This window comes from Dysidea avara, chromosome 2 (genome assembly GCF_963678975.1).
Source record: "Dysidea avara chromosome 2, odDysAvar1.4, whole genome shotgun sequence".
NCBI classification, from domain to species: domain Eukaryota; kingdom Metazoa; phylum Porifera; class Demospongiae; order Dictyoceratida; family Dysideidae; genus Dysidea; species Dysidea avara.
In genome coordinates this window covers 26,819,583-26,891,671 of record NC_089273.1, presented here as the reverse complement: position 1 = coordinate 26,891,671, position 72,089 = coordinate 26,819,583, and the positions used below count along the sequence as shown (strand labels likewise).

Here is a 72,089-nt window from a genome sequence, read left to right as displayed (position 1 = left end):
CTCAACAGTAGTGTCAGCTGGCCGTGTAGAATACTTTATAGCCAGAGATTGCAAGTAGGAAATGATGTTGATAATCATGTGGAGATGAAAATGGCACTTGTAAGATGATGTCAAGAGCACAGTTGTAGACATTCTTTTATGAAGCCAGTAGAGATTTGGTCTGATATGTTCACACCAATAGGCCCAGCTTCTTTCATTCCACTTGAGAGAATAATTGAAGTCTGTGTAACTTGCACTTTGTCAATGAATGGTGAAGTTGTAATAGCAGTCAATCCTATGAGGAAAAATTTTTTTCTATGAAACAAGTCTAACTGTTGTACATTTAATATCTTTTATATGCAACACAAGTTTGCAATATGTTTGTTTCATGTTTCATTAAAATTTAATCTATATTTGAGCTTAATGAAATATAAGTGAACATTAAATGCGCTGTTGTTTACATATGCAGTAAATGTGATAAAAATGTAAACAGCTATGTGCTACATGTATGAGCTTAAGTAAATATGAGATTTGATCTCACATGCAATTGCAACATATGTGAGCTAGCTTATACCTTAATGATATATAGTTTACTATATTTGCAAATATGTATATTTTTGCTGTGATAGTGCTGAAACTTTGTAAGGCAACGGAGGAAAGGTATGTCTTTATGTTTATGTAATAAGCTTAGTTTGTTCCAAAATTTGTTTTAACCGTAGTGAAAACTTATTGTTTCGGCAATAAGCTCGGTTTTGTCAGACCGGGTAACATATGCTGTATAATAAAAAGGGTAGTTACTTCAATAGGTTGAATCAAAACCACTATACTGTAGGCCTTATCATAGTGACTACCTTTTGAAATGGTTCTTGTAACACACTGCAGTTGTTTGCACTTCAACTAACTTGTCATTAATTTTATTGTCTTTTTTTTTTCAGAGCGGTGCATATATTAAGTCAGCAAGCAACACTGGAATCAAATTGTCAGTCATCAAGTCAGCAAGCAACGCTGTAGCTACCCTGAACTCTAACTGTACATTTTTCTACATTAATTATTGTGCATTTTTTGTACTTAAAAAAATGTAGTACGTTTCCGTTTACTGTCGTAAATTTTTAGTAATTTTTAGTCGCCATGGTAGCCCACCGGTTTTCTGCCGTTGAAATGGAGGAAGTGTTTCTTAATTACACTGCCAGTGAGTTACGCTCCATTGAACATTGTAGACTCTTGTTTCACTAGAGTACAGCATTTGTACGAAAACGATGATCTTTACCTACCATAGAGCAAGGTCTTCGACTGTACATCTAAATGGACTCGGCAAGATTGTTGCAGTCGTAGAGATGTCACGGTGAAGACTCGCCTGTGTTCATAATGCATGTACGGAAGGGATAGTTGGTGAAGCGACCTAAATGAGGCTGGATTTTAGTGAACCTGGATAATTTGGTGCCAAAATTGGCATCCTTGTCGATGCCATCATGTTGTTGAAGTAAGTGAAGTAATATTTGTGTGCTGCTATTATATCATTTCTTTTAAGTGCAGTCCACCAAGCTGGGTACTTTGGCATGCATCTGAAAAGGTAAGTAATTGTGGTCACCTGGTACCATTATGTTGTGGTCATGTTTACAGGCCAACAAGGACCTAATTACACTACAGCTGCTTACATAAACTATTGAAATAGTAAGTAGGTGATTGTTTTATTCATCACTTTTTATGTGGTTTTTATACAGGATTTACATGTGCTGTTCATCATAATGTGTATAAAACATTGGTTAAAGTGAACTGAATGTGGTGAGTTTACAGCTACTCTAATTCACAGGTCATTATATATGTCTATCTTTAGGTTGCACCCATTGTGAGATGACATTATAGGCTATGTGTGAAGTTGACTGAATGTGTTGAACTACTATACTACGATGATGATGGCGTTAATCCATGTGCAGTGGAGCTACTATAGTGTGTGTGTGCAGCATATAGACCAAGTAAGTATTGTGTTCATGTACAATGTATTTTTACGTGTCATTTGTACATGCAATAGGATCCAGTAAAACAACATTGGAGAAGAAACAACTGAGCTGCAGCTGCCATGGTTGATCTGGAGATTGACAGTTGATCTGGGGACTTCCAAGGGTTTCTCTATGTCCAGCAAGCTGTTAAAGGACCTGTCGAGACATTTGTACACATGTGTTATTTTGTATTTACAATAATTATTAAAAATATAAATTATTTAGTATAATGTTTACACTATTGGGAGGTATAAAGGTTATTCTTTTGGGGCTAAATAGAGTAAGCGTTACCCTTGAAAAAGGTATGCCCCCCTGTGGCTACCAAATATGGTACAAAGTTTATACTTCGCCGGATTTTTGCAGTGCATACAGCGAAGAGCAACTAAGTATATTTTAAATGACTACACCTCGTTCTATAAATCCAAACTGGAACAACTGAATCCCCTTATAGTAATGTACATCTATATCGTTCAGTCGGGTTGTTAAGCGCAAGTGTCTATTAAGCGCATATTAATTGTTAAGCGCATACAGATTTCTTGTAATTAACAATGGATGATAAGCGAACATGGCAAAATGCAATGATAGGGCTACACACAGCAAGAAACGCTGAAAGTACTGAAAAATTTATATCTCCTCAAGCGCTTACGCCTCCCTTGAGGTCTCTCTTCGCTATGTATACAGCAAATCAGCCATCTGGATAGTGATAATCTCGTTCATCACGAAGGATTTCACCCAGAAATGGAGTCAATTATCCTTACATACTGGCGTGGTGACCAGCACAAACTATTAACTACTCTATTACGATCGTAGTGATTCGATATGCGACGGGAAGCAGGCGCTTATAACCATAGCAACCGCGTGTTTAAGCGCTTCTTTAATTCACCCATCCTGCCCATGGATAATAAACGTTCTCTTGGCGTCTTCCTTGCTACTCCAGCTGGTTGTCTTACGACTTGAGAAAACTGGAAATATGGGAAGAGACCTGGGGGATGAAATTCAATATAGAGAAATGCATGATATTAAAACATAACCCTTACATTACGGAATACACCCTCCATGGCAAAAAACTGAATCCTGTTATAAATGTTAAATACTTGGGTATCAATTTTGATAGCAAGCTTACATTCAACCATCATGTGGACACTGTTTGCCAAAAAGCTAATAACACTTTAGCATTCTTATGAAGAAATCTGAAACACTATCACCAAAGAGTTAAGTTAGATGCCTACAAGATATTTGTTCTACCAATTTTAAACTATGCTGTGACAGTTTGGTCCCTACACACGCAATACTACATCAATAAACTAGAAGCTGTTCATAAGCGTGCTGCTCATTTTATTGTGTCAGATTACCGCAGATTAAGTAGTATATCACATATCCTAAATTCACTAAAGTTAAAATACATAGTGTAGGTACCACCATACAAGGTTTCGTCTTTTGATGTTCTACAAGATTGTCAATCACCTAGTAGAGCTTCCTATCCCTAGTTATATTGTACATTCTACAAGATTTTCATGAGGAAACCAGGATAAATTACTCAAATCATCTGCTACTGTTGATGCATACAAATTTAGTTTTTACCCAAGATCAATTAGGTACCCTATGGAATCAACTACCAATCAATGATATTTTCCCTAAATGATTTTGATAGTATTCTTCAATCAACACTGACACATTCAATGAAAAACAGTAATTAATAATCTAAAGACATTGTTTTTATACTCAAATTTGTGAGTTTACAATCATATATATATATAACTATCCTATGTTAGTTATAATTATACGTTGCATTGCTCTGGGCACCATTGATAATATGGATCCTTTATCTCTGTATGCAGTTATCAATGTCATGGTCCCACCCCAGGATCATATTATTTAATATGGGACAACACTGGCTATAGTGTCAAACTCCCCAATACGTACTGGGGCAAAAAATTTTGCCAACCCCCTTCCTCCTAAGAAGTGTTTATTCTATGTTGATGACCTTATAAAATCACTTTGAGCTGTCATTGTCCCAGGGGGTGTAATCTCTCTTACCCTAGACCACAAGGGTCTGGTGACACGCGATGCAAAATCTTGGTAAACACATACAACTGAGGAATTCATTAGTTACCAATCAGATTCTAAAAAGCCTCTTGTGTCAGTTATTTTGGTATGACTAGAATTCACTTTGTTCTTTATTGTTGTCTCCTGTACTGGTCGCTGTCTTTCTACCCTTTTTTCAGTGTACTGGTCATAATCTTAAGCTTCCAACACTTTTATCGTATCCTATGCAAAGCTCCATTTATGCCACACAAATTTGTTATATGTAGCTGATGCTATATATAGTGGACCCTCACAAATCTGACCCCCTGGGACCAAAGAATGTTCAGATTACTGAAATGTTCAGATGTGCAAATCATCAAATAACATTATGTTTAATTCACCAAATAAGTGTATACAATATACAATAATGTAAGTTTTTGGGGTTATGTTGAATGAAAGTACAGGAGTAAGTTGCTTAATTATACACACATCAAGTTTTAGGGTATAAGTACAGTGCAAGTTTCTGGAGTTAACTTGAATTAAACTAAGCGTCAAGAGTAAGTTGTTTAGCATTACTAAAACGTTTTTGTGCAGCTAGGTCCCTAACATTCTCCAACACCATTAGTGATGGGGCAGTGCACTCATCTTGATATTCATACCAGGTTAAACACTTGTCCATAAGTTTGGTCACTTCTTCACATGTGGCCACCTCTTGAGAATGAGAAACGTCATCATCATCATCATCAGCTTCCACTGGAGTGGTGGTAACTTGATGAATTATTTCTGCATCAGTAAGATACTGATATCCTGGGTCATCAGAATCTTGACCCAACCATTCAGAAATCTCTTTATCTGATATATCCACTTTGCAAATACACTTGTTATAGAGCCATTTATAACATTTGTATAGCACAATTATAACAAAGTTATGCCACAGTTATAGGATTGTATATAACAAGGAATATAATTGACTACAACAGAGTATTGATCTAATACAAGACAGTACCTATAACATAAGACTATCACTGTTATAAGAACTCTAGTATAACTGAAGTATAACTATTACTACTTTATAACTGTTATAAGACTGTTAACACTTCAGATTAATATTAATTTAATGAAAACAAACAAAAAAAAATCATAATCATGACATTTTCATTGTAAACATAATTTAAGTTTAGTCAGCATCACTTGACAAATCTGCATCAGAAGACACATCACCATCATCATCCATGGGTAGTTGATCATAACCATGCTGTACTGATTCCTCAACTGGATGTATCTGTACAACCTGTGACTTGATCATCCATGGCTTGCAATTGGGTGGAGGGTTCTTTTCAATTATAGTCCCTTCTTGTCTCTCAAATCTTGCATGAACATTCCTTCCTTTGGCTGCCACACGTTTATCTAGTTTCATTAGATAATTATGGAACTTTTCAGAGCGATATGATGGCAAATGATGCACATACACATCATCAACCTTTTCTTCATCAGACACCATATCTGGTGTCACATCCTTCCAATAATCAGCTTCTTTTCCTGGACGAACAACCGAAGACCTCCTCTCATAAGCCTGCAATATTTGGTATTATCATAGATAATACAAGGTGCTATCTTGCTCTCTGTTTTAAAGAGCGAACTAGCTTTTGCTTTTGACTGGTGAAGTCTCCTTTTCTCTTGCTGCAATGCTCTTTTTATACGTTTTAGAGCCCTCTGCAAAATATACCATGTAAAGAATGATACAATAGCATTTGGCCACCAACTTTGTATCTGTGCAGGAGAATAAATTGTTTCACCGATTGCTTCTTCAATCTTTTTAATGATAGCAGAGTTGTGTTCACTAGATATTCTGTATATTGTACATACATTAACTAAAAAACTTGCGTACATATATTCTGGTCACTTTTCATCCAGTTTAAACTGGCTTTCATCTTGCAGTGAGTTATAAACAGTATGAATTCGGCTCTAAACACATAATGCAAGTACATGACAGATAGGCATTACAACAATATTACTTGCAAGTCCACAGGAGTGACTCGTTTTCGTTTGTTATTTGGAGTATCACCTGAGCTTCCAGGACTAGAAGAACTACTGGTGACATGCCGTACTTCATCTTATAGTGACTGCTGGCGCGCTTGAAGAGATGTCATCTGGCTTTCAATGCCAGTCAAGTGATTCATCACTGCATCCAACTTGCCCCCCAAGCTGCTATGAATGCTAGCAACCAACTCTGCCATCTCCCCACTACCATGTTCGAAGACCTCACATGAGGGCGGTATTGGAATAGTTTGACCTGGCTGCCAAAAAATTTCACCTTCAGATTGTGGCCTATTAACAACCAAAATTGTTTCTATAAGCATGTTCATATTCATTTACACACCTTGAAATTCCTACAGATGAGGACTCGGATGAGGATGAATAAAAAGAAGCCGGTCGTACTCCCAGAGGACACACTGGAACTTCTGTTGATGGCGTACTAGAAATCCTACTGCGTCTTGACCTATGTGTCATACTTCGTACTCTATCATAACCTACAACCATCCGTCAACAAAAATAATCGCGCTATTTTCAGTTTATCACGTGATACATCTAGGCATGTTCAGATAAAGGCGCACTTTAGTTATACTTGAAACAAAATGAGTGCAAGACGAGATGACAGGAAGCCTTTTCCATGCTGCCACCAGTATCTTGCTATGTCTGCGTATTATCGCCATTTAAATGACAAGGTAGGGTCAATATGCCCTGGAAAGTCAGCAGGAAGATGTCTCATGGAAATACAATCCGAATCAGCTGACTCAGAGGAGTGTTCAGTGCTCTGTTCCGGTAGTGAAACCGTTAGTGTTGCTAGTGAGTCCAGCTTTGATTTTAAATCGCCAACAGAAGGCAGCCTGCCTGCTGGTACTGCACTTATTAATACTGATGGTGACAACTATGACAGTAACATTTCCAATGAAGTCATGGATGATGATGATATTATAACCAGCTCAAGCAGTGATTTTGAGTTCCAGTCAGACTTGGATGAAGAGATATGGGATGACACTGATGATGACAATGATGCAACGAATGTAGATATGAACCAAATTGATGATCATGTGGAAAGTGAAAAGGTACTATTAGGGATATCTTTATTTCTTTACTTTTCCCAATTAACATACCACATTTCTGAACGGGCTACAACAACACTACTCCTTTTTGTAAAACTGCTTTTGAGATATGCTATGGGTTTAATAGGAGGCAATACCATCTTAAATTTTCTTTCAAACAGTATCCCTAAATCAATGTGCACTATTAGAAAATTGATTAATATGAAGCAAGCAATTAAAGAGTATGTTATGTGTCCAAAGTGTGATCGACTTTATGATTTGTCGGACTACATCATAGTAGAAAATGGTCAGGAACAATCTAAATTATGTGAGTTCATCAAATTTCCAAGGCATCCTCAATCTTCTCACCGATCAAAGTGTAATACTACTCTGATGAAGAGTGTCATTGTAGGGGCTAAAAAAAATTAGTTCCTAGGAAACGTTTCTTTTATCATAGTGTAATTCATGGTCTTGAAAGTTTATTAGCCAAAAAGTTTTTTTACAAAAGTGCCAACGTTGGAAAACACATACTGTTGCAGCAGGAACATATGCAGATATTTATGACGGTGCTGTATGGAAGCAATTCAATGAAATGGACAGTGTTCATAATTTGAATCTAATGATGAATGTTGATTGGTTTAATCCATATGAAGAAACACAGTATTCTGTTGGAGTTATTTACTTGGTGATACAAAACTTACCAAGGTACGAAAGATTTAAGCTTACAAATATTGTACTGGTTGGTCTAATTCCTGGTCCAAGGGAGCCATCAAAAACAATCAACACATATTTGGAACCACTTATTAATGATCTAATCAAGTTATATCAAGGTGTAGAAATTCCAAATCCTCATTGCTTTCTTGGTAAAACCAAGATCAATGCAATTCTCAGTTGTGTAGTGTGCGATATACCAGCAACCCAAAAAGTGTGTGGTTTTTTGGGAACTAATGCAACAAAGGGATGCTCAAAATGTTTGCATGAATTTAAAACATATGCTTTTGGTAGTAAGCCCAATTTTTCAGGTTTTACAGACTGTAGTACCTGGGAGCTGAGGCAGTTAAGTACACATTATAGTAAATGCATGGAAGCAAAACATGCATTAACAGCCTCAAGCTGTACAGAAATTGAAAAAGAAAATGGTGTACGATACAGTGAATTACTTAGGTTACCTTACTTTAATGTGATACGTTACCATGTTATAGAACCCATGCATAACTTATTTTTTGGGGATAGCAAAGCATACAACATCTATTTGGAAAGATCATGGCCTTTTAAAAGCTGAAGATTTCCAAAAAAATTCAAGAAAAGGTTGATAACATGATGCCACCACCTAAAAATAGGCCGTATACCCAGAAAAATTGGTTCTCAAAATGTATTTAGTTCCATTACAGCTGATGAGTGGAAGAATTGGATTATTTTGTATTCAGTTTTTGCACTTGATAGCATATTGCCTCCTCTTCATTTTCAATGCTGGTGTCTTTTTGTTAAAGCTTGCAGATTGGTTTGTCAACTTGTTATTAATGATGATGATATACAAAGTGCCCATGAGATACTACTACAGTTTTGCAATGCATTTGAAAGTCTGTATGGAAAGGAGACTTGTACTCCTAATATGCATTTGGCTTGCCATCTCCGAGAAAGCTTGATAGACTATGGTCCTTTGGCTGCCTTTTGGGCTTATTCATTTGAATGTTACAATGGTGCATTAGAGAGCATTAAAACCTCTTGGAATGGTCCAGAAAAACAAAGGTTAAATAAAATAGTGTCTTTGCAATCTCTTGAAGTGATTCAAACCCAAGTAAATAATGATTAGTTTGCAGCAAGTCTGTTGAATTAAGCCTTTCCTCTGTGGAACTCATGTCATACGATACAACTTTTTAAATTAGCCATAGCCTGAATTATAACTGCCCTGTGCATCAAATTGATGCTACTGCCAAAGCATGCTACAAGTTCTTGCCTCCAAGTAAGGAAAAGTATTTTACTGAATATGATGTCACTAATCTCCGTCATGTTTACAATTTACTATATCCACAAAGTGAAATCTGTACATTTGGGTATTTTTATTTTGAGAACAAAAGAATGTTGATTAATGGGGAAGAATATATAACCACTCAAAGTCAATCAAAATGTTCATCAGCTATTGTTGCTCATTGGCTTGGGACATTAAGCATTGATGAGCAGGGAGTGTCTCAAGAAGTTAGTGTTGGGATTGTAACTGCTTTTATTCAGCATTCCATTGTTGTCAAGGAACAGTCAATACTTGTAAAGAAAGATAATGTACTAGCACATGTCAAATGGTTCCAAGACCACCCACAGAGACATTCTCTACATGATTCCACCATTATCAGTGCTAACATATTTGAAATTGAAGGACCTATCAGTTATATTCCTGTATCAAGAATTTTTACCCATTGTGCAATAGCAAAAACTATAACATACCAGTTTGAACTTCAAGAAACTATATGTGTTAATGTACCTTTTATAAAAGTACTTTTAGATTAGATGGATGTCACTTAGATTTGTATATAGGAATATTACAATATTTTATGTATATTACCACACATAATATTGTAGTTATTGTAAGACTAATATTTGTATAGAGTTGTGTTGAATCATAATACTGATGAATCCGAGTTAATACAGCTATATAACCATAACAGAATTAAACAAATTTGCAAAACAATTCTTTACATGATGCACATGTCAGCCCAATTCTGTATCTGTAGCCTCAAATTTCCCTGTCAGTGCATGCCAAGTTCAACCAAACCAATTTTAGATATGTATGCAACAAAATTGGAAAAGTTAACGCATCTAGAAGACCCTGTTTCACAAACCCAGTCATATTATATCTTTGTGGCTCACTATGTCTTGTTATATCCTTTCTTATAACTAAGTTACATCCTCTGTTATAGTGAATTGTTATTACATTGTTGATAACATTAAATATAACAAGTGTATAACATTAATTGTTATATACTGGTGTATAACGAAACTATAACTTAGTTATAGTACATTATTATAACATCTTATAACTTCTGTTTTTCACAGTGATCATTGACTAGATAATGCAACATCTGTTGGCATGCAGCACGATCATTCTCAGTGGTAGTATCCACTTCTCCAGACACAGTTTGTGAAGTTGCTGCTGTATCAGTGGCCCTTTGATCTTTGTCTTCTCCTCCAAACCTCAACAGTTTATTCCATGATTTTTTGAAAGTTGATGCATGAATACTGTCCCATGCACTAGCCACCATATAAACCGCATCATTCAGGTTGATGGATTTGGAATATTCAACCATTGTCTGTCCATCTTTATCTTCCAACGGTAACTTCTGTAGTAAACGTCTTCTGTACCTTCTCTTTAGAGCCTCAAGTACACCTTGATCCATTGGCTGAATCAGTGCTGTTGTATTGGGTGGTAGAAACATAGATTTTATACAGCGATCATCACTCATCAGACTTCCAGCTTCGGGGTGAGCTGGAGCATTATCAAGCAACAGTAATGCTTTGATTGGAAGGCCTTTGTCTTGTAAATGCTTTTTGACACCTGGAATAAAATGGTGATAAAACCAATCAGTAAAAATTTCACAATCAACCCAAGCATTCCTTTGGTTGTAGTAAACAATTGGCAATGCCTTTTATGTTGACATGTTTAAAACACCTTGGGTTGGCAGCCTTGCCCACAAACATCAGTGGAAATTTGTGGGTTCCTTTAGAATTACTGCAGCCCATTAATGTCACACGGTCCTTTTGTTTCCTCATCCCAGAAGCTTGTTTCTCTGATTGTACTGCAAGAGTTTTAGCTGGTAAACTTCAATAGTATAAACCAGTTTCACCACAGTTATACAACTGCTCTAGTGATTTGGTTTTTTTCCATGACTTGTTGAAGATCCTTTTAAATGGTGCCACCTCATTTTCACCAGATGACAACTTTTCTCCCTGTAATGACAGCTGCCTAATAGCATTCCGGTTACAAAACCTCCAAAGCATTCCTTTGCTAGCTTTGAATTCTGGAACAGATTCCATACCACTATCATGTAGCAAGGGATGAAGTTGAAAAGCCTTTTCAGTCAATAGTGGAAAACTAACTGGTATGTTTTGGCTTCTTTCTGTACAAACCATAAATAAAGAGCTTGATCCAACTCATCATCTTTAGCTAGGCGCATAATCTTCCTAATTTTACTATCAACAGAAACGTTTTCCATACCTGCTGCAAACTTCCATAGCTTCTCTTCATTCTTTTTAATGTCACTCACATTTGACTTGCCAATTCCAATATTCTTTAGCTATTGTGGTTAAACTTGCCCCTCCAGCTATCTTTTTCAATATTCAACTTTTGTTCAATAGTCAAGGTCACATGTTTTCTCTTTTCATCAGCCATTAGCTCAATTTCTTAACCTTGCTAAACACGCGTTTATTTATAAGCATTAATTAGAATTAAATATATATCTAAACCAAAATAGCCAAGCTGTAAAAAAGAGTGCGGCCCCCAAAAAGGCCAGGATGAAAACAGATGTGAAATCCAAGGTGGCGGCCAAGAAATGGCTGTGATGGTAGGTTAATGGCAAAAATTTAAATTATGACAATTCAGGTTGCCTCCTCCACTAGGATTCAGCACCAAATTCACCTGAATTGTCATAATTAAAACTTTTGCCATTAACCTACCATCACAGTCATTTCTTGGCCACAACCCTGGATTTCGCATCTTTTTTCATCCGGACCTTATTGGGGACCACACTTTTTGGGGGCCGCAATTTTTGTTTAGCCTTGTGCACGTTTGGATTATCCGAGGATCCAGATTAGAGAGGGTTGGATTTGTGAGGATCCACTGTACTGTAATTACAGCCAAGTATTTCTATTGCATGGCAACACACCCCTATTGTCAGGAGGTGACACTAGCCATGGTCACTATATAGGTGTTGGTCATTATGTAGATGTCAAATCTCTGTGTATGTGTGTGTGTGTGTGTGTGTGTATGAAGGGGGGGGGGGGGGGGGGTGACTGACGGTCCTATTGGGAAAACATGGGGAAAGATCATGATATACCAAAGTGCTGATGTGAACAGGTGGCCCTTAGTCATGGCAGAAAAGCTGACACTTCATCAGATTTGGCAAAGTATTTGTGCTCATAATGTATTTCTTCTGTCAATTTTTCTGTTTTATAGTACTTGTCTCTTAAGGCTGCAGCCTGAAGGTGGCGGTTATAGGCATGCTCTAGTATGTTTGGACTCAGTAGTATCCTTAATTGGAAACTAGAGTCATTACTACATACTAGCAAATGTCGATTACATTGTAGTCAAAGTTCCACTGGACGTGTATATGGAAACACAGCATTAGGAAGTGTGGACATGTGTGGTGTGTAACACTAATACAGCATGGGGCAAAGCCGACTTCTATATTAGTCTTAAGACACTCCCAAGTGCTGTATTTTTGTACACATAAGCATAGGAAATGGTTTAACTGTTAATTGTACTTCCTGGTTATCTTGCTCATTACATGTTATCTTGAATACCTAAACTGCTTTAATTTTCACAATCTATTTCTACTCACAGAACAAATTGATAGGATTGTATTGGTGATTTACAATGTCACGAATGTGCTATGGAATTGTAGTGTTGTTAAGGGATACTATTAGATGGTGTGTCAATTGTATGATGGTCCAATTGTTTTTAAAACACTCTACAGGATGTAGTGCATAATGTGTACTTTATGCATAATTATTCAAACTTTTACAAGGAGTATTCTTGATATTGAGTCATGGTAATAACGGAGTGCCATTGGGCTCACATAGTACTATACTGTACACAAGGAAATTTTGATGTCAGAAACATTTGATGAATCAGTTTAATTCGTCAAATGTTTACGAGTGTTTTTAAAGTACAGGTTTTGTCTACAATTTCTTGATTTTCATCAACATTTTATTCGTTATATATGTGACCGGGCCTGCGAAAACAGGGCATGTGGGCACAAACTATGGCTTGTCACTCAACAGGTCATATCTCAGTACTGGAAAAGTATATTTTCATTTTGTAACCTGCATCATAATGCTAATTAAATGCTTACTAGGTGCTGAAAATTACAGTGCCATAGCATAATGGTACAACAAGTTATGAGTGATGAAAGTTTGAAAACGTAGGCACAAATCATGTGCCCACATGCCCTATTTTCGCAGGCCCAGTCACATATGCTGAAGTGTGAGATTGTCAACTTTATCTTACGTCCAAATTTCCTTGCATATGGTAGTTTTTGACTTCGGTTACAAGTACGGTGTATTATGTAATCCACTTTTTACTGACAGTAATGTGACTGGAAGCTGCATGATCAATAACGGTAGCAGTAGCAGTAACAGTGTAACAGCATCAGCAGTCCAAGTAAAGTATGTACATACAGTACGTATGTGCTTTAATTTAGTAAATGTTTGCATTGGTATATCGGAAAAAGCTTGAATTGGCAGAAAATTTATTAACTTAGAAATACATGCTCATGTGCACCAAATGGTGTTTACAAATGTATAGTATTACATTATCCTACATTATGGTGTTTTTATGACTGCTTAAATGTACCGTTACCTATTGTCACTACTGGCAATACAAACAAGCTACGTAAATTGGTACACTTCTAGTAAAATGTGCTGAAAGACAGGTATTAAGTATGATATCAAATTGTCTACATTTATCAGCTTGAAAATATGATGCAATCTCGGTTATCAGAATATCGGCAAATGTCATATCGGTGCAACACTAATGTATTTATGATTGTACACTACTATTATTATTAATATTATAGTGGGTCAAAGAAACATGGTTGTCACATAGTGAGATACCAGTAAAACTGATGGATGGTACATGTACGTACAACAAAATGTCAACCTGCAATTTCTCAACTCATTCCCTTTTAAAACTTTGCCTACACGCCCTCTTTACCATTAAATGACTAATAAGCTGACCACAAATTGTTGGGAGTGGCTACAACATGTTGTAATAACCTTACAGCCTTTGTAAAAAGAACCCACTACACCATGCTAAACCAAACACCATTTGACTAACAATACATGCAAGTTTCACATAAAATTTACTTTCATAAATAAAACCTGTCCATTCTACTATAGAGTATTTTTCAAAGTAACCAGTTCCCCTCTGTCCTAAGAATAACACATAATGTAAGTATATTTTACTTGTACATTAGTTTATATCTTAAACTCTTAGCATCAACACATACACCCATTTTAGCACAAAGGTCTCTCTCTGTGTCTACCATCTTGTCCTTCTTCTCCAAATCTGAAAATAAGAACATATCATCACCCAATGAAAGATGATGAATCAGAAATATGTAATGTAGCTGATCAAAACAGTTCTTTTCTATGTGACTAGACTCATTACAAATGTAACAGTCATAAAGTTCACTCTGACTGAACAGTTTTTAACAGAGTACAACATTTTTTCTTTCACCACACACACACACACGCACACACGCATGCACACACACACACAACCTCCCAAATCAGAACTCACAATAAGACATAACAAATGATCAACTATTTTGTAAAAAAAATGAAAAAATTGTCTGTCACTAATACAGAATTATTATTTCAGCTGACGATCAGACAACAATGCCCAACTCAACAGAGACTTTAAATACCTTTGGGAGAGGTCTATTGAGAAGGCTGAGATTTGCCTGAGGCTGCCAGCTCCTTTAATAATAATAATAACAGAGCTTAGAAAATTTCAGCAGTGTGTTTGTAATATTTTGCAATCGGTTGTCTTGTAACTGGGAGTAGATGCTATTCATGAGATCTACCACAAAGAAGAGAAGTTGGTGAGACTTCCTTGATTGCAGCCTCTCGAATTGCTTGGTAATGCTTAATGTGAAACGGCAACAGTGGCCAAAAGTTCTCCATTGCTGGGTAATCTTTTTGACTGGCTTTCATTTTTATTATTGTTAGAGACACGGCAACTGCCCAGTATGTACTTAGGAGTATTAGTATTGCTACAGCATATGTGTACTGAAATAGAATAAAATTTCATGATATAGTAGTGAATAGGTAACTGTCAAAATAAAGTCATGAATAAAAAGACAATAGACTAGAGAGATATGGGTAATTACTTGAAGTCTTGGCACATATTCAGAATTGCTTATACACTGCAAAAACCAAAGTATAATATATATAGACAGGTTAGTCACTATAGACAGGTTAGTCACTATAGACTATATAGACCGGTTAGTCACTATAGACTATATAGACAGGGTAGTCAGTATAGACTATATAGACAGGTTGGTCACTATAGACAGGTTAGTCACTATAGACAGGTTAGTCACTATAGACAGGTTAGTCACTATAGACTATATAGACAGGTTAGTCACTATAGACTATATAGACAGGGTAGTCAATATAGACTAATATAGACAGGTTAGTCATTATAGACTATATAGACAGGTTAGGCACTATAGACTATATAGACTGGTTAGTCACTATAAACTATATAGACAGTTTAGCCACTATAGACTATATAGACAGATTAGTCATTATAGACAGGTTAGTCACTATTGACTATATAGACAAGTTATCCACTATAGACTATATAGACTGGTTAGTCACTATAGACTATATAGACAGTTTAGCCACTATAGACTATATAGACAGGTTAGTCAGTATAGACTATATGTGACCGGATTTCATATAACAAGGCTTCCACACACACAAAATCAAACTTACGATTTTACCAGAAATGGATTGCTGGTCTAATACACTATCATATTTCACACTGTACTTCCTTCAGCACTGGAAAGTCTGGTTTCTGTAGCAGCTTTCTTCTGACCCTGTCAAAGCCACGAGTGTGAGATTGGCACCATTAAATGGCCATGGCTTTGTGATAATGGTGCGTAGTGAGCTGGGACTTCACAGAGAGCTCGCCAATAGTGTTCTCAATCAATTTGGAGTAATTTGAGGGCCATGGAGGGCCATGGAGAGCCCACACTTGGCCTCTGGATTCCAATCGTCTTCTTACCCCATTTTATACCCGTATATTAACACCACCGTCCACCACCACCCTATTACTACCATCTGTGATATTATTACCCGCTCGAAAAAAACTGCTCAAAACAGGGCAAATTTTGGGTATCACAAACGTATACACCCACTCTGTGATAGCTAGTGAACAGATGAACAATTGGTGCAAATTTTGTTTGCACAGCTGTAGGCACTGGGAAGTTATTACACAATGATTCCTTAAAATCGCCATATCTCCTAGCAAAGCTTTGTGCGTAGAAGCCTTGTTTTGTCAAATTCAGTCACATATAGACAAGTTAGCCACTATAGACTATATAGACAGGTTAGTCACTATAGACTATATAGCAAGGTTAGTCACTATAGACAGGTTAGTCACTGTAGACTATATAGACAGGTTAAGCACTATAGACTATACAGACAGGTTAGTCACTATAGACTATATAGACAGATTAGTCACTATAGACAGGTTAGTCACTATAGACTATATAGACAGGTTGATCACTATAGACTATATAGACAGGTTGGTCACTATAGACTATATAGACAGGTTGGTCACTATAGATTATATAGACAGGTTGGTCACTATAGACTATATAGACAGGTTGGTCACTATAGACTATATAGACAGGTTGGTCACTATAGACTATATAGACAGGTTATCCACTATAGACTATACAGACAGGTTATCCACTATAGACTATACAGACAGCTTATCCACTATAGACTATATAGACAGCTTATCCACTATAGACTATATAGACAGCTTATCCACTATAGACTATATAGATAGGTTAGTCACTATAGACTATATAGACGGTTAATCACTATAGACTATATAGACGGGTTAGTCAACCTAGACTATATAGACTGGTTAGTCACGATTGACCGATTAGCTCCCCCGTGTGTCATTTACTATAGCGCATTAATAAGAATCCCGTTTTTAGTAGTGTATTAGTTCAGTATTACGGATAACATCCTGTCTGTAACGCCACTTAACCTTATGCAGAGTATACAACACAAATAATTGTGCATATGAGTGCTATAACAAATAGTGTGCTAGTTTATCTTTAAATTCATCTATATTGTTGATAATCACCTGTGACTCTGGGAGATTATTCCACGTCTTGGTAGTTGAGGGTAGGTAGGTTTCAGTTCTGATGGGAGGGATGGTGTAGCGGCAGGAGTGACCTCATGTGACTGAATCCAATGGTGTCAAGCTTATAGTGGTTTCAACAAAAGTCTTTTCAATTTTGTAAAAAATAATAGTTTTAGGTAGCTATTGACCTGAATATTGAACTCAGCCAGCTGTGGCATTCCAGAATCTGCATTGTCCAATTATTGTCGGTGCATTAGGGTCTGTGATTATGATTATGATTATGATATGATTAGGGTTGAGGCTTAGAAGCCGTACACCCATTCAATTACATAAATATACATACATACAGTGGCATAGCCAGAAAATTTTTTTTACCGAGACAAAGTTTATACATTGACCTAATTGAGAGGGTCTGACTCAACTGATTTACAAGCAATTTCAATTTGGTTAACTGGTTGGATGGAAGAAACTGTTTCAGAAGACCCTGAGTGTTTTTCTACATGTCATAAGCAATGCTCCAGCTTAGTTAATGCTACAGTATACTATGCTTCAATCATTACACTAGTTTAATTTCACCCAGCACAAAAAGCTGACTTACTCCAGAGATATTTTGAGGTTAGGCCATCCATGGACTGCAACCGAGGTCATAGTTATGCACACTATACTTTTATTGATCTGATGTGATATTTAAGTTGAAGATTATCTCTTTCACGTGATATTCAGCTGCATGTCTAGCTAGGAGTATGAGGGCATGCTCTCTCAAGGAAAATTTTGAAAAAGTATACTTTGAAATGGCATGTGCTGGAAGCTATTAATGTTTTGATTGTAACTGCTAATGCATGATGTTATCAATTCAGTAGCTCAATGCAATGCCATGCAGTTGACTCATTGGAACTATTGAAAAGTAATTTAAAGACAATTAGCAAAAACGTAAATGATTTAGACCAAGCAGTGTAATGAGAACAGTGTACTGAATGATCTATTAGAGTACATTACGATGACTGCTCTATTAGAGTATCTCGATCCTTTTGATACAAATTCGAGTAGCTAAAAAGTGGTCCAGCCATATAGATTCTATTATGTGTGGTACTGTCTTAGTAGTAGTAAAGGTTTGAGTAGAAAATTAGGTGTGCCACTGAAAACTCAGGCTGCTCAGCCTGAATTGTTGAGCATTTTAAGTTGCCTCGGTTGCCTCAATGGTAGCTACGCCACTGACACAAATTAGATTCATTAAGGATAATGACAATAATGAGATCTGATGGTGAAGCTATACCATATCCTCAATTCTGAGTCCTGTACATTACAAATAAATAAATAAGTTATTACATTTAGTCAAGTAAACAAAGCCATACAAAGAATGTGTAGCTAGTATAATCTGTTTCCACCAATAATATAAGATGGGGTTTATACTACAGTATAAGATAGTTATAATATAGTATAATGCAAGGGTATACTGAGATTATTTGTATAGTTTAAGCCATTAGATATACCATCTTATATTCCTTTTTTTCACAGTGCAAGCCGACATTAAAAGACTGTGTATTTAGGGGAAGTCCCTTGGAAAATTCTTTTCACACCTCCAGTAGATGTACATGAACAGTTGTAAAATGCATGGGCGTAGCAACCCGGGGGATTTTCTGATTGTAAATGTAAAAAAGATCGAGATACTCTAATAGAGCAGTCAGTTACTCTAATAAAGCAGTCACAGTACTCAGAGAAGCAGTGTAGCGAACTATGAAGTTGTGAATAAGGATTTCTATGTGCCTTAGCAGTGATACAATCTATTATGTAGTGGAGGGCAACAAACTAAGCCTCCCTATCTAAAAATATCTTTCTACGCCTATGGTAAAATGTCTGTGTATCCTTTGACCAAATGCTTAAGCTAATCAGTTTGATTTTCACCGTCTACTCAGACTTGCTTTCGTCTGAAGATATGGGTGGGAGTACACAGTTAATGTATTGTAGTGATGTGTCGTTCTCCAGTTTTCCATCTTAGTTACATAAAGTTATAATAATGTGATCTAACTAGCTATACTCTTGTATATGGAGAGCTTAAAATTTGAGCTTAAAATTTGTCCATATGCAGTTAACCATATTATCCCATATATATACACATGCTTATTAAAAATCTAAATCTATAAATACCCTAATAGAGCAGTCATCATTTTAACAACAGTCAAATATTAAGGGATGAATTTATGAAACTCTGAAGTAATTCTCAAATTCATTTCAAAGGGATAAATTTCCTGTGAGGCATCATAGTGTATACCCCAGCAGATCCTCATAGTTGGCATGCTCTGCATGTTAAAAGCACACTAATTATAATGTGTATGTATCCTCAGATCCCCCACCATCATGGGCTGCCCTTCCTTCTAAAATTTGTCTCCTCTACCTCTCAGTGTAACATATCAGTACACTCTACCATCATAGCAAAAAAGTTACTCATTATCACTAGTAACTTTTTTAACCATGAAATCACCATGAATAATCTATGAATTTTATAAATTACACATGAGTTTTCCCTGAAAAGCATTCATGGTATATTCATGGTGTTGGGAAATTCCCATGAATTTATCACAATACTCTATGAAATTCCTATGAATTTACAAACATGGGTGACATTAGTGATCCTGCATTCTCTATAAAAAGCACATGAACTCTTTTGTTACCTATGAAAATAATGTTTCCATTTTATATGGTCGTGGATACAATTTTATCGACACTCTATGAAATGCACATGAATTTTACAAGTGGATATAATATACATCACATTGCTGTACTATTAGTGATTAGTGGTCATGGGGGATTATTATAAAGATACTAAGATATACAAACGCTACAACCTCTAAATATAGCAGTAAATTTTTTACCCTGGTCCAATGTCTCGTAATAATCGTGACTTCGTGAGAGACTCTACTGTGACAAATACATGTTTATCATGATATGTGCTAATCGCCTTTTTACAATTAAGTTTTACAACACAAATACATGTATAGTTAAACTCACCAATTGCGACTAAATCCCTTCAACACGAAAAGACAAGTAATGAGACAACCTTGGAGACAACAGCCACACAAGCCTATTCTGGTGCGTTTATTTAGTAGTAATATAAATTTTAAAGGCGTTTATTTACAACAGGACATAATTACGCGCCCCTCTATTGTGCCTTTTCTTTACTATTATTATTATTATTATTATTATTATTTGTTAATTGGTACAAGGAAGACAAAGTCTTATAAAAACCAATCTCAATACATCTAAATAAAATCAAACCGGCGGTCATATAAAAATACATCTACTTTAGTCTTAAAGATCAGTACATTAGGTGCAGATACAATTTCGTGGGGTAAGGTGTTCCAATCATTGACGATTCTCTGTGAAAAACTATGACCTCTAATAGCAGTGTTAAAGCGATTTTTGTAAAGTTTGAGTCCATTTGATCGGGTGGGGTTGGTATTAACAGTAAAAAAATAGTCTTTGTCCACAGATACTAAATTGTTCAGGATTTTGTAAGTCATAATCAGATCCATTCTGGTTCGACGGTAAAGTAAGCTGGGTAGATTAAGTTCTTGGAGTCTTTCAGAGTATGTCAAATTATAGAAGGAGGGTATAAGTTTTGTGGCTCTTCTTTGAACTGCTTCTAATTTACGAATGTTTTTCATAAGATGAGGGTTCCAGACAGTTGACGCATAGTCCAAAATTGGGCGAACAAGAGTGACGTATAATAATCTTATTGTGTTGGCATCCCTGGAGGCAAAGGTACGTTTAATAATTCCCAATACCCTGTTAGCTTTCATTACAATTTGATTAACATGAGATGTAAACTTCAAATCTTTATCAAATACTACACCCAGATCTTTTTCCTCCACAACCATGGAGATCATATTTGCTTCATTTTCAGATGAGAAATAATACTCTGTGTTTGATGAATGTCCAATTGTGCTGTAGTGACATTTAGGAAGGTTAAGGAAGGATAGCCATGTGTCACACCATTGCAAAGTGGCATCAATGTCTTCTTGCAGAATGGAGGAATCTTCAGATGAGCAGATGGGGCGATAAAGTTTTGTGTCGTCAGCAAAGATACCCAAATAGCTCTGTATACAGTCAGGTAGGTCGTTGACATATATAATAAATAAGATGGGACCAAGCACACTACCCTGCGGGACACCACTAGTGACAGTAGACCACTCAGAGAGTGCTCCACGAACAACTACTCGTTGCTTCCTGTTTGATAAAAAAGCTTTAATCCAATGAAGTATCGAGCCATTAACACCATATGCTTCTAACTTAGTCAGCAAACGTCTGTGGGGAACCTTATCAAAAGCTTTTTGGAAATCTAGGTACACAACATCAACACTAGTTCCATCATCAATACACCTAGTCCAGTGTTCCATAACAGTCAATAGCTGCGTCTCACAAGATCTCCTGCTACGAAACCCATGTTGCTCATTGCAAAAAAGTCATTTGCTTGGAAGTAAGACATTATCCTATTTTTAATAATTGACTCAAGCATTCTGCAAAATATTGAAGTAAGGCTGATTGGGCGATAATTGCTAGGAAGATTTGTATCACCTTTCTTATGAATGGCAGTGACTGTTGCTAGTTTCCAGCATGAAGGCAAAGAGGACTCCTGTAACGATTTATTAAATAGGAGATAGAGGGGTAAAATAAGTCCATCTTTGATTTCTTTCAACACACGTGGGTGACAGTTGTCTGGGCCACAAGATTTATTTGTTTTTTTTTTTTACTATTCTCATTTCATTTCACAAGATCTCTTGGCAGGGGCGTAGCTTCTTCACTTGAATTAGTCAATGCTTGAAGTAGATCGAGATACTCTAATAGAACAGTCACATTTTTACAAGTACCATATTTTTATATTGTAAAGTCTGTAAGTAGCTAGTAATTTAAACTATACAATCCGATGCTAAGCAGAAGTTGTAACTATGCTAAATATTGATTGTTGTGTTACAGCTGTTTTGTGACTGCTCTAATAGAGTATCTTGATCGTTTCAATGCAGTACAAGATGAAAGGCAAAGTGTTGTTAAGGGTTTACTAGTTAAAATGGGTGTTAGTTGACTGCAGTTGCATGCCACTAACAGGGCCGTCCAGAGAAATTAGAGGGCCCAGGGAAAAGAGTTAAAGAGGGGCCCACGGGCAAGGAAGGGTCTAGATCCTGACTGCTCTATTAGAGTATATCGATCTTTCTTTAAACAGGTATTCAAGTGACCCCTTTCGGGCTGTGGTAGGGGACAAAATACCCCAGTTACCCCCAATGTGGGCGGCCCTGGCCACTAAAATTAGTTATATTTTAATATTCTGTCACTGTAATCTGGGGTTTCTGTCAAAACCATGGAAACTCACCTACTGTTATCAACAGTGCATTGCTTCTTCTAACAAAAAGTATTGAAATCCCATCCAAAAGCAGCTTATAGCTGTACAAAAAGTGCGCATCCAAGTAAAGCAGAGTTAACTGCGACAAAAAGTAATGATATCATAATGCGGCCATGTGCGAGGTGTGCAAGTTGTAAAATTAATATTAGCTAATCAGATAATACAATGTTATTTTTAAAGTGTTAATGAGAACTATGTGATGCTGCTAGTTTTTTAAGTGTGTGAGCATCTTCATAAATGCCACAAAAATTTAATTCTCAATAAAGCAATGTGTATAGATTCTCTGATAGTAATAAATTGTTTGAGTTTGGCCTCCTTTCCTGTATACAGCAATGCTATGAACAAAGGAAAGGTGGCCAAACTCAAACTATTTCACTGTGAAAAAAGAGGGATATAAGATGGTATTTCCAGTGGCTTATTGAATACAAAAAAGTTTGGTATAACCTGTATTATACTAGCAATCCCACATAAGGCTTTAGTTAATGTGTTAAACATACTGAAACCATATATGTGATGGTATAGTGTGGGAATTATATCAGATATAAGCTATTTCAAGTATTGTGGTAATTAAACTGAAACCATACATGCAATATTATAGTATGCATTATACTAAAGTATAAGATGAGTATAATACAGGATTTATATTAAGGCTTATTTGTATTCAATAAGCCACTGGAAATACCATCTTATATCCCACCTTTTTCACAGTGTTTATTACTATCAGAGAATCTATACACATTGCTTTATTGAGAATTAAATTTATGTGGCATTTATGAAGATGCTCACACACTTAAAAACTAGCAGCATCACATAGTTCTAATTAACACTTTAACAATAACACTGTATTATCTGATTAGCTAATATTAATTTTACAACTTGCACACCTCGCACATGGCCGCATTATGATATCATTACTTTTTGTCGCAGTTAACTCTGCTTTACTTGGACGTGCACTTTTTTTACAGCTATAAGTTGTTTTTGGATGGGATATAACTTTTCTGGATACAGCCTATGAAACTGCATGAATTGTTAGTAACTCTAATTAATGTGCACCACGTGATAATGCTTAGTAACCAGTCAGTCATAGCAACAGCAAAAGGTGAGGTGAAAGTACTAGTAGTTTTAGCTGAGTAATTAAAGTAGTTTACATGTGTAGTCTATAGTAAGGAATCTATTTATCTCTTGGGGCTGGTTTTGTTTTGTCTGGCTGTTCGTCTGAAGGCTTATCTGAAATGCTAATGATCGCGATGTTTTGTTACACCAACTAGCATGTGGAACAAGTTACGCTTATTTATCAATTAGTGTTCTACTAGCAGACATGGAAGAGAAATGCTAATGCAATTTGTAAAGATGGGGGCCTCGTGAAAGGTTACAGACTCTATACATCCACTTGTACTAAAGACAACAGCAGCTGAAATTTCTCTTATGCTTACTCACATATTTAAACAATCGCTAGTAACTGGAACTGAACCATCCCAATGGAAACATGGCTATGTCAGTCCAATAGTCAAGAAAGGCCAAAAATCTGACCCAAAAAACTATCGTTCCATCTCATTAACATCGGTATTATGCAAATCAATGGAACACATTATAGTAAGTCAAATAATGAAACATCTGATAGATCAAAATATTCTTTCTGTCGGACAGTTCAGATTTAGGTATAAGCACTCTTGTGAGTCACAATTATTTATCACCATCAACGACATTGCCAAACAAATAGACACAAATTTACAAGTTGATCCTGCAATACTAGATTTTTCTAAAGCTTTTGATAAAGTATCTCACTCAAGACTCCTCTACAAACTAAGGTACTATGGAATAAGAGGGAATGTATTACAATGGCTTGAATCCTTTCTTCATGGTTGCACACAACATGTTATAATAGAAGGTTCTAAATCATCCATTTATGATGTAACATCTGGTGTTCCCCAAGGGTCTGTCTTGGACCAGTTCTATTCCTGATTTATATCAATGACATCATTGCCAACATCCAAAGTGAAACCCATCTTTTTGCAGATGATATTCTTATTTACAAAACCATTTAAAAACCACAAGACCATAAAATACTTCAAGATGATTTAAACTCACTAACAAGATGGGCAACTGACTGGATGATGGAATTCAACATCTTCAAATGTACACACCATAACAAGAGTACTTTCACATACAAAATGTCCAACATTCCACTGGCTACAGTATTAGAACACAATTACCTTGGAATCCATCTCCACCACAAACTATCATGGGATCCTCACATCAATTACATCTGTAACAAGGCAAATCAACTCCTTGGATTCTTAAAAAGAAATCTCCACAATGCACCATCATAAATTAAAGAACACATCTACAAACAATTGCTCTTACCATCATTAGAATACTGCTCAGCCATCTGGGATCCCTATCATCACACTAGTATTAGTAAACTAGCAGCACCGCGCTGCTCGTTTCGTTTTGAACAAACCCTGGCACAGATCTAACCAAAACCATGATAGCATCACAGACATGTTAACTTAACCAGTCTTGAATGGCCTACACTTCAAAGCAGAAGATCAATTACTAGGCTCACCTTCCAATTCAAGATTGTCGGGAACTTACTAGCAATACCTGATCATTGCTTACCGTCACCAACTCCAGTGTCCTACACCCATGCTCAACATCCTATCAAGCTAACTCAATTGCAAACAAGAGTTGATGTATACAAATACTCCTTCCTCCCTCGAGCACTTATTCAGTGGAACTCCCTAACATCAACACAATAGATCTCCAAACATTTAAGAACGCTATAAGCAATATAATACCCCCCCAAAAAAACACCTTTGCTGTAAAAAAGGCGTGTCCTAGAAACTACAAGTATCTGTAATCCCATGTAAAAACAGATAGGCTGTAGAAAACACTCCATGAAATTAATGGGTAACTGAAACAGCTGATATCTAGAGTGGCCAAGAATCAATAATGTTATTGCAACTGACTATGATTACCAAAGAATACCTTGGCTGTAAAACAGGCAAATAAAAGTAACTGGAAACCAAAACAGCTGATATCTGAAGCAGCCAAGAATAAAAGATAAGTTGATACAACTTACTACAATTATTAACTTGCAACATTGAATCTTAATCATTCAACTGTGTTCTATACATTCACCCTTGCTACATCCTAAATTAATTCTTTTTAACTGTAATTGGCTGGTAATTTGGCTGCCTTTTTATCTTTACTCTGACTATTGAAAAAGGTGACCAAATTACCAGCCAGTTAGAGTTACAAAGAATTAGTTTAGGATGTAGCAAGGGTGAATGTATAGAACACAGTTGAATGATTAAGATTCAATGTTGCAAGTTAATAATTGTAGTAAGTTATATCAACCTATCTTTTATTCATGGCCACTTCAGACATCAGCTGTTTTGGTTGCCAGTTACTTTTATCTTCCTGTTTTACAGCTAAGGTAATCTTTGGTAATCATAATCAGTTGTAGTAACATTATTGATTCTTGGCCACGCTATATAGATATTATATCAGCTCTTTCAGTTACTCATTAATTTTATGGAGTGTTTTCTATAGCTTATCTGTTTTTACATGGGGTTACAGATACTTGTAGTTTCTTGGACGTGCCTTTTATATGGCAAAGGTGTTTTGAGGGGTATATCACTAATTTTTGTCAGTTATATAATTTACAGACCCAATGTTCAAGCCATAGGGGGTGTTTGATGAATTCTGCCTTGTAGAGGTGTTGCAACCAAACACAAATCTGTTGATAGGTGGTGAGCGTATAACATACATTCCTATAGTAGCTGTTAATTTTTTTTATTAGGACAAGGGCCAGTGGAAATTACTGGTCATGCCAAGTAATGACTACAGTCAGGGTTACCAAAGATGTGTGTAAAGCACTTATTTGCAAAGCATGCTTTTCTAGTTGATCTTGGGGAATGCCACCATCTTGAAATAGTAACTCTGAGGTTGCATCTGGGATCTGGAAGTGTTTTCAGACAGGGATGTAAATTTTTAGCTATATTGTTCAATGACTGTTCTATTAGAGTATTTGTTGCTTGACTGTTCTATTGGAGTACGTATATCAATCATTCTGTACTTATCAATGAATAAAACCTGCTATGGTCACTGCCATAGTGTCCTGAGGACATCTTATCCACTTGGTTTGCCACTCATAGAGCTAGATTCCTTGCTAAGGGTTATGAAAGAGATCACAAACATCATACTATTATTTTTATTTCACTACATACAAACACATGCTTACATTCTATGTGACCGGATTTCACAAATCCAGGCTTCCACACACACAAAATCAAACTTACGATTTTACCAGAAATGGATTGCTGGTCTAATACACTATCATATTTCACACTGTACTTCCTTCAGCACTGACAAGTCTGGTTTCTGTAGCAGCTTTCTTCCGACCCTGTCAAAGCCACGAGTGTGAGATTGGCACCATTAAATGGCCATGGCTTTGTGATAATGGTGTGTAGTGAGCTGGGACTTCACAGAGAGCTCGCCAATAGTGTTCTCAGTCAATTTGGAGTAATTTGAGAGCCATGGAGGGCCATGGAGAGCCCAAACTTGGCCTCTGGATTCCAATCGTCTTCTTACTCCATTTTATACCCGTATATTAAGACAACCGTCCACCCCCACCCTCCCACCCTATTACTACCATCTGTGATATTATTACCCGCTCGAAAAAAGCTGCTCAAAACAGGGCAAATTTTGGGTATCAGAAATGTATACACCCACTCAGTGATAGCTAGTGAACAGATGAACAATTGGTGCAAATTTTGTTTGCACAGCTGTAGGCACTGGGAAGTTATTACACAATGATTCCTTAAAATCGCCATATCTCCTAACAAAGCTTTGTGCGTCGAAGCCTTGTTTTGTCAAATTCAGTCACATATACAAGCACAAGATGCACACAAAATGTGCAAACACTATACACACATGTTCACAAACATACACCACATATTAGTTAATATCGAGAAATTCTGTTGTAGGTGAGATCTTACTTGGTGCTAAAAAGTTCTTGCAGAAAGGAAAATTGTGACCCAAGTTTGGAAAACCATCCTTTTTGGCACATTGGTCAATTTTCTCTTTTGTAGCTAAAATGAGGCACTGGGTGATTATCTATATTGTGTCAAAATTTCAGCTTGATATCTTGAAGGGTTCCAGATATGGTCAATTTACTGTCTAATAAATTACAAAGTAACTTTTCATATTAATGCATTCAATTCTGTGGGTGATTAAGCATGACAAATTGTGACAAGGTAATTTTATTCCTACTGTCTAAAAATATTGTAAAGAGACTTCTGATAGTTAAATCAAGTGTTCCTGGTCCTATTCTTCAATTAAATGCCATGTATCATTGTTTAAAACTTGGTTTTAACCATTCTAACACCTGAATAAATCACCCCATTTGTAAGTTAATTGTTGTCCTATGCATGGTGAAATCACAACATGGTCTGATAAAATCATCCATATCTCCTAGCAGAAAGAAGCTGTGGGTGTGAAATTTCACACGAAGAAGGCTTAATAGTTGCTTTATTCAAATGTGTAAAAAATTTATGTAAAAAATATTGCTGAAATTTTCAATTGAGTTTCCTGCAAATTTTGCATGTGTCCAAAAGGATGGTTTTCAAAATTTGGATCACAATTGTGTTGTAGATTCTGTTTAGTGCTGATTAATTACATGTCACTCCATAGATATCCAAGCAATTGTCTTTGGTGTTGTGACCGATGTTCCAGGTTAGTTGCATGTGTGTTTAATATAAGGTTAAGTTCACTGCCTGCTTGTTCTTTTACAGGTCTCACTTAATCTTGTGTCATCATGCAGACATCTAAATATTGTGCAAGCTGTGTGGAACAACTCCAACTCATATATGTGACCTGATCTTGGAAAACCTACCTTTTTGGCACATTGGTCAATTTTCTGTTTTATAGTTTAAATGAGGTACTAGGTGCTCATCTATCTTATGTTAAAATTTCAGCTTAATATCTTGAAGCATTACTGAGATATGGCCAATTTTCTGTCCTGTACATTACAAACTAACTTTTATGGTAATGTATTGAATTCTGTGAGTGATTAAGGGTGACAAATGGTGACAAATCACTTTGTATACGAATAATTCCATTGTTACCATCTAAAATACTTTAAAATACATTTCTGATAGATTAATGAAGTAATATTGGTACTTTTCTGCAATTAAATGCCATGTGTCATTGTCTAAGACTAAGTTTTAGCTATTCCAGCCGCTGAACAAATCACCCAATTTGTAAGTTAATTGTTATCCCACGCATGTGAAATTACTACATGGTCTGATATAATCATCCATATCTCTTAGGAAAAAGAAGCTATGGGTGTGAAACTTCACAGCAAGAAGGTTTAATAGTTGCTTTCTCCAAATGTGTAAAAAAATGAATTTAAAATAAAGTGTTGAAATTTTTATTTGAGTTTTCCCAAAAAGTTTGCTTGTGCCCAAAAGGTAGGTTTCCAAGATCCGGTCACATATACAATGATTGGCAAACCACGAACCACATTCAAGCAATCCACCAGAAATTTACATACATATCTGGCCATTGAGTGCTCTATTAGGGTGCTTATTATCTTTGGATAAATTTCAACACAGACATGATAGATTTAGAATATTTCTTTTAAAATGTTTATTTATTACTGCATCTGAGTTTGGTATATTCAACAAAAGAAGATGTATTGCTGTATGTTATATTAAAGTGTATTACCTTTTGATGATACTTGTGAATACACTGTGCTTTAGCTATAGGTCAAAAAGTCATTTTCCACTAGTACTTCAACACTTGTGATAGTTTATTTTATAATAATCACATTAATCACCATGGCAAACTGAAGCCTATTAATAATAGAATTAAAAACCAAAACTAGAAAATTAAAACATTGTTGAACTTTTTCTTGATCAAATGAAAGGAAATATATGTAAGAAAATATTTTTACCTATAATAAGATGTGACTAATTAAGATTGTTGAGATATTAAAGAAAAACTGATAAAACACTCTAATTAAACAATCGAAGCCATGCAACCGTCAATGATCAACTATTTCTGGTAATGATCTGTTAGTCCAGTCGGTGGTCTCATAGACTCAATACATTAACCTAGTAATCTCAAGTACTATGAAGTTTTTTTACAGATTTGTGTTCCCAGGTGGTTCTAGAACAAATTCAGCTTGGTTGCCCAAGTGGCAACTTTGGGCAACTCTGGAAAATTGTGAAAATTTAAAATGGCCGATATGACTATGACCGGCTCCAACAGAAAAACTTTTTTTGTGTAATATGTCTAATATAGGGTTATTGGGGGTGCAGAATTCATTTCTGGTGTTAACTTTTGAATCTGAGGTGTAGAACATAGTGAAAATTTAAAATGGCCACCGCAGAAACAATTCACTACAAAAATTAATGCACGATGCTTTTAGCATACGGTTAGCTATGGTTTTTGTAGATATTTTCTCATGTCATTTTTTCCACCATAGCATTATATACAAAAATTTAGAATGATTGGTTGAGATTACTATACTATAAAACAAAGCTAAGTAGCTAGAGCATGTCTAATTCAAAATCCTCTTCAGCAATTATGCAGTTTTCATCATGAACATCACCAGACTCTCCTTCCTCTTCATCTTCGATCGCAGTGTCACTTTCAAAATAGTCATCATCTGCCTCATTTTCATCTTCTTCACTGCTTGTTCCAGGTCTCACAGAGTGTGGATTACAGCAGTCTTCTCCACCAGAGCAATTGCAATAGGAAGTGCATGGTACATGCTTTTTGTGACAGCTGCAAGCTTCAGAACTGCATCGCTTGCCTTGTGCCTTGCAGCTACACTTTATTAAGTCAATTAGTTCAGGTGGAGCTGGAGCACCTGGAGCAATTGCAGGAATCGGAATATCATTTTGGATAATCCATCCAAAGTGGGTAATGTCTGATGACTGGTCAGGTGGTGCCTGCTGGTCTGCTGCTTTCCATAGCATTACCTGTAGATGTGCCCGCAAAACATGCAGCAAGAGGTTGGCAGATGTTGGAGGTAAAGCCATGATTTTTGTGGCTTTCTTCTTCTTAGTAAATAGTTTGAAACGAGCATTTTCCATTGAGGTCCCGCTAGGCTGACGATAAAGAGCACAGAAAAATTGTTGAGCCGCTTCCATCAAATCAGTGTGGGTGGCGTCTACCTCACCAAGTTCATGGGCTAAACCTGGGAAGTTTCCAGTAAGCAGGGTGTTAAGTGCACTGATTTTACCCTTGCCATATGGGTACGATACTGTGTCACATCCACTTAGGGCATGCATACCAAGGAGCTGAAAGCATTTTTCGCCCAAGTCAGCACAAGTAGCATTAATGTCCAGCACTGTCCCATCCCATCTTTCCATCTGTACCTTACATTGCAGTCCAGCTCGATGCACCCAATAGACCAATAAAACAAAGACATCAGTGTCATCACTAAGAACACGAATCACACTCTTGCCATGGCTAGCAGCCTGTATGACATACGAAACCATTGTGACATCAGCTTCATCATGACTAAAGGCACCATCATCCCTAGTTTCCATTGTCACATTGTTATCCATGCTGAAGGTGCACAACACACTTGCCAACCGTCGCTTGTTGTTCTTGCTTTTGAGAATTGCATCTCTTTTGGGAAGGGGACTAGTGATGGAGAGCTCGTAGTCAACTACCACCTCCCCAGCACGCCGCATTCTCTCATGATCTTTGGCAGAAGTGTCATTGTATTTGTCAAATACAATGATTTTCTCAGTAGCATCTGGATAACGACTAATCTTACTTTGAATGCAAGCAATCAAATTAGACAGATTACCACCATGTGGCCACACAGTGTGATAAAATAGCTGCGAAACATCCACTACAACAGTTTCAGGAGTTACTGGTAAGACATCAAGCACTCCAAGACGTTTAACTAGAGCAGACTTGTTGGCTTTGCGGAGACAACTGTGTTCATCTAGAAGTGATGAAGGAACTGAACATAGCTCATATGTAAAAAGGTGCTCAAGCTTTATCTGTCGCTGCTGGCCAATCATCAATAGCCGAAGAAACATGCTTTCCAAGTCAATAACTGGCCTCACCTTGCTGCCTTTTGCTTGTTTCTTAATAATCGACATTGTCTTTATAGGACTAGAAATAGGATTGTGGAAGCCTTCTGGGAGAGTGGCGATGTATGCCTGCTCCATTTTCTCTCCGATGAAAAAAGAGTCCATCACATTCACATCAGTAGGTGCTACTTGGCCTGTTATAGGATTGTACAAATGAATTTTGCTGTCTTCTAGAGGATGAGGGTACTTCTCTACTTCTGCTGCAATCATACTTCGATCTTCTGCATCCAAAAGACGTCGATGTTTCTGCTCCTCCTTGTGCTGCTTCTGCTTAAATTCTTGTGTATGAGAGGAGTACATAGTGTCCACAGCCTGTGATACATGAACAGTAATGGGGAAGGCATCGATCCACTCTGAAATTAACTCTGGAGACAGAGTCATGCCTCTGAGAGAACCTTTTCCCATCTTGATGGCCGTCTGTTCTCCAAATTGATCAGCAGAGACAGCATTCCAGTAACCTGCATGATGTCGACAAACAAGATCCACCTTGCCCTCAGTATCTAAAGCACGCATTTCGAGAAGGTACTGAGTGAGATAGCGAGCATATTGGACATGGCCAGCAAGAAAGAAATATTTCATCATGCGTTCCAGTGTCACTTGTTTCAAGTGCACATTGCCCTCTCTCTCTGCTCTCTCAAATTGGTGGACAAGAAGTGTCGGAAGAAGAAAGTTGTAGACCCAGTGACGTCCTGTTGGATGGAGGCAAGCAGTCTCCAAATACTTCTCAATCTGTTCTAGTGTCTTTGGTCCAGTTGACAGGAATCGTTTCAGTAGTGCGGCTGACACTCCACGGAAAGCTCGCATGGCTTTCACCCAAGACTTTCCATTGAAGATACCTGCCAAAAAAGTCACCAGTAATAGTACTAATATCAATTTACATCAACACCTTTTAAACTTACCAGTTAGCCCTCCATATGCTGCAGCAACGTACACTTCAACACCTGAACTCTTCATGAGCTTTCCAATACAGCCAATGAAGGACTGCATGATATGCATACCACCAGGATGGACTATCACATTGTGGAACAAGCTTGGTTGATTCCAGCATACCTGTTTTGTAACTGCAAAAAGCTGCATGTCCATGGTAAGGTGAATGTGTTTCATCCCCATATCAGTAAGAGATTTTTGCATGTAAGTCAGAGTTGTGAGGATGGTATCTGGGTGAGACGGTGGGGCATCAATGAGAGGGCCAAACATGTAGGTGGTAGCTGGTTTGAGGTCACCCTGGGTCCTAGAAAGCTGATTATTAAAGCCATTCCACTCTATTGCTTCACTTCCATTGCTCAGACTGTTCAGCCAAAGAACATCAGCTTCTTGAGCTGCCACCAAGCTCGTATGCCGAGCACGTACATCAGCATATGGAATTCCAATTTGCATCTTGTGTGTGAGCATTGCTGGAGGCTTCACCTGCTTTGGACCAGCATAATGGATTAGTGGTATAGCCCTGTTTTTGCCTACAGATTTGGCCTGCTGCATTGTGAGTCGAGGAAACTCAAGAGCACTGATGCCTGGTTTTATGCTGCCATTGTGAGGATGCATTTGAAACTCTGTAGCCATGGCATGAGTTTCACGACGACCATTTGGGGTTGACACTAGCAAATCGAAGTTATCGTACCATCCAAATATACTACCAACTGTTTCAGTGAGACCCATCATTTGATGTAATGTAGTAGCATTCTCCTCTACGTACTTAGCTGCTGACTTGCGAAACCGTAAAACCTCATCATATGGAACTATGTAGCCATGATCATGCAATATGTCAATTAAATCTCTGCTGCCAAACTTATGATGAAGCTGAATTGCTAAGCCTAAAGCTGTTTGGTTGCGTGCACTAGTAATACAATGCTGTATGGATTGTGATAAACTCAAGGACTTCTTAGTGACATCACCGTTTGAGACCAGTTTTGAAATAATCCGTAGCAAGGTGACACTGGTGTGCTGCTTTGCTTTGTCATGGGTAAAATCACCGACATCATAGCTTTTGCTGCTACTTACAATGCTATGCGACTCAGATTTAATTTTTCTCACTAAATCATCTTCCTTCTCCTCATCAACAGAATTAACATAAGTAAGTTTAAACATCTTACTTACATATTCCCGGAATCCAACAATCGATGCACAACCCTCAATGTTAAGTACAACCACATCACTGCCTAAAGAAGTTACTAACTTAGTAAACAACTGTTTTCTTTCTAGCTGACCACCATAACTAAGATATTTGTCATACAGCTCAACTGATGACCAAGTACAGTGTTTTTGATTGGCGTACATCTCATTAGCAAGCAACTTCATGGCTTCATCATCATACAAAATAACATCAATAGAATTATTCAAAGGTTTTCTGAACTCATTGTAGCATCGAAGGTGATACTGAGCTTCAACAGCAGCTAAATCATATGCACCATGACAGCGTATAGCAACTTCCCGACCCCACTCATCATTTCGGTCACCACAATACTGAAGTACGGCATCTTTGAAAGGTGCAGCATCCTTGATACCCCTTCTTTCACACTGAACTACTTTCTCCCACCTATCAGGATGCTTAGGGTTTATAGGTTCACACACTTTAGCACAAAATAAACAGTGATTTTTGAACTGAAAATCACCTACTTGTGATCTTCTAACCCTAGCTGTTGGAGCCTCTGTGATGTCAGCTTCCGAAGCCTTCCTCTTCCTTGACACAAGTTTCTTTATATGATCCTTTGATGTATACGAACAATAACAGTTCTTATGGAGTTCAACTGATGCTTGTTCTCCATGAGAATTTAGAATGCTCTGCAATTTGTTATGAAGCTCCTGGTCACCACGCTCCACTGCACACTCTATCAGCTTCTTCACTGCTTTTTGTTTGAAAGTGCTAAATTGCCCAGACTTACTACAGATTGGAAGAAAGCACTTTTGATCACCCAATGTAGCCATCGGAAGCAAAAGAAATGTGAAAATTGTTGCAGAAATATGTATTGCAGGATGTCAAACACCTAAAAAACAATTTTTTTAAAGTTGAAAGTAAAGTTTACAAAAATGAAACAGAAAAACGTACTGCATTAATTAGAAAACCAGCCAAATGCATCAAATCTACACTTACTCTACTCCTGATCCAATATCAAACCTTGTAGATTATCATACAACCAAAACTTAAGTCTGAAAACGAGTGGTAGCTACTCTTCTGCTCCCTTTTAAAAATTAATATAGAACGTCCGTTACCATGGCAACCAATTACGTAATTTGTTTTTTGACCTCAAATTAGTATCATCTTGTGCAGAAAAATGTGCTGAATTCAATGGTGCCAAAATTACTTTGATTGTATAAAATCCCGAAGAGTTATGAACACTAGCTCATATGTAAATTTATGACTTCCTGCATATAAATTTTCGCCAATTTTCTAGAGTTGCCCAAAGTTGCCACTTGGGCAACCAAGCTGAATCTGTTCTAGAACCACCTTGGAACATAAATCAGAAAAAAAACTTCATAGTTCTTGAGATTACTAGGTTCACAAAATTTCGACTAGACTATACTGCAATGATTTTCTATGATGATTATTTCAGCTACATACTGATTTTCAGTCCATTGCTCTGAGCGGTTTGCCAGGTAGACGTGAAAACTATTTTTTTTATTCATAAAAATCGACCGCGTAATGGTGACACAGGTTGGGTTTTGTGTCATATCTCCATGGTCTTTATGACAAACTACAAAAAGGCACTCCAACGATGGTTACTCCATCTACATAGTAATTTTAAACTCATTCTCCAAGGGGTTTACCCTGTGGGCGTGACAGACCTTCTACCTTATTTTACACAAATGATCGATCATAACTCGTGAATGTTTATCGGATTTCTACCAAAGTTGGTATTGAGTCCGCCATAATGAGCCCTTTACAGTGGCAGATCTAGAATTTTTAAAAGGGGAAAGTTGGTATAGCTGAATAAGGAATCTGCTGACATTTCTCCAGAAATTTTGTAGATTCTAATTTTTAATACTCTAATTTTAGGCTGCGTTTAGCTAGCAATTACAATAAATCAATGCTTTAAGGTTACAGTATAGTCACGGGCAATCGTTCAAAATTTTGAATGCCTATCGATACTTTTTGAGAAGCCCATAAAACCAATCTAGCAACGTAAAAAGTTTTACATGAAGGTAAAGCCCTTCATATTTAATGTTTTTATGTAGCTTCAGTGTAGTTTGAGGCAGGTGAAACACTACAATTTGTTGTAGTAACACAAGTGAGCCAGCCCACACATCGCTCAGCTCCAGCTATCACTACCATGTTTTTCCACCGCCAAATACAGCAAAAGCTGTAGGCTCTATTGACTTTTCTGGGGCATAGTGATACTGTATATTAAATTTATTAGGTCCTGTGGAAGCATTTTTGGCATGTTTCTTCCCAGTGACTCGGATACATGCCTTCAAAGAGCTTGTTTTACTCGAAAAAATTACTAAAAGTTCAATACAACATCTATACAACCAGTAACTTATAAATCGCTTCCACAGGACCAAGATATTTAAGTTGTTTAGCCACTTGTGTTGAAATTATAAGGATTCAGTAATCTGTTACTCTGATTTTTGGCGGTGCGTTTTTTATAAAACATCGCCCTATTGTGGACCACACACCCAAGAACAGTTGTTGTTCTGTAGAAAGAACAAACAAGTACAGTTAGTTGTATTGCTAACATAACACAGTTGTTGAAATTATTTATCCCTTCTTGGTTTAAAGCAAGTTTTGTAATTTGTTTCGCCTACGCATTTTAAAATATTTCGTAACCTTAAACTGTAAATACTATAGCTAACTATGGCAAAGATGGTGACTATAAGCTGTAGCTTTGATTGCTCTATTAGAGTAGTTACTTGACTGCTCTATTAGAGTATCTCGATTGTTTTTAATACAGTGGGAGGTGAAAATTGAAGTGTTGCTGAGAGTTTAGTAGCTATGAATGGTGTCAGTTAAGTGCAGCTGCATGCATGCTACTAAAATACAGTCGTATATAGTTGTTTGAGATGACAAATTGTCAGTACAGCAATCGGTTTATGTGTTTAGACTTCCACTGAGCTAAATTTAAAAGGGGGTTTCTGTCGAAACCCCAGAAACCCATCTAGATCCGCCACTACTTTAAGCGTATGAAACTTCAGCCCGATTGGAACATGCATTCCTGTTTTATTGTGGATTTTGTGGGTGGGGTCTATTCTACTGAATGGAACAGAATGGACTAAACTACGGAACGGACTGCTTTTTCAAATTGAAGCTTGCAGCTTACTATTGCTGTACAAGTTATCGGTGACACTTCCAGCAGGTAATCAAATGTACCCCAAGAAAGATAACACGAATTGAAGGATAGATTGTGGGTTTTTGTTGGTTGTCATTAGTAATGAAGTACTAATTGTGGGAATAACTGACTCCATGTGTTTATCTTCACGTAGGGAACTTAATGCATGACTTGTTTTTACTAGTATGTGAGTTGTTTTTGCTTACTTTGACTTTAGAAGTACAGTCTGGAGCCCAGCCTTTCTAATTGGCGTAAATCAGTATGTAGCTAGCTACATTACAAAGGAAACAATTATGGTGACAAGCGGAATCAACTCAGTCTAAGCAGAATCTAGAAGAATTTTGCGCAGTGTGTGAGGAGCAAACATTCAGATACCTCAAGGAGGCTATATTGTGTGTAGTGTTGTTTTAGTTCTAAGGAACTAGAACTAAATATAGTTGTAGTACAACAACTTAATTCAAGTTCTAGTACACTAGAGCTAAACTAAAATTGTGGTCTATTTTAGTTCTAAAACTAAAACTAAACTAAAATTCTTTCAACTTTTGGTTCAAACACTAGAACTAAACCAAAACTTTAAAACTTTTAGTTCAAGAACTAGAACTATCTAAAAGGTTTGTCAAGCAATCCTACATAAAAGGGTATTGTATGCCGTAACCACTTAACACTTTTCTTTGAAGATGGTGATGCCTGCAAATGCTACCATAAACATTGTTATTCAGCATTAACTCTGCCTATTTAGGTTATTTAAGCTCAGTTCTACTATTAGAGCTTTTGTTCATTTGTGCATAATGGCAAGTGGAAATAGTGCTGAACATCAGAACACCAAATCTAAAGTTTCTGGAAGTCTAGGCGGTGCTACCAAGGTTAGTATTTGTAAGATATCTAACACTAAAACTAACACTAACTAAAATGAACTAAAATTACAGAAATATGGGATACCAGAGCTAACACTGACCAAAACTATGATGGAAATAGTGTACTAGAACTAAAATTAGCTAAAACTATGGTGGAACTAGGGTACTAGAACTAAAAACTATGACAGAATTGGGGTACTAGAACTTGAACTAAACTAAAATGAATTTGCTGTACTAAAACAACACTAATTGTGTGAACATCAATGATTCATTAACAGAGTAGTGGACTAATGCCAGATAGCTCAGCCTGAGTAGTGAGTTGAATTCAGGATGTGGTCTATTTTACAGAATGGAATGCCTTCTGAATCAAAACTTGCAACTTGGCTAGCCGCTATCATTGCTGAAATTGCATTTTATCAGTGGAGCCTCCAGGAAAATGGAATAGGGTAATAATCAAATATTAATAGCTGTCTCGTGCAGTGATTGTATATATCAAGAAGGTCTCTTAAATTCATTTATTACATGACCATAGCAGGTTTTGTTACCACAATACAGTAGCCAATTGGATGTCAGTTGTTTCTGCTGATCTTGACAAGATAAATAGTTTAGAAGACCACTCAATTTCTTCAATTTCAGAGCATAATATCCACAGAGAAATTAGCTAACTAGAAAGTTACTAGTGACAGGAAAAAGCGAAGTGATCATGACTTTATTCAATCTAATAAACAGAATATATGGTGGACTGAGTCAGGTATCACTTTCAGAACGTTCAGATGACCAGCGATGAGATGCATGGATTCATTGAATTTTGGTTGTGGTTGAAGATAATAAATATCCAAAAGAAAACTGACAGCATAATATTAATTCACTTTCTTTATATTTTCTCAATTTTGAGCCTGTATACAATTAAATTTTTCTTAGTCAATAGAAATCCTAGAATAAGATAAGAGAGAAAATTTATCCTTATTCACCTATACTGTACAACTTCAAAGGAAAATGAAGAAAAATACAGACAAATCAATAGAATTAGTACAACTACAATAAGGTGGATTACAGATTTAAATACTTAATAATTATGAATTACAGCTTTAGAAAATTGTAGATGGAAAAAAACAAAGACTGGTGAGATCTTGGTTAATTAACGACAGTGGTTGGAGATTAAAAGGGTAGTAACTTCTTGTTCTTGAATATGTTGCAAAGTGGAGGTACATATCAAAATGAAATATCAATTTCATTATGAAAAATTTGTATACATAAATAATCTAACATCATTTGTCTTCCACTTAAATATGCCACAACAGTGTCGGTACATTGGCAGTCTACCTTGAAATCTCAACTCTAAAGTAGATCCAACACAGAGCAACCCACACTGTAACAAATACATGTGATTCCACTGTAATCTCATGGACCAGCTGGACTGGGAATCACTTGAAAATACATGAACAAATTTAAACTGTTTTGTTTGAAGTGAAGCATGTGAAATATTACACTTAAGAAATCCTAAGATTCTTAGGTGTTATGTAATTAATGTGAGTGTTCTATTTCAGGTCTGACTAGATACATTGAAATTATACAAACACATCTTGGTCCAAATCATGTTTGCCTGGTGGCCTTGGGCATGGTTTCACATGCATAGAAGGTTTATAATTGAGATTTGGTTGGCCTTGGACTTTTGGCATTTAGCCTGATTCAAGGCTAGCAGTCAGACACATCCTTGAATTTGTGCAACAGAAAAAAAATCAGCTCACCATTGAACACGGCATTAGACTATTGCACAGTATCGGCTGTTAATAACTCCATGCATACACCAGGGGTGGATCCAGGGGGGTTCAAAGGGTTCCATGGAGACCCCCTTTTGAAAGAGCCTTTCTTACACGAGATACTCTAATAGCACAATCACAGTAGTCTTTTTAGGAGCAGTGTAACAAGCTATGTATCTAGTTAAAAATAGTTGGCAAGGGAATTTATGGAGACTGGAGAGGGACAGCTATTGTCAGCAGGTGATGACCTTTTTTGGTCTTCAATTTACAGCTAGGCTGAAGTTGCAATTCCAGAGTGGAACCCCTTTTTAAAAGTCTGGATCCGCCCCTGTACACTTCAGTGATGTTTGCAGAATACAGCCTTCTTGCAGTCTGCTTAATATTTGCTCCTGACACACTGCACAAGATTCCTCAATTTTTAATTCAGTGGGCTCTTTCCTGTTACCAGTGTTTTCCTGCTTGCTTTATTTGTACACTGGCTTATGACTTGAAACGTTGATCCAGACTGTTTTCTAAAGTCAAAATAAGCAAAACAGCTCACATAAAGTGCCCTTCTTGATATATCCGTAGATGAACTGTAAGCTTCTCTAAACAGTGTTGTGCATGTGCATGATAAATGAGTGTGTGTGTTTGGTCAATATCCATAATAATCAACTGGTCTAACTACTCGTCCACTTCTAGTGGTAACAGGCTATCCCGGACTGAGGAGCTGCTGGGGGTTCACGTTGAGGGGCAGATGCTGGATGATCATCACAATAATACTCAAAAAAATAATGGTGGACTCCACTGTCCCTCAGAATGCTCACTTGTTAGATCAGGTCTCAAAAGTGGTCTTAGCCTGTTGACATAAACGATCCGTTAATTATTGTTCATCTCTATTCTTATGTTCAGTGGTCCATTCAACTCTCTCACTGTCCAGGGTCCAGTCCAACATGCATGTAGTTTTCCTTTGGTGGGATTGTCCAGAAGAACTTCTAGGCCAACTTGTAATCTAACTGGATCATTACCACAATAACTTATCCGCTGTCTGTTTGCTGCTTCCACAGTGTTAGACTCCACTAATTCTCTTAGTTCTATGAGCTTTCCCTGTAGGTGGGAGCTGTAGTTCTGTGGGTCTCGGTGTGAGACTGTACCTGCTGTTGGGAGGTTCAGTGGTGGTGGGTTTGACCCAAATAGAATCTCATAAGGGGAGAGGCTGGTTGTTGCATCTTTTGTTGTTCTATATAAGTACAAGAGTAGCTGTAGATGTTCCTCCCATTTCCCCTCTCTATCTACCAGGCCACGAAGCATGGATCGGTCCATCCATTCAACAAGTCCGTCACCCATTGGGTGATATGGTGTTGTTCGGGACTTGGTAACGCCAAAGGCCTTGCACAGTTCATTGAGTATCTGGCTCTCAAAATTTCTGCCTTGGTCAGAATGTAGTCTCTGGGGAGGCCCAACCAGTGTGAACACCAGATCCTTAAGGGCCCGGACTATTTTGTTGGCTGTTTGATCAGACAGGGGCACAGAAAATGGCCACTTGGAGAAATAGTCTTGCACCACAAGCATATACTGGTTTCCCTGACGTGACATTGGCACTTTGAGAATGTCAACTGCCACTAGTTTCCATGGCCTACTAACTACTACTGGCTGAAGCAGAGCTGGTTGAGAGGTAGTTGCCTTAGCATGTTGGCATGTGACACAGTGACTACAGTAGGTATTGACATCTTTACCCATTCCAACCCAGTAGATTGCTTTTGACAGTCGTGCCATGGTCCTATCAGTACCCTGGTGGCCAGCATTGTCATGGACATTCTTCAGAAGTTGTTTCCGCATAGATGCTGGTGCAACTAAAAGTAGTTTCTCTTTGTGCATTGTTGGAGTCTTCACTTTGCAGTACAGTATAGACTGATGTAGCACCAACAAGATAATGCCGTAACTTCTGAGTTGCCCAAAACAATTGCTAAACACTCCTTCTCAATGGTATAGTTGTTTCTCTCCGTCTTAGTTAAAGTGTGGCTGGCATATTCAACAACTGTGCCTCTGGCTGTGGAAAGTACTGCACCCAGACCCATGTCTGATGCATCGGTGGTAAGCACAAAGGTGTCATGCTGTTTGGGGTAATCTAGTATAGGGGGGCTGGTTAATGCGTGTTTCAATGTGTCAAAGGCATGTTGGTGTGTGTTCTCCCATCTAAACGGGGCAATTTTTCCTGTGAGTTCAGTTAAAGGGCTAGCAATGTCAGCAAAATTGTGTACAAAGCGGCGGTAGAAGTTCACTAGACCAAGGAAGGAGCGGAGGTCCTTGGTAGTCTTTGGCACAGGCCAGGTGGAAATGATCTTGGTCTTCTCTGGGGAGGGGGTTACTCCATCAGCCGAATAGTCAAATCCAAGATGGGTGGTCTTATTCTTCCCAAAAAAGCACTTTGAGCCACGAAGAGTGAAACCAGCAGCTGACAATTGGCCGAGGACTCTTTTGAGGTCTTGGATATGTGTGACTATGTCATCTGAAAATATGATACAGTCATCCACATAATTGTCAACGCAATCCTTGCAGTCCTGCAGGATGTTGTCAAGGCCTCTCTGGCAGGTCTGAGTAGCACCCGTTAAGCCATAGGGCATCCTAGTAAATTCCCAGAGTCCGTAACCTGGCCCAGGACAAAATGCAGTCTTCTCTACTGACTGTGGCTCCATAGGAAACTGCCAATAGGAACTACGAAGGTGTAGTTTAGAAAAAACCTTTTTGCCAGCTAGTTTCTGTTGGGGGCTTTCAGCACGGGGAACTGGGTATGAGTCTTTCTTTGTGACACTATTTAGCTGGACGTAGTCTATACATATTTGGATTTCTCTGGAGGGTTTGGGTCATATACAGCAGGAGCACACCAGGGGCTAGTACTAGCTTGTATGATTCCTTCATAGACCATCTCCGAGCTGCTGGTGAACTCGTTCAGTGTAGTGGAATGGGATTGGGTGGGATGGAACTTTGATGAGTAGTGCATTACCTGTGTCAATGACGTGCTGTGTGACATTTGTACGACCCAATTCAAGTGAAAACAGGGACTTAAATTCTTCAAGTGTGGGTGTGAGGGCAGGGTGGATGTTGGTTGGCTTGTCTAGTGTTGGTATGCTGGTCTGTTTGCATGGTGTGGGGATTGCCTGGGGGCATTCATCATCAACAGTGATCATGTGCAGGGTCTGGGGGATTGTGTGTGGAGGGTTTTCCCATGCAGGTCACAGCTCCAAGACCTCTTCAGGGTTTTGACCATGATAGAATGTGCACTATTTGAAGTCAGTCATGTCTCATCAAAAAATTGTAGCCGAGTATGAAAAACTTTCCCAGGCCAATTGTCATAATAGCTACTCCACAAGGCATGATATCTCTCCCATCTGCATTGACTAATCTGACTGTGTGTATGGATTCAATCACTGTGTGATAAGCATAGGGCTTGGAAATAACTGAACAAGATGCCCCTGAGTCCAGCAGTATTACTGTTCTGCAATCATTGAGTGAACCATGTGTATATGCTTCCCTGTTTGTGTGTGGATTGTGTGTGATTGTAGGGACATAGCAATGGCAGATCCAGGATGGGGCATTTGGGGCAAATGCCCCCCCCCCCCCCCCCCCCCCTCAAGAAATTGCATACAAGATCGAGATACTTTAATAGAGCAGTCAATTACTCTAATAAAGCAGTCACAATGTTCATGAGGCAGTGCAGCTTACTTATATATATTTATGAAGCTATAAATAGGATTTTATTTTACATAACATACGTGATATAATACATTTGGTAAAGGATAACTAGCTATTATTGTTGTGACCTTTTCTTTTTTTTTCTTTTTTTTTGCTCTTCAACTTTTTTCAGCAAGGTGCCCCCCCCTCTTTCCAAACTCTGGATCCGCCCCTGCATAGTGCACAAGTGTGTTTGTGTGTGGTGCATGTATAGTTGTGTGAACACTCACCGGCCTCCGAGGTTGAGGGATTTGAACACTCCCTTGTCCATTTCCCTGATTCTGGAAGTCCCTGGCCACATGTCCTGTCATCCCACAGTTAAAACACTGAGTTGTCCTTCTTGAGTAGCAGTTCCTAGCCAAGTATCCAGGTCTGCCACAACTAAAACACTGTCTAGGTGGTTGAGTGGATTTAGTCAAGTGGCTGCTGAGGGCAGCTAGTTGTTCTGTCATTTGTAGTAGTGACTGCTCCACTTTGTCCAAGCAGTTCTTTTCTTCAGTTCTTATGAAGTTGAGAGGATTGGTACTGCTGTTCCGACTGTAAACGAGGTGGAGCTCTCGTGCCTTGGCGATGGTGGTAGAATAGTTGGCCTGAGGCTGAAGCTTTAATTGGAATGCCACGTTGTAAGGTAATGAATTGATCAGATGAAAGGGAAGCTCCACTTCGTGCGTCTCAGTCGGAAGTCCTGGTGAGGCCTGGTCGATTAAATTGTCTAGATCTCTGGCCAACTCATCAATACTCTCCACTCCTTCACGAAGACGTCTATGGGATAACTGGCCTCGGGTAGCTAGCCAGTGTTCGTCTGTATCGGGATCCATCCGGTCGAGGGTGGCCTTCTTTAACTTGGCATAAGTTTCCTTATCAGCATCGCTGAGCGACTCGTAAATTTCCCACGACCGACTTCGGAGAAGTGTTGGGAGACGTAGTAGCTATTTCGCAGCATCCCACTCGTTGGCAGTGGCACAAATTTCAAATCTCTTAAACCATGATCTCGCATCATCGTGCTGCAATAGCTCAAAGAGAGAAATGCTACTCACGGCCATCTTGTCCCGGGTTTCGGCACCAATGTAAGCTTCACAACAACAACAACGACACAAGTGATTTCTTAACAGCAATGATACACGAGGTCACACTTACAAACTCACGTGATAGGGGGCAATTATTAGAATACAATAACTATGTGTGTCAGTTATGCTATTACAGAACCATGGATGAACATCACTGATACAGCTCATCTCACAATTAATACTTCGTTACTAATGACAACCAACAAGAACCCACAATAGATCCTTAAATTCTTTTTATCTTATGTTTAATCACCCACTGAAGGTGCCACTGATAACTTGAAAGGGCAGTTCCAGCAATGGTAAGTTGCAAGCTTCAATTTGAGAAAGCGTTCCGTTCCGTGGTTTAGTCCATCATTCCGTTCCTTTCCGTAGAATAGACCCTACCGATTTTGCGAAGTGTGCGAAATGAAGAAGTAAAAACAAAGAAATTAACACGAAATTGTGTTCGCTCGTATCTCGGAAATGGCCTGAGCGATTTTCTTCAAATTTGGCAAGTAGACTCCCCTAACTGGCCGGCACTTCTGTAGCAAATTGTTCAAATTGTATTAGGAATCACAGAGCTACATAGGTGTGAAAATTGCGTTTTATTTTTTCCTGTAAATGTACTCACGGTGTGGCGCGCCGGCATCTTGGATCTCACGATACACTACCATGTATCAACAGCCAAACTGCAAAAGAAGGTGTGGCCCCAAAAAAAGCCATGGTGGAAAAGATGTGAAATCCAAGGTGGTGACCAAGAAATGGCTGTGACGGTAGGTTAATGGTAAAATTTTTAATATCAACAATTCAGGTGAATTTGTGTTGTCTCCTCCAAGTTTCATTAGGATTCGGTACCAAATTTACCAGAATTGTTGCTATTAAAATTTTGGTACCATGAAGGTTACTGGATACTGTAAACCCCACATGTATGCTATCAATCATCTTTCATGATTAGAGGTTTTATTTTTCTCAATGCATTGTTATGAAATATTTATAGTCCAGTCGGTGGTCTCATAGACTCAATACATTAACCTAGTAATCTCAAGTACTATGAAGTTTTTTTACAGATTTGTGTTCCCAGGTGGTTCTAGAACAAATTCAGCTTGGTTGCCCAAGTGGCAACTTTGGGCAACTCTGGAAAATTGTGAAAATTTAAAATGGCCGATATGACTATGACCGGCTCCAACAGAAAAACTTTTTTTGTGTAATATGTCTAATATAGGGTTATTGGGGGTGCAGAATTCATTTCTGGTGTTAACTTTTGAATCTGAGGTGTAGAACATAGTGAAAATTTAAAATGGCCACCGCAGAAACAATTCACTACAAAAATTAATGCACGATGCTTTTAGCATACGGTTAGCTATGGTTTTTGTAGATATTTTCTCATGTCATTTTTTCCACCATAGCATTATATACAAAAATTTAGAATGATTGGTTGAGATTACTATACTATAAAACAAAGCTAAGTAGCTAGAGCATGTCTAATTCAAAATCCTCTTCAGCAATTATGCAGTTTTCATCATGAACATCACCAGACTCTCCTTCCTCTTCATCTTCGATCGCAGTGTCACTTTCAAAATAGTCATCATCTGCCTCATTTTCATCTTCTTCACTGCTTGTTCCAGGTCTCACAGAGTGTGGATTACAGCAGTCTTCTCCACCAGAGCAATTGCAATAGGAAGTGCATGGTACATGCTTTTTGTGACAGCTGCAAGCTTCAGAACTGCATCGCTTGCCTTGTGCCTTGCAGCTACACTTTATTAAGTCAATTAGTTCAGGTGGAGCTGGAGCACCTGGAGCAATTGCAGGAATCGGAATATCATTTTGGATAATCCATCCAAAGTGGGTAATGTCTGATGACTGGTCAGGTGGTGCCTGCTGGTCTGCTGCTTTCCATAGCATTACCTGTAGATGTGCCCGCAAAACATGCAGCAAGAGGTTGGCAGATGTTGGAGGTAAAGCCATGATTTTTGTGGCTTTCTTCTTCTTAGTAAATAGTTTGAAACGAGCATTTTCCATTGAGGTCCCGCTAGGCTGACGATAAAGAGCACAGAAAAATTGTTGAGCCGCTTCCATCAAATCAGTGTGGGTGGCGTCTACCTCACCAAGTTCATGGGCTAAACCTGGGAAGTTTCCAGTAAGCAGGGTGTTAAGTGCACTGATTTTACCCTTGCCATATGGGTACGATACTGTGTCACATCCACTTAGGGCATGCATACCAAGGAGCTGAAAGCATTTTTCGCCCAAGTCAGCACAAGTAGCATTAATGTCCAGCACTGTCCCATCCCATCTTTCCATCTGTACCTTACATTGCAGTCCAGCTCGATGCACCCAATAGACCAATAAAACAAAGACATCAGTGTCATCACTAAGAACACGAATCACACTCTTGCCATGGCTAGCAGCCTGTATGACATACGAAACCATTGTGACATCAGCTTCATCATGACTAAAGGCACCATCATCCCTAGTTTCCATTGTCACATTGTTATCCATGCTGAAGGTGCACAACACACTTGCCAACCGTCGCTTGTTGTTCTTGCTTTTGAGAATTGCATCTCTTTTGGGAAGGGGACTAGTGATGGAGAGCTCGTAGTCAACTACCACCTCCCCAGCACGCCGCATTCTCTCATGATCTTTGGCAGAAGTGTCATTGTATTTGTCAAATACAATGATTTTCTCAGTAGCATCTGGATAACGACTAATCTTACTTTGAATGCAAGCAATCAAATTAGACAGATTACCACCATGTGGCCACACAGTGTGATAAAATAGCTGCGAAACATCCACTACAACAGTTTCAGGAGTTACTGGTAAGACATCAAGCACTCCAAGACGTTTAACTAGAGCAGACTTGTTGGCTTTGCGGAGACAACTGTGTTCATCTAGAAGTGATGAAGGAACTGAACATAGCTCATATGTAAAAAGGTGCTCAAGCTTTATCTGTCGCTGCTGGCCAATCATCAATAGCCGAAGAAACATGCTTTCCAAGTCAATAACTGGCCTCACCTTGCTGCCTTTTGCTTGTTTCTTAATAATCGACATTGTCTTTATAGGACTAGAAATAGGATTGTGGAAGCCTTCTGGGAGAGTGGCGATGTATGCCTGCTCCATTTTCTCTCCGATGAAAAAAGAGTCCATCACATTCACATCAGTAGGTGCTACTTGGCCTGTTATAGGATTGTACAAATGAATTTTGCTGTCTTCTAGAGGATGAGGGTACTTCTCTACTTCTGCTGCAATCATACTTCGATCTTCTGCATCCAAAAGACGTCGATGTTTCTGCTCCTCCTTGTGCTGCTTCTGCTTAAATTCTTGTGTATGAGAGGAGTACATAGTGTCCACAGCCTGTGATACATGAACAGTAATGGGGAAGGCATCGATCCACTCTGAAATTAACTCTGGAGACAGAGTCATGCCTCTGAGAGAACCTTTTCCCATCTTGATGGCCGTCTGTTCTCCAAATTGATCAGCAGAGACAGCATTCCAGTAACCTGCATGATGTCGACAAACAAGATCCACCTTGCCCTCAGTATCTAAAGCACGCATTTCGAGAAGGTACTGAGTGAGATAGCGAGCATATTGGACATGGCCAGCAAGAAAGAAATATTTCATCATGCGTTCCAGTGTCACTTGTTTCAAGTGCACATTGCCCTCTCTCTCTGCTCTCTCAAATTGGTGGACAAGAAGTGTCGGAAGAAGAAAGTTGTAGACCCAGTGACGTCCTGTTGGATGGAGGCAAGCAGTCTCCAAATACTTCTCAATCTGTTCTAGTGTCTTTGGTCCAGTTGACAGGAATCGTTTCAGTAGTGCGGCTGACACTCCACGGAAAGCTCGCATGGCTTTCACCCAAGACTTTCCATTGAAGATACCTGCCAAAAAAGTCACCAGTAATAGTACTAATATCAATTTACATCAACACCTTTTAAACTTACCAGTTAGCCCTCCATATGCTGCAGCAACGTACACTTCAACACCTGAACTCTTCATGAGCTTTCCAATACAGCCAATGAAGGACTGCATGATATGCATACCACCAGGATGGACTATCACATTGTGGAACAAGCTTGGTTGATTCCAGCATACCTGTTTTGTAACTGCAAAAAGCTGCATGTCCATGGTAAGGTGAATGTGTTTCATCCCCATATCAGTAAGAGATTTTTGCATGTAAGTCAGAGTTGTGAGGATGGTATCTGGGTGAGACGGTGGGGCATCAATGAGAGGGCCAAACATGTAGGTGGTAGCTGGTTTGAGGTCACCCTGGGTCCTAGAAAGCTGATTATTAAAGCCATTCCACTCTATTGCTTCACTTCCATTGCTCAGACTGTTCAGCCAAAGAACATCAGCTTCTTGAGCTGCCACCAAGCTCGTATGCCGAGCACGTACATCAGCATATGGAATTCCAATTTGCATCTTGTGTGTGAGCATTGCTGGAGGCTTCACCTGCTTTGGACCAGCATAATGGATTAGTGGTATAGCCCTGTTTTTGCCTACAGATTTGGCCTGCTGCATTGTGAGTCGAGGAAACTCAAGAGCACTGATGCCTGGTTTTATGCTGCCATTGTGAGGATGCATTTGAAACTCTGTAGCCATGGCATGAGTTTCACGACGACCATTTGGGGTTGACACTAGCAAATCGAAGTTATCGTACCATCCAAATATACTACCAACTGTTTCAGTGAGACCCATCATTTGATGTAATGTAGTAGCATTCTCCTCTACGTACTTAGCTGCTGACTTGCGAAACCGTAAAACCTCATCATATGGAACTATGTAGCCATGATCATGCAATATGTCAATTAAATCTCTGCTGCCAAACTTATGATGAAGCTGAATTGCTAAGCCTAAAGCTGTTTGGTTGCGTGCACTAGTAATACAATGCTGTATGGATTGTGATAAACTCAAGGACTTCTTAGTGACATCACCGTTTGAGACCAGTTTTGAAATAATCCGTAGCAAGGTGACACTGGTGTGCTGCTTTGCTTTGTCATGGGTAAAATCACCGACATCATAGCTTTTGCTGCTACTTACAATGCTATGCGACTCAGATTTAATTTTTCTCACTAAATCATCTTCCTTCTCCTCATCAACAGAATTAACATAAGTAAGTTTAAACATCTTACTTACATATTCCCGGAATCCAACAATCGATGCACAACCCTCAATGTTAAGTACAACCACATCACTGCCTAAAGAAGTTACTAACTTAGTAAACAACTGTTTTCTTTCTAGCTGACCACCATAACTAAGATATTTGTCATACAGCTCAACTGATGACCAAGTACAGTGTTTTTGATTGGCGTACATCTCATTAGCAAGCAACTTCATGGCTTCATCATCATACAAAATAACATCAATAGAATTATTCAAAGGTTTTCTGAACTCATTGTAGCATCGAAGGTGATACTGAGCTTCAACAGCAGCTAAATCATATGCACCATGACAGCGTATAGCAACTTCCCGACCCCACTCATCATTTCGGTCACCACAATACTGAAGTACGGCATCTTTGAAAGGTGCAGCATCCTTGATACCCCTTCTTTCACACTGAACTACTTTCTCCCACCTATCAGGATGCTTAGGGTTTATAGGTTCACACACTTTAGCACAAAATAAACAGTGATTTTTGAACTGAAAATCACCTACTTGTGATCTTCTAACCCTAGCTGTTGGAGCCTCTGTGATGTCAGCTTCCGAAGCCTTCCTCTTCCTTGACACAAGTTTCTTTATATGATCCTTTGATGTATACGAACAATAACAGTTCTTATGGAGTTCAACTGATGCTTGTTCTCCATGAGAATTTAGAATGCTCTGCAATTTGTTATGAAGCTCCTGGTCACCACGCTCCACTGCACACTCTATCAGCTTCTTCACTGCTTTTTGTTTGAAAGTGCTAAATTGCCCAGACTTACTACAGATTGGAAGAAAGCACTTTTGATCACCCAATGTAGCCATCGGAAGCAAAAGAAATGTGAAAATTGTTGCAGAAATATGTATTGCAGGATGTCAAACACCTAAAAAACAATTTTTTTAAAGTTGAAAGTAAAGTTTACAAAAATGAAACAGAAAAACGTACTGCATTAATTAGAAAACCAGCCAAATGCATCAAATCTACACTTACTCTACTCCTGATCCAATATCAAACCTTGTAGATTATCATACAACCAAAACTTAAGTCTGAAAACGAGTGGTAGCTACTCTTCTGCTCCCTTTTAAAAATTAATATAGAACGTCCGTTACCATGGCAACCAATTACGTAATTTGTTTTTTGACCTCAAATTAGTATCATCTTGTGCAGAAAAATGTGCTGAATTCAATGGTGCCAAAATTACTTTGATTGTATAAAATCCCGAAGAGTTATGAACACTAGCTCATATGTAAATTTATGACTTCCTGCATATAAATTTTCGCCAATTTTCTAGAGTTGCCCAAAGTTGCCACTTGGGCAACCAAGCTGAATCTGTTCTAGAACCACCTTGGAACATAAATCAGAAAAAAAACTTCATAGTTCTTGAGATTACTAGGTTCACAAAATTTCGACTAGACTATTATGCATTCTTAACTTCTCATTAATCGACATGGAATTCAAATGTTGTTATGGAAACATGAGTTGTCCCCATGCCAGTTATTTAAATCTATGAACCAAAAATCAGACCAATGAACAACCATGAGAACTTACTAACAATTCTAAGATTTAAAGAACATCACTTGTGAGGGACTGACAAGAGGATTTGTGAATAATGTGTATAGTTGCTGAAATATGACTACACTATGGCTTAAAGCAAGACACTGTAGTCACAAAATTAATTTTAACTTGATATCACAACCATTAGAAACATTATTTCTAACAAATGGCTCCGTCAGGACCTAGACAAGAAGCCAAACTGGTAGTCTGTTTATACAAAATGTTAACAACTAGTTTGACAGTCCTGATTTTTGGTTCAGGAAAATATCGCCATTAGTCAGCAAAACTACTCATGCGCTTACAGGTGCGCCAGTTGCTAAGTGTGTTGTTTCTATGTTATCTTGTACTGTTACATGTGTTTTGTTGTACCTTGTACCTGTCCAGTCAGCATGCTATGGTTCACCCAACCATTTAAGCCTTTTACCAGCTGATACACAACACAACAACACCAAGCCTGCCTTAATTATGTAATATAATTTTGTTTGACAGTCGCTCAGTATCCTGTAACCTTAACCTACCATCACAGCCATTTCTTGGCCACTACCTTGGATTTCACATATTTTTCCACGATGGCCTTTTGTTAGCCGCATCATTTTTACAGCTTAGCTGTTTTTGATTAGAAAGTTATAACTGAATGAGAGTATACACTGACAGGGAATAGTAAATGCCATTTATAATGAATTCTGTAAATTTATTTTATTTATTATCTAACATAGGAGTTGCACTGACAGGTGGAGATCGCAGTACTGGAAATAATGATGTTTCAAGTAGTAACCAAATTGGTAATTACACTTTTTTCCATGCAAATGGTAGGGGATTATTGTTCCGATGTGTAACTGGATTTGGACCTAGTGGTAATAACAATGCTGATCTGGGTGAACTGTATTTCAATGGTCAAATTATACCTAATGGTGGATGTACTGGTTCTTTTGTTATTCAAGCAAGAGGAGCAACTATTAGCACTAAAGTTGGAATTATGAATGTGCTTCAATGTCGAACATTTACATATAGACAAGAAGGTGTTTACACTTGCCGTATTATGAATAGTTCAATGATGTATGAAGAAAGGAGTGTTGGAGTGTATTTACCTGGAAGAAGTAAGTTTTTTTTGTAATCAGTAACCATGAATTATATCTCATACATAACACACAGCGGCTCCACTGATAAATACAAGTTCAGCTATTGTTTATGGAGTTGTTGGTTCACCAATAAGAATACCCTGTATTTCAGAAGGTTCTCCACCAGACACATTCACATGGAGAAGGGAACACAGTAGTTGGATCCAATACGTAAATTTTCAACCATTGACTCATACCAGAACAGCAGCCATTTTTCGTTCCGAGTTCTACTACAGCTGTTTTCATTCAAACTATAGAGGAATGTACACATGTACTGTTAGAAATCCAATGGGAAGTGATTCTCATCAAATTAATTTGCAAATTCATCCATCCATTATGAGTAAGTAATTTCCACTATCTGAACACTGTTACTGTGTTCATAGATTATGTCATATTTATACTCAATAATATAGTTACTTGTGTATTTTCTTATACAGTGGCAGATCTAGGAATTTTCAGAGGAGGTTTCAGGTCCAGAAAATTTCAGTAACTGTGATCCCAGATTGAGAATTGTATATATGTAGCTAGTCAGCTGGAGTGAATGTTAACTCAGTCTTGTTAGCTTAGCTACATAGATCTATATATGTGAACAGGCCTGCGAAAACAGGGCATGTGGGCACAAACTACACCCCATCACTGTACAGGTCATATCTCAGTATTGGAAAAGTATATTTCCATTCTGTAACTTGCACCGTGATGCCAATGAACTACTTACTACGAGCTGAAAATTGCAATGCCATAGCATAATGGTACAAAACGTTATGAGTAATGAAAGTGTGAAAAAGTAGGCAAAAATCATGTGCCCAACATGCCCTATTATCGCAGGCCCAGTCACATATAGCTTTTAGCAATGAATCAGTAAAAATCAGCCCAAAACAATTGTAATCCAACCCTTCGCAGAAAGTTTTGAAGAAAACAGCACTTGTCAAACTCATTAAAATGATAATTTGTAGAGGCACATACCACACTTAAACATCATAATACCATTTTCTGTGAGATTTTCAGTGATATCAAAGGCAAAAGTATGTGAAGTTTGGCCAGTACAAAAGGTCCCAATTGGATACATTATGTATAACTATTGGTGATTTACCACTCGCATGATTCGTAAATAAATTTGGAGCTTCCTCACTACTTTCAGAGGGGGTTTCAGCTGAAACCATTTCAACCCCTGTATCCACCACTGTTATACAGTACGTGTAGAGTAGCTATTGTTTAATCATGTATTAAAGTCACATAGCTAGGACAAACATCTGTGGAATTTAGAACGCATGATTATCATAAGTAATGTGTGCAAAAAGAATGGCTTTTAAGCTACCTACACATGAGCTTGTCTGAAAATGTTAACCAGAAACTTTGTATAGGTAGAAAGTTTATTCATCAGACTACTTATTACAAGTACAAAATAATTGTCGGCACAACAATTGCTTACTTGTTAGCTATGCAGCCACAAAGAACTGCAACTGTATTCTGGTTACTTTACATGCATTGCATTGGTGGCTAATATATTATATCTATATGTGTATTGCTTAAAAATTGCCACTAGTGCTATGTAAAAAAAATGTAACAGAAAGAGTTGGTGAGAGACAGATATAGCACGAGGTGAAGCAAAGTGCTATACGTATTTTGTCACAAGGACACTCTTTGAGTGCTATATTATTTATGTAGCACAAGCATGGTAATACTTCAAGAATTTACATGTGTTGAACATTGTTTTGATCCACCCATTTTGAAGGATCAAAGTGATGTTATATTTGAGCTGTACTGTATGTAGTTATATTCATTGTGTTGTGTTTATGTAGAAATTAATATAGCAAGCCTTCCCAGTGGCAGACAAGTGAATAGCAATTATTGCTATGCTACATTTGAATTTCAAATACTGAGTGATGTTACCTTGATGTGTAGAATTCATGGATATGGTCAGGGAGTGTACTATACTTCACATGAATATCAGTGGAATACTGGTTACTGCTATAATAATCTTAATTTCAATGGTGGTAATCCAATGTGTTTTCCTACTGGTCAGACAACACAAGATGTGACTGGTTATAGTCTGACTGCACAAGATAGTGGCACAATCACTTGTAATATTACTTATCATAATGTTACTTATATTAGTAGTCAATTTCGAGTTCGAGTTACAGGTTAGCTTGCATTTATACTGAGATATCTATATTTGTTGCATGTGTGAATTCTGCAATATAATTTTTACTGATACATGCTATATAATCCAAAACAGCCAAGCCGTAAAAAAAGAGTGTGGCCCCCAAAAAGGCTATGGTGAAAAAAGATGTGAAATCCAAGGTGGCGGCCAAGAAATGGCTGTGATGGTAGGTTAACAGTAAAAAATTAAATAATGACAATTCAGGTGAATTTGGTACCGTTTGGTCTTGGCACAAAATTTATCTTAGTTGTGGTTATTAATTTTTTTGCCATTAATCTACCATCACAGCCATTTATTGGCCGTCACCTTGGATTTCACATCTTATTTCACAATAGCCTTTTTGGGGGCCGCACCCTTTTTGACAGCTTGCCTGTTTTGGATTAGATATAACTTCTTTTTGTAATTGTATACCCCAAAACTGGCCTGTGGCCAGCTTTGGGGCTATTTTAACCTATCTTTTTTTGATCACAGGAAGAAGAAAAAGATTTAATCACAATCATAATCAAGATTTAAAGCAGATTTTAGATTTTTTAATACTTTAACTACTTTGATTTTATCAGTAATTGTACAAATTAAATAAATATATATATATATATTTATATTTATTACATGCCAATTATTCCCTACAGGATAACTTGTTTGCAGCTGATCTCTCTGCTGGGTGACTTGAAATGTAGCTGAACTCTCTACATGGTGATTTGCATGTAGCTGAATTCTCTACAGGATTCTCTCTACACGGTGACTTGCTTCTAGCTGAACTCTCTGTAGGATTATATGTTTATAGTTGAACTCTCTACAGGGAGATTTGTTTTTAGCTGAACTGTCTACAAGATGATTTGTTTCTAGCTGATCTCTCTATGGGTAACTTGTTTGTAGCTGAACTTCCTACAGGATGGTATCTTTGTAGCTGACCTCTCTACAGGGTGACTTGTTTCTAACCGATCTTCCTACAGGGTGACTTACTGTAGCTGAACTCTCTACAGGTGATTTGTTTGCAACTGAACTCTCTTCATGGTGGTTTCTTTGTAGCTGAGCTCTCTACATACAAAGTGACTTGCTCCTAGCTGATCTCTCTGCAGGATGACTTGTTTCTAGCTGATGTCTCTGCAGGGTAACGTGTTTCTAGCTGAACTCTCTATGGGTGATCTGTTAGTAGCTGAATTCTCTACAGGGTGATTTAATGGCAGCTGAACTCTCTACGTGTTGGTTCCTTTGTAGCTGATCTCTCTACAGGGTGACTTGTTTCTAGCTAATCACTCTACATGGTGCTTTGTTTGTAGTTGAACTCGCTATAATTTGATTTGTTTACAGCTGTACCCTCTATGTGGTGGTTTCTTTGTAACTGAATTCTCTACAAGGTGACTACTTCTATCTGATCTCTCTGCAGGGTGACTTGTTTCTACCTGAACTCTCTACAGAATTATCTGTTCATAGCTGAACTCTCTACAGTGTGATTTTTTTGCAACTGAACTCTCTACATGGTGATTTCTTTGTAACTGAACTCTCTACAAGGTGACTTCTTCTAGCTGAATCAGATATCGCTACAAAATAACTGTTTGTAGCTCATCTCTCTACAGGGTGAAGTGTTACTAAATGAACTCTTTACTGGATGATCTGTTTGAAGCTGAACTCTCTACAGGGTGATTCGTTTGCAGCTGAACTCTCTACATGGTGATTTCTTTGGAACTGAACTCTCTACAAGGTGACTTCTTCTAGCTGATCTCTCTACAGGATGAACTTTTTGTTGCTGAACCATCTGCAGTGTGATTTGTTTGTACCTAAACTCTCTACAAGGTGATGTCTTCTAGCTGTTTACTCTACTGGATGAGTAGTTTCTATAGCTGATCTCTCTACAGGGTGACTTGTGTCTAGCTGAACTCTCTACAGTGTGGTCTGTTAAGTTTGTAGCTGATCTCTCTCTTGTTTCTAGCTGATCTCTTATAGAGTTATAACTTGTTTATATAGTTGAACTCTTTACAGGGTGGTTTTTTGATTGGTTACTGAACTCTCTATGTGGTGACTTATTTGTACTACATAGTGACTTGTTTGTAGCTGAACTCTCTACAGAGTGACTTACTTGTAGCTGAAAATTGTAGAAAGTAACTTGTTTGTAGCTGATCTAACTTGTTTATAGAGATGACCTCTCTACTGGTTAGTTTCTTTGTAGCTGAAGTCTCTATACAGTGACTTGTTTGTAGCTGAATTTTCTATAGAGTGACTTGTTGTAGCTGAACTCTCTACAGAGTGACTTGTTTATAGTTGAACTCTCTTTGGTGTTACTTGTAATGTTCTGAATCTCTACAGCGATATATTTGTAGCTGAACTTGCTAGGGTGACTTGCTTGTAGCTGAATTGTCTATAAGATAAACTGTTTGTAGCTGAACTCCATACAGAATAACTTGCAATGTAATGTAATTTTATAATAGAGTAAGTTATAATGTAGTTGGATGCTCTATTAGGCAGACTGTTCTATTAGAGTATCTCGATCTCGCATTTGCTACATGTAGTTGGCTTTCGAATCATAACTCAGTGAATTGTAATCCGATTCTTCTGTACTACTGCAAGGACTTTCTAAGATAATTATTCCAGCTACACACCAATTTTCAGCTCATTTCTCTAAGCGGTTTGCCTGGTAGGCATGAAAACTAATAGTTTTTTATTCATAAAAATCGATCACGTAATTGTGACACAGGTTGGATTTTGTGTCATGGCCTTTATCTTGATTCTATTCAAATTCAAACTGTAAAAAGCACTCCTGCGATGGTTACTCCATCTACATAGCAAGTTTCAGCTCATTCTTTCAAGGGGTTTACCCTCTAGGCGTGACAGACCTTTTTACGCAAATACTCGGTCACAACTCCGCGAATGTTCATAAGATTCCTACCAATGTTGGTACTGAGATCTGCCTTAATGAGCCCTTTAAGTGTGCCAAATTCAGCCCGATTGGAGTACGCATTCATGTTTTATGATGGATTTCGAAAAGTGTGTGAAAAGAAGTAGAAAAAGAAGTAAAAAAACAACCTCAAATTTTGGCCGCTAATGTCTCGGAAATGGCTGGAGCGATTTTCCTCAAATTTGGAATGTAGACTCCCCTATCTGGCCAGCACTTCTGTAATAAATTTGGTTCCAATCGGATAAAGGATCACAGAGCTACATAGGTGTGAAAGTTGCATTTTCTTTCTTCCTGTTAATATACTCATGGGGTGGCACGCAGGCTTCTTGGGCCGCATGACACACTACTGTGTGTCTTGATACATGTTTCAAAAAAGGTTGTAATGACTCATTTTATGTCTAACCAAACTATTAATGTAAAATAGCTCACAGTCATCAGGGAAAGATACAGGATTTACAAAAGGGAGGGGCAAGGCTAACTCATCTTATGTGAAGGTGTGTGAAGCACACTTCCCAACATTGTGAAGCATGCCGGAACAGGGGGTCTGAAGGGGGGACTCGAAAATAGATGCTAATATTTTGCAGTTTGGATGTTTCCACATATAAATGCTTATAACTTGCCAATTTTATATAATTCCTTAGGCTTGGGTATAAACTCTGCAGCATTTGTTAATGTTCAGACAACCAACACTCTCTCACAATTGCACAACAACAGGTGTATATTAGAATAACAATGTGATTGAAACTGGAATTTGAATGATACAAGATTGAATCAGAGAGAATTTTCAGTGGAATGTGTATTTACAAAATGCAAGCACTGTAAACACATAATCCAGAAAACTGGATTATACACATGCCTTTTAAACAAACTATTATAGAACAAGAACTGTTAAAACTATCTAAAAACTACAAACACCATGTTACTCACCATTAATTTTTGCTTTAAATGAGTCTATCCTTAGTCACATCCTTTCATCCCAGAATTTCACTCTGTGCCTTTAAATTAAAAAAGAATTATCTCTTCATCTTCTTCCTTCGCATATCGATACACCTAAAGCCATAACTAGGCCGTACTTCATCATAGAAACATTTTCTTGATGTCATCTTGGTCGTCATTTGATAGCAATTCCATTGATATACAATGATCATGTGATTGACCAAATGGCCAGCAAGAACACTAACAACACAGATTTTAAACAAAACAAACTGATTCATTTCTTCGTAGCACGTGAGTTCCTTGTTGTTTGTTAATAGTCTGTATACTGCTACGAAGGGTAGACCTTCCCAAGTTTGAAAATCTCTATTTCTAAGCAATTGGATAAACACTTTGCGAGATATGCCTGTTCAAAACCATGTATGTAAAATGGCTAAAATATTGTACATTTTTCGTTCGTGTTTTATCAAATCCAGTTTTCTGGATTATGCAGGTTTAAGGGTTAAATAATGCGTAATGTGCGAGGTAATGTGCGTGCCAAGAATACGATAACATTACATCTTAATACTGAATTTCATATCAAGAAACTGGGCAATGTTAGGCCACTCCAATTGGTAATTATGTTTCTGGTCCTTTGAAAATTAGTTTTAGGTGCGGGCGGGCGGAATTCAGCAACAAGGCAGCAATGAAGTGACTGCTCAATTAGAGTAATTTTTGTGATTACTGACTGTTCTATTAGAGTATATCGATCCGTACCATGCACTCTGCCCATTTATTGCAGGTTTTCAATGATAAAATACAAATTATGACACTTAGATAGTTAGATTTAGCATACTTGTTGCAGCCCAATATTTGTTTCTGAAATCCAGGTTTTTCAAAAAGCTGATGCGGGCATTTTACCCATGTATTTCTGAAATTTCACATTCTCCAAAAAGGATGCGGGCGGTGGACCAGAAACATAATTACCAATTGGAGTGGCCTTATCATTTTTGTTGTTTCTTGGTTGATTATTTGCACTTCGTGAAAATAAGATCGAGATACTCTAATAGAGCAGTCGCTTACTCTAATACAGCAATCAGAAAAGGCTGATATACTCTAATAATTCAGCCAACTCTAGAGCATAAGCTTGATTTCAAAAACATAATTTTGAACATAATAGGCTGGATTTTTGAGCACTGTTCAAAAGTATAATAGGCTATTTTCAAAACATAATCGACTCAAGCATATATTATACAGTAAGTATCACATTCTATGCAAAAGGATGCTTCAACTCATAGCGGACAACACTATACTTAGCCAATAGATTTCTTGCACTGATTCGTACTTGTGCAGATCACAATACCAACATGGCATCATTTCATCTACTCAGTAGGGACACCATTACCTATAACCTGCCGCCAATTCTACCACACCCTGCTGAGTGGTCGTATAAACAAAGTGTAATCCTACAGCAGTTGTTCCTTTGACATTCCTTAATCATAGTTGTATCACAATTATATTCAAGTACTGATTATTCAACATTAGACTTCTACTTGATGAGAGGCCAAACAGCTAGTCGTATTAGTATTTTCCACATTGTGTGGTCTGTACAGGCAAACTCTATACTACCATCACTTTGATGTGACAGCAAATTGTCATTGTTAGTTTTGGAAGGGCGTATCTCTGTGTTTAATACGTATAGTAATTCATGCTATCATTTGAAGCCATACTTAACTAAATGAGCAGCACTTACTATTCCATGCAAGAATTTGCTGCAAGCATTTGCTACAGTCAGTGGTCCCCTAGTGGAAAGAATCGTTATCAATAAATTGTGAACAGTACATTCGCATGCATCGCTGCTGTGTTGAAAGATTTTCTGATGCCTAGGCAATTGCCCAGCTTTAGATCCATCAAGTGAGATACATTACTGATGTAGTCACACTTTATCAATACTCGTGATTTGTGAAAATGAATATCGGGTGACTTTTCTGTAAAGCTGGTCTATCAATGAATGAAAAATTTAGACTTATTCAAAAAAACTTACTTTACTTTAACACCTGCAAAGTAATTTATTTTCCCATTCCTGAGTTTATTAATGGTTCAAGTCCTCCAGCTACCCATTTTTATTGTTGCTTAATTGATAAGTTGCAGTTGGCATTGCATTTCCTTTTCCCTACAAGATGGCTGGTAATTTGTGTATGCAGTGCATTTTTGTGACTGCACCCCTTTGTTAAATACATCTTTAAATTATATTATACACCATTGCATGTAATGTGTGACCATAAACGACATTCCACTGTGTGATGGTTTGAATTAACGTTGCGCAAACATTAGAGTATAAGGTTTGGTCTATAAATGAAAGGTCTAGTTGAACTCTCTATAGGGTTGTTTGATCAAGCTGCTCTCTCTACATGGTGACTTTTTTCCTGCTGAACTTTCTTCAAGGTGATTTGTTTCTAGCTGATCTCTTTTTAGGACTGAGTCTATAATGCTTTTGAATTGCCTATTAATAACGCTTTTAAGCAAGAGTTCATAATATATATCAAGACACATGGTAGTGTGTCGCCCAAGAAGCCGGCGCACCACACCGTGAGTATATTAACAGGAAGAAAGAAAACGCAATTTTCACACCTATGTAGCTCTGAGATCCCTTATCCGATTAGAACCAAATTTGCTAGAGATGTGCCGTGCCGCCCAGTTAGGGGAGTCTACATACCAAATTTGAAGAAAACCACTCCAGCCATTTCCGAGATACGAGCGAACAAAATATCGTTTTAATTTCTTTGTTATTTTCTTCTTCATCTTCATTTCGCAAATTTCGCAAAATACGCCATAAAACACGAATGCGTACTCCGATTGGGCTGACATTTGGCACACGTAAAGGGCTCATTAAGGCGGATCTCCGTACCAACTTTGGTAGGAATCCCATGAACATTAACGGAGTTAAGACCGATTATTTGCGTAAAATAAGGTCGAAGGTCTGTCACGCCTACAGGGTAAACCCCTTGGAGGAATCGGTTGAAAATTGATATGTAGATGGAGCAACCATCGTAGGAGTGCCTGTTTGTGGTTTGAAAGGAATCGGAATAACGACCATGGAGATATGACACAAAACCCGATCTGTGTCAAAATTACGCGATCGATTTATATGAATAAAAAACTATTAGTTTTCGTGTCTACCAGGCAAACCACTTAGATCAACGAGCTGAAAATAAGTATGTAGCTGGAATAATCATCATAGAAAGTTCTTGCAGTAGCACAGAAGAATCGGATTACAAATCACTGAGTTATGATTCGAAAGGCATCTACGTGCAGCAAAAGTGAGATCAAGATACTCTAATAGAACAGTCACCCTAATAAGGCATTCAGCTGCATGTATAATTTACACAGTTATATTACATTGCAAGTTATTCTGTAGGGAATTCAGCTACAAACAATTCACCCTGTAGTCAGATCAGCTAGAAGAAGGTACCTAATAGAGAGTTTAGCTACAAAGAAACCATCATGTAGAGAGTTCAGCTCAAATAAATCACCCTATAGAGAATTCAGCTACAAACAAATTGCCCTGTAGAGATATCAGCTAGAAGAAGTTACCTTTTAGAGAGTTCAGTTACAAAGAAACAATCATGCAAAGAGTTTAGCTGCAAACAAATCACCCAGTAGAAAGTTCCGCTATGAACAGATCACACTGTAGAGAGTTCAGTTAGAAACAAGTCATCCTGTAGATAGATCAGCTAGAAGAAGTTACTTTGTAGAGAGTTCAGCTACAAAGAAACCACCATGTAAGAGAGTTCAGCTGCAAACAAATCACCTGTAGAGAGTTCAGCTAGGAACAAGTCACCCTGTAAAGAGATCAGCTAGAAACAAGTCATCCTGTAGAGAGTTCAGCTAGAAGAACTTACATTGTAGAGAGTTCAGCTACAAAGAAACTACCATGTAGAGAGTTCAGCTACAAAGAAACTACCATGTAGAGAGTTCAGCTGCAAACAAATCGCCCTGTAGAGAATTCAGCTACCAACAAATCACCTTGTAGAAAGATCAGCTAGAAGAAGTTACCTTGTAGAGAGTTCAGCTACAAACAAATCACCCTGTAGAGAGTTCAGCTAGAAACAAGTCACCCTGTAGAGAGATCAGCTAGAAAAAAGTCGAGAGTTCAGCTAGAAGAAGTTACATTGTAGAGAGTTCAGCTACAAAGAAACTACCATGTAGAGAGTTCAGCAGCAAACAAATCGCCCTATAGAGAATTCAGCTACAAACAAATCACCCTGTAGAAAGATCACCTAGAAGAAGTCACCGTGTAGAGAGTTCAGTTACAAAGAAACAATCATGCAAGGAGTTCAGCTGCAAACAAATCACCCTGTAGAGAGTTCAGCTAGAAACAAGATACTCTGTAGAGAAATCAGCTAGAAACAAGCCACCCGTAGAGAGTTCAGCTAGAATAAGTTACACTGTAGAGAGTTTGGCTACAAAGAAACTACCATGTAGAGAGTTCAGCTGCAAACAAATCGCCTGTAGAGAATTCAGCTACAAACAAATCACCCTGTAGAAAGATCAGCTAGAAGAAGTTACCTTGTAGAGAGTTCAGCTACAAACAAATCACCCTGTAGAGGGTTCAACTACAAACAAGTCACCCTGTAGAGAGTTCAGCTAGAAGAAGGTACATTGTAGAGAGTTCAGCTACAAAGAAACTACAATGCAGAGAGTTCAGCAGCAAACAAATTGCCCTGTAGATAATTCAGCTACAAACAAATCACCCTGTAGAAAGATCAGCTAGAAGAAGTTACCTTGTAGAGAATTCAGCTACAAACAGATCACCCTGTAGAGAGTTCAGCTAGAAACAAGTTACAATGTAGAGAGTTCAGCTAGAAACAAGTCACCCTGTAGAGAGTTCAGCTAGAAGAAGTCACATTGTAGAGAGTTCAGCTACAAAGAAACTACCATGTAGAGAGTTCAGCTGCAAACAAATTACCGTGTAGAGAATTCAAATCACCCCGTAGAAAGATCAGCTAGAAGAAGTTACCTTGTAGAGAGTTCAGCTAGAAACAAATCACCCTGTAGAGAGTTCAGCTAGAAACAAGTCACCCTGTTTAGAGATCAGCTAGAAACAAGCCACCCGTAGAGAGTTCAGATAGAAGAAGTTACATTGTAAAGAGTTCAGTTTAGCTGCAAACAAATCGCCCTGTAGAGAATTCAGCTACAAACAAATCACCCTGTAGAAAGATCAGCTAGAAGAAGTTATCTTGTAGAGAGTTCAGCTACAAACAAATCACCCTGTAGAGAGTTCAGCTACAAACAAGTCATCCGGTTGAGAGATCAGCTAGATGGATCACCTTGCAGAGAGGTCAGCTACAAAGAAATCACCCAGCTTCATCTTTTCTTCTTCCTGTAGTAAAGAAAAAAATGACAGGTTAAAAAGCCCTAAAACTGGCCATAAGCCGGCTTTGGGGTATACAAATACAAAAAGAAGTGAAATCTAATCCAAAACAGCCAAGCTGTAAAAAAAGAGTGTGGTCCTGAGAAAGGCTATGGTGAAAAAAGATGTGAAATCCAAGGTGGCGGCCAAGAAATGGCTGTGATGGTAGTAGGTTAATGGTAAAAATTTTAATGACAACAATTCAGGTGAATTTGGTGCCTTTTGGTCTTGGCACAAAATTCACCTGAAATGTCGTTATTAAAATTTTTACCATTAACCTACCATCACAGCCATTTCTTGGCCGCCATCTTGGATTTCACATCTTTTTTCACCATAGCCTTTCTCAGGGCCGCACTCTTTTTTACAGTTTGGCTGTTTTGATTTAGATTTCACTTCTTTTTGTATTCGTATACCCCAAAGCAGGCCATAGGCCAGCTTTAGGGCTTTTTAACCTATCATTAATTTTTTCTTTACCACAGGAAAAAGAAAAGATGAAGCATGATGGTTTCTTTGTAGCTGAACTTTCTACAAGGTGATCCTTCTAGCTGATCTCTCTACTGGTGACTTGTTTGTAGCTGAACTCTCTACAGAGTGACTTGTTTGTAGCTGAACTCTCTACAGAGTGACTTGTTTGTAGCTGAACTGTCTACAGAGTGACTTGTTTGCAGCTGAACTCTCTACATGGTAGTATCTTTGTAGCTGAACTCTCTACAATGTAAGTTCTTCTAGCTGAACTCTCTACAGGATGACTTGTTTCTAACTGAACTCTCTACATGGTGATCTGTTCATAGCGGAACTTTCTACTGGGTGATTTGTTTGCAGCTGAACTCTCTACATGATGGTTTCTTTGTATGTAACTGAACTCTCTACAAGGTAACTTCTTCTAGCTGATCTCTCTTCAGGGCAATTTGTTTGTAGCTAAATTCTCTACTGGGTGATTTGTTTGCAGCTGAACTCTCTACATGATGGTTTCTTTGTAGCTGAACGCTCTATTAGGTACCTTCTTCTAGCTGATCTGACTACAGGGTGACTCGTTTGTAGCTGAATTCCCTACAGAATAACTTGCAATGTAATACAATCGAGTAAGTTATAAACGCAGCTGAATGCTTTATTAGGGTGACTGTTCTATTAGAGTATCTCGATCTCGCATTTGCTACACGCAGTTACCTTTCGAATCATAACTCAGTAGATTGAAATCTGATTCTTCTGTACTACTGCAAGGTCTTTATATTATGATTATTCCAGCCAAATACTGATTTTCAGCTCGTTTCTCTAAGCGGTTTGCCTGGTAGACACGAAAACCAATAGTTTTTTTATTCATAAAAATCGATCGCGTAATTTTGACACAGGTTGTTTTTGTGTCATATCTCCATTGTCTTTATCCCGATTCCTTTCAAACCAGAAAAAGGCACTCCTAGGTTGGTTGCTACATATACATATCAATTTTCAACTGATTCCTCCAAAGGGTTTACCCTGTTATTGTCATAGATTACTATGACACTGCCTGCACTTTATTTGCTGGTACTTCCCTGCGAAATACAACTGAAGGTCGTCCCTACTTGGGAGCTCCTCTTGGTTCCCCTGAATTTAAATCCATCTTTCTTCAGGAAAGGGTATGTCAATGACTCATTGGCAGAATGACGTTATTCAGTTTTCGAATTTTGCTGCCACATGTTGCATATTTCACTATGATTCACGGCTTGTCATCTCGTTGGACCTTTTTAACTAGGACTGTGAGTTATTTGTACTCTCAACTCGCTCCCCTTGAGGAGGCTGTTTGTCTGCACTTGCTGCCAAAGTTATGTCTCCATGCCCCTAATGACTCTGAACGGGCTATGTTTGTTTTGCCAATCCGTCAATGGGGCCTTGGTGTATTTGACCTTTGTAAATCTTCCCAAGACAACTATCAGTTTTCCACATCCGTTCCATCTCCCTAGCATCTGCCATCTTGAATAAGCTTTATTGCTTTGATTCCTCCATCTTACAACAACAATGTGCTCTTAAACAAGAAGCCCTATCCATCAAACATCAGAATCTCCCTCAAAGATTTTCAGAGGTTTTCTCAACTTTGTCCAACAATCTCCAACTGTCCCTGAAACTTGCTGGTGAGAATGGTGCATCATCCTGACTTTCCACTTTTCCTTTGGAATGTCATGGATTTGCTCTCCACAAAGGTGACTTTTGCAATGCGTTAGCTCTCCGTTATGGTTTGTTTCCTAAGAATCTTCCTGTCAGCTGTGTCTGTGGCAGATCCAACAACTTTGAACATGCTCTCAGCTATCCGAATGGAGCCTTCCCTACCATCCACCACAATGACATTTGACATTTGACTGCAGAATAAATGTCAGAGGTTTGTCATGATGTATCTACTGAAACTTCCCTTCAGCCCTTGGGTGGTGATCTCTCTCCCTACGTACAGCTAACCAAGATGTTGGTGCTAGCTTGGACGTCAAGGCTTCTGGATGCTGGGGTTCTTGGTTTGAACCTACTTTTTTTGATGTTAGAATATTTAACCTTTATGCCTCTTCAAACCGTTGTAATCCCTATCGCCAACATGAAACTTTGAAGTGCCGTCATTATGAGGAGAGGCTACGACATGTGAAACATGGTAATTTTAGTCCTCTTGATTTTTTGACTTCTGGAGGCATGGGTGCCTCCACCACTGTGGCTTACAAGCGCCTGGCTTTCCTCCTATTTTGTAAGTGGAAATCACTCTACTGTAGGGTGATGAGCTGGCTTCGCTGCCGTCTTGGCTTCTCCTTATTGCACTCTGCCATCATGTGCATAAGGGGTTCTCGCTCCTCCTCTGGTCATCCCTTTAAGTGTCATGTTCCAGCATCAGTTGACCTTGCACTGGGGGAGGGGAATCTTGGGGCCGTTTACGCCCCACTTCCTTTTTTTCTATTCTGTGTTCAGTAAGTTCTGTGTTCAGTAGCTCTGTAGGTGTAGGAATAGGCTAAACCCATTTTAATAGAACATCTTAGCATAGAGTAGAGTGTGGTGGATGGGAGTGCTAACTAGGGCCGGTTCTTCTTTCTTTAAAAACAACAACAAAAAAAAGAGTTTTACCCTGTAGGCGTGACAGACCTTCGACTTTATTTTACGCAAATAATTGGTCATAACTCCGTTAATGTTCATTGGATTCCTACCAAAGTTAGTTAGGAGATCAGCCTTAATGAGCCCTTTAAGTTTGCCAAATTTCAGCCCGATCCAAGCACGAATTCGTGTTTTATGGCGAATATTGCGAAGTGTGCAAAATGAAGAAGAAAAAATTAGGCAGGTTATATTGAGCCGGCACCGGTTACACTATTTTGCCGGCTATTTTGCCGGCAGTAGATTGTATAATACTTAGAATGTTACGTGTGTTTTAAAAAAAAACTTGTACAAAAACCTAAGAAAGCGAAAAAAAGAGAAGTTGTCTAAGCGAGGGCTCGAACCCGGGAATCCGTACTCATAACCAATGTTTGTAACGATTATACCACCGGTGCTGCAGCTCCTCATCTCCTTTAGTTTCTATCTTATAAACATCCGGCTCAAGTGACTTCTATATATTATAACAAGAGTGGAGAAGAAACCAAAGCTGAACCCTAGCCTACCCCTAACGCTAAGGAACTACTTTTCGCGTCCCTTTAAGTTCAATGCTCGGGGGCATCCTACTAGACGCGTGCCCTAAAGTTGAATGCTCGGGGAAACCTACTAGACGCGTACCCTAAAGTCGAATGCTCGGGGCATATTGAACGCGTACCAACTATAGCTCGCCTAGACGCAACTGGTTTGTTTGATAGTCCAGCAAATGATGGACTTGTGCCGGTAAAATAGCCGTTCACTTTCGTAACCGGTGCCGGTACTATATCTACTTTGAAAAAATTAAGAAATTAAGCTAACTTTTGTTCGCTCGTATCTCGGGAATGGCTGGAATGATTTTCTTCAATTTTGGTATGTAGACTCCCCTAACTGGGAGGCATGGCTCTAGCAAATTTTGTTCCAATCGGAGTAGGGATCACTGAGCTACATAGATGTGAAAATTGCGTTTCCTTTAATATACTAACGGTGTGGCGCACCGACTTCTTGGGCCGCACGACACACTACCATGTGTCTTGATATATATATATATATATATATATATATATATATATAGGAGAGTATCCAACACTGTATTGCAAAGGAAATTCATCCTTGTAGAGATTTCAGCTTCAGACAATTCATCCTGTAGAGAGTCAACTAAAAACAATGCAACTAGGAACAAAGTCAATGTGTAGGGATTAAGTTAGAAAAAAGCACCCAGAGATATCAGTTAGAAACAAGTCACCTGTAAAGAGATCAGCTCACCCTTTAGAGAGATAAGTCACACTTTAGAAAGATTATATTTCAAACTCACTCTCTGTTGAGAATTTAGCTAGGAACAAGTCACCCTGTAGACAGTTCAGTTATAACTTGACAATAATAAAACTTTTTAATTAAAATTCCCTACTTAGGTTACTTACCTGGTTTGGAACTAAATGTGATGCTAAGCTGGTATCTAAATGGCCTGCAGACCAAAGTCACATTGGAGATATCTTTTTCACCCTATAGAGAATCCAGCCACAAGAAAACTATTCGGTAGAAGGTTACAAGTCTTTATGTGGAAAATTTGGTTAGGTTATGAGTCACTCTGTGGAGACAAACCTTTCACTATGCAGCAGTGGCAGATACAGGGATTCAAAGAAGGTTCTTGATCCCTTATACCAAGGTCAAAATACTCACCTAGAACAGTCACTCTAATGAAGCAGTTAGAGTATTCGAGCGATGTGTAGTGAGCTATGTAAGGACTTTATCCATGATGGAGTCATAGTTGGTGGAATGGGCAGCTATTTTCAGCATGCAGGATGTGATTTTTTCTCACCTTACCAAACCAGACAGTGAAGTGCCATTTTATTTTGATTCCCCTTTCCAAAAGTCTGCATCCGCCCTTGCTATGTAGTTTAAGAGTTAGGCTTGCGCCAAGTATGCCGGCATAATTTCGAGCATAATAGGCTAGCAAAAGCATTAACATTATGCCAGCATACAGTGGAACCTCAGTTATCCGGACCCCACTTATCCGGATTCTCGTTTAACTGAACCACGGAACTGACTGCTCTATTAGAGTAGTGACTGTTCTATTAGAGTAGTTAAAAATACTAATGTTTTAAAATAATTTCTTATGTTATTTTAAGGTTATTTATACACAGTTTCAGAGATACGGACTTTTCAGACTTATGGACCAACCCTAGTCCGAAGGGGTTCGGATAACTGAGGTTCCAATGTAATAGGATGATTTTCAAGAATTTTAATTAAAATGTGCAATGCATGCAAAAAATACTGCACACCATAAACACACTGTACATTATTATCACATTTCAAAACACCTTGCAGTGTTATTATTTTTACTATTTCTTGACTGATTATTCACACTTGATGGAAATAAGATCCAGATACTCTAATAGAGCAGTCACTTACTATAATACAGCAGTCAGAAAATGTAGATAAACTCTATCAAAACAGTCAGCTCTCAAGCACAATTTTGATTAAAAGCACAATTTTGAGCATAATAGGCTGAATTTTTGAGCACTGCTCAAAAGCATAATAGGCAATGTTCAAAGCATAATTGGCTCAAGCCTATTAAGAGTTCAGCTACATTACAGGACGCTCTAGCTACATATATTCCCTTAAGGGTATTCAGCTACAACCAATTCAACTTGTATAGCAACTTTGATAATCAATACAATTGTACATAATATAGTTCAATTGTACACATATAACTAAATAAGTAATCATAAATATCTTAGTGTCCCTCATAATCCTCATTCCTGTAGTAAAGAATAATGACAAGTTAAAAGAAATGCCTACAGCTGGCCATAGCCTGGCTTTAGGTATGAAATTACAAAAAAAAGTAACATCTAATAACAAAAAAATCCCATATACAAGCTACAAAAGAGGTAGCAGCTTCCAAAATACCACAGTGAAAAGATGTGAAATCCAATGTGGCAGCCGAGAAATGGCTGTGATGATAGGTTAATATTAATGATAATTCAGGTGTCAAACTTAGAGGAGGAAACACAAATTCACCAGATTTGTGACCATTAAAATACTTTTTGCCATTACCAACCATCATAGTCAGTTCTTGGCTACCACCTTGGATTTTACATATTTATTCACCCAGGATTTTTGGAAGCTACACCTTTTTATTACAGCTTTGCTGTTTATTGGTTAGATTATATCAAATATTTCTAATGGCATAGGAAGAGTGTCAAACTATGCTATATCCTGTGAAAAATGAGGCCATAAAGTAGTGATTTGTGTTGTTTGGTGACTAACTATAAGTCAGTGGGTACGTGCATACACATTGAGTGATTGATGCTACAGAGTGAAAGAACAGTGTACTTTAGAAGTGTATGGCACAATATGCTGAGAAACTTAGTACAAAGAGAAATACACAGCCAACTAACCTGGAAAACCAAAGATATCAATCAACTTTGCATGCTGCATCTTAATTCAAAATTTCATCATGGTCACTATTCCATGCTTCCAAAGTTCTGATAGTAAAAGTGACACATCTAAATTGGGTTTTAGTTATAGGGATTAAATGTGGACCACCTGACCAAACTAAGAAGGTGTTAAATCTGGGCAATCAACAGCAATCAGATTTATGAGAGGACGCAAAGATATACGAACTACATTATGGGCTCATTTTTTATTGGGTATCAAGCTTGTTGTAATACCCACCAAAAGTAATCAGTACAATTACAATTACTTTTTAAAGCAAATCTAATAATTACAATTCAGAATGTAAAATAATGGTTAACAATTATGATAACTTTACAATTACTAATGTACATGTAGTAGAATCTAGATGTACTTATAATTACATTTTTATAGGAAACCTTATATATAAGAACATGTTCTAAATCTTGTAAAACCGGTCTAACCGGATATATGGTTTTAGTTATAATTGTTCTTTGTATTGTTAATGAGTTTTTGTGTTAGTTGTTCTATTATCATTGTTTGAAGTTGTTGCTTGCTAGTTGTCGCGCTCGTTAGCTTCTTGCGCCTTATACAGTTAAGTGTAGAGACACCACATAATCTGGCGACGAGGATGTCCGCACTACTTGGAAGGATTGACCACTTCGATCCAGAGGTAAAAGGATGGAGTGAGTATATTGAACCCTGGAGCAGTTCTTCGAGACAGACGGAATTGTCGGAGACGAAAACAAGGCTAAGCGTCGATCGACTTTCTTGTCAGTGGTGGGACCAGGTCCTTATAAACTGTTGCGAAGCATTTTGGCTCCTGTAAAGCCGAGTGACCAGACGTTCGAGCAGTTAGTGGAGGTGCTGAAAAAGCATTAAAATCCCCCACCGTCGGAAGTTATGCAGCGTTTCCGTTTCAATTCACGGACCCGCAAACCAGGTGAATTAGTAGCTACGTACATTGCAGAGCTACGAACATTAGCAGAATACTGCAACTTTGGGGACACGCTGGAGAAGATGCTCCGTGATCGCCTAGTGACAGGAATACATGATGACGGAATACAAAAGAAGTTACTAGCAGAGCCGAAACTTACTTACAAATGAGCGTTGGAAATTGCTCAAGGCTGCGAAGAAGCGGAGAAAAACCTGCGTGAAATGAGAACCCCACGACGTGATCGTGACACACTCAGTTTTCATGGCAACAAGCATGACTCTGGAGCTGTACATAATGTCATAAGTGCAAGGACACTCATTAAGAAGACCAGTGATTGTGCATGCTATTGTTGTGGAAGAGCTGGACACATAATCACAGACTGTAAATTATGCGATCAAACCTGTCACAAGTGTGGGAAGAAGGGCCACTTGGCCAAAGTGTGTAGAAGTTCTGGAACCTCACATCATGGGAAAAACAAGCAACTGCATCCGGAAAAGCAACGTAAACCGATCCGCCAAGTAGATGAGGATGCTGATGAAGAGTCTGATTATTCATTGACTTCAATTGATGCAGTTAAGCAGATTGGGGGCAAGGTACCACCATTGAAGGTACATGTACAGATAGACGAATGTAAAATCCCCATGGAAATAGATACGGGTGCTTCTGTTTCTATAATGTCTGAGAGTGCCCACCAGAGGCTTTGGCCAACTAAACAATTAGATGTTTCAGATATTAAATTGCAAACCTATTCTAAAGAACCTTTACCAATAGTAGGTATGAAAAATGTTCATGTAACATCTGAGGGTCACGAAGCTAATTTACCCTTAGTGGTTGTGAAGGGAAATGGGCCTACGTTACTAGGTAGAAACTGGCTGGGGTCAATCAGATTGGATTGGGGTAAAATCCACTATATACCTTGTACTGGGTTGCAGAGCCTGCTAGAGAAATACAAAGACGTATTCCACAATACATTAGGCAGTTTTAAAGGGCGACAGGCCAAAATAGAGGTTGATCCCGAAGCAACCCCACGTTTTTGCAAGGCTCGCACCTTACCCTATGCTATGAGGGAAAAGGTTGAGCAGGAGATTGATAGGCTGCTTGCTGAAGGGATCATAGAACTCATGGAGTATACAGACTGGGCTGCACCTGTTGTAGCAG

The 72,089-nt window shown here is 38.2% G+C and overlaps 2 protein-coding genes and 1 long non-coding RNA gene across 4 annotated transcripts; 1 reads left to right on the top strand and 2 right to left on the bottom strand.

Moving 5' to 3' along the window:
- Positions 1-986: 986 nt before the first annotated feature.
- On the top strand, positions 987-2,191 carry LOC136244023 (uncharacterized). Of its 2 annotated transcripts, XR_010695042.1 has the most exons (7): positions 1,109-1,168; positions 1,213-1,459; positions 1,513-1,549; positions 1,600-1,650; positions 1,701-1,761; positions 1,814-1,952; positions 2,009-2,191. It is a non-coding gene; the product is annotated as an uncharacterized lncRNA (long non-coding RNA). The 2 variants fall into 2 exon arrangements; XR_010695041.1 differs by having other exon boundaries at positions 987-1,459.
- A 27,478-nt stretch (positions 2,192-29,669) lies between these two features.
- LOC136246979 (uncharacterized) lies at positions 29,670-35,204 on the bottom strand. Its single transcript, XM_066038575.1, has 2 exons — positions 32,603-35,204; positions 29,670-32,539 (listed from the first exon to the last, which is right to left on the bottom strand). Exons 1-2 carry the CDS (start codon positions 34,620-34,622, stop codon positions 30,138-30,140), a joined length of 4,422 nt encoding a protein of 1,473 aa, XP_065894647.1. The 5' UTR covers positions 34,623-35,204; the 3' UTR covers positions 29,670-30,137.
- Positions 35,205-45,330: 10,126 nt separating this feature from the next.
- On the bottom strand, positions 45,331-50,875 carry LOC136246978 (uncharacterized). The gene is made up of 2 exons (XM_066038574.1): positions 48,268-50,875; positions 45,331-48,204 (listed from the first exon to the last, which is right to left on the bottom strand). Exons 1-2 carry the CDS (start codon positions 50,285-50,287, stop codon positions 45,803-45,805), a joined length of 4,422 nt encoding a protein of 1,473 aa, XP_065894646.1. The 5' UTR covers positions 50,288-50,875; the 3' UTR covers positions 45,331-45,802.
- Positions 50,876-72,089: the final 21,214 nt, after the last annotated feature.

Coding starts and splice junctions, on each gene's coding strand:
- LOC136246979 (XM_066038575.1), bottom strand. CDS start 34,622: ATGGCTACATTGGGTGATCAAAAGTGCTTTCTTCCAATCTGTAGTAAG. Junction 32,540..32,602: donor AGCATATGGAGGGCTAACTG/GTAAGTTTAAAA, acceptor CTTTTTTGGCAG/GTATCTTCAATGGAAAGTCT.
- LOC136246978 (XM_066038574.1), bottom strand. CDS start 50,287: ATGGCTACATTGGGTGATCAAAAGTGCTTTCTTCCAATCTGTAGTAAG. Junction 48,205..48,267: donor AGCATATGGAGGGCTAACTG/GTAAGTTTAAAA, acceptor CTTTTTTGGCAG/GTATCTTCAATGGAAAGTCT.